The sequence below is a fragment of the Cenococcum geophilum genome, assembly GCF_001692895.1.
Source record: "Cenococcum geophilum 1.58 unplaced genomic scaffold K441scaffold_53, whole genome shotgun sequence".
NCBI classification, from domain to species: domain Eukaryota; kingdom Fungi; phylum Ascomycota; class Dothideomycetes; order Gloniales; family Gloniaceae; genus Cenococcum; species Cenococcum geophilum.
Genome location: NW_027137611.1, coordinates 551,207 through 622,385, shown reverse-complemented (window position 1 = coordinate 622,385; position 71,179 = coordinate 551,207). Strand labels below are relative to the sequence as shown.

General features: G+C 40.9%; 8 protein-coding genes across 8 annotated transcripts; 2 read left to right on the top strand and 6 right to left on the bottom strand.

The window, feature by feature from the left end:
* Positions 1-28,173: 28,173 nt before the first annotated feature.
* On the bottom strand, positions 28,174-32,114 carry lys2 (putative alpha-aminoadipate reductase; the record flags this gene model as incomplete). Its single annotated transcript, XM_067654282.1, has 3 exons — positions 31,462-32,114; positions 28,343-31,313; positions 28,174-28,289 (listed from the first exon to the last, which is right to left on the bottom strand). The coding sequence occupies exons 1-3, from the start codon at positions 32,053-32,055 to the stop codon at positions 28,174-28,176; spliced, it is 3,681 nt and encodes a 1,226-aa protein (XP_067499356.1). The 5' UTR covers positions 32,056-32,114.
* A 3,146-nt stretch (positions 32,115-35,260) lies between these two features.
* On the top strand, positions 35,261-36,431 carry K441DRAFT_269768 (uncharacterized protein). The gene has a single exon (XM_067640872.1). The coding sequence runs from the start codon at positions 35,388-35,390 to the stop codon at positions 36,246-36,248; it is 861 nt and encodes a 286-aa protein (XP_067499298.1). The 5' UTR covers positions 35,261-35,387; the 3' UTR covers positions 36,249-36,431.
* A 470-nt stretch (positions 36,432-36,901) lies between these two features.
* Positions 36,902-38,061, bottom strand: K441DRAFT_269744 (Pre protein translocase Sec Sec61-beta subunit). The gene is made up of 4 exons (XM_067640871.1): positions 37,855-38,061; positions 37,363-37,567; positions 37,096-37,191; positions 36,902-37,037 (listed from the first exon to the last, which is right to left on the bottom strand). Exons 1-4 carry the CDS (start codon positions 37,855-37,857, stop codon positions 37,003-37,005), a joined length of 339 nt encoding a protein of 112 aa, XP_067499297.1. The 5' UTR covers positions 37,858-38,061; the 3' UTR covers positions 36,902-37,002.
* A 737-nt stretch (positions 38,062-38,798) lies between these two features.
* K441DRAFT_680840 (uncharacterized protein) lies at positions 38,799-40,345 on the bottom strand (the record flags this gene model as incomplete). Its single annotated transcript, XM_067651407.1, has 5 exons — positions 38,799-39,580; positions 39,610-39,825; positions 39,883-39,996; positions 40,142-40,198; positions 40,264-40,345. The coding sequence occupies 5 exons, from the start codon at positions 40,343-40,345 to the stop codon at positions 38,799-38,801; spliced, it is 1,251 nt and encodes a 416-aa protein (XP_067499296.1).
* Positions 40,346-41,833: 1,488 nt separating this feature from the next.
* On the bottom strand, positions 41,834-42,340 carry K441DRAFT_680839 (uncharacterized protein; the record flags this gene model as incomplete). Its single annotated transcript, XM_067651406.1, has 1 exon — positions 41,834-42,340. The coding sequence occupies one exon, from the start codon at positions 42,338-42,340 to the stop codon at positions 41,834-41,836; it is 507 nt and encodes a 168-aa protein (XP_067499295.1).
* A 770-nt stretch (positions 42,341-43,110) lies between these two features.
* Positions 43,111-45,342, bottom strand: K441DRAFT_699585 (uncharacterized protein). The gene is made up of 4 exons (XM_067653170.1): positions 45,266-45,342; positions 44,875-45,040; positions 44,423-44,712; positions 43,111-44,246 (listed from the first exon to the last, which is right to left on the bottom strand). Exons 1-4 carry the CDS (start codon positions 45,304-45,306, stop codon positions 43,499-43,501), a joined length of 1,245 nt encoding a protein of 414 aa, XP_067499294.1. The 5' UTR covers positions 45,307-45,342; the 3' UTR covers positions 43,111-43,498.
* A 741-nt stretch (positions 45,343-46,083) lies between these two features.
* On the bottom strand, positions 46,084-47,697 carry K441DRAFT_644315 (putative NAD(P)H-dependent D-xylose reductase xyl1). Its single transcript, XM_067646747.1, has 3 exons — positions 47,338-47,697; positions 46,335-47,128; positions 46,084-46,208 (listed from the first exon to the last, which is right to left on the bottom strand). The coding sequence occupies exons 1-3, from the start codon at positions 47,489-47,491 to the stop codon at positions 46,179-46,181; spliced, it is 978 nt and encodes a 325-aa protein (XP_067499293.1). The 5' UTR covers positions 47,492-47,697; the 3' UTR covers positions 46,084-46,178.
* Positions 47,698-70,234: 22,537 nt separating this feature from the next.
* On the top strand, positions 70,235-70,390 carry K441DRAFT_582367 (uncharacterized protein; the record flags this gene model as incomplete). The annotated part of the gene is made up of 1 exon (XM_067644455.1): positions 70,235-70,390. A coding segment is annotated over one exon (156 nt), but the record flags the coding sequence as incomplete, so codon positions are not given.
* Positions 70,391-71,179: the final 789 nt, after the last annotated feature.

The window sequence follows — 71,179 nt, the reverse complement described above, 5'->3', positions numbered from 1 at the left end:
ATGCTACTAGGTGCCATCCATCCTAGTGCCTTTATATAAAGTATGCCCTTAGTATATAGTCTAATATATCTATTTTTATAACCGTCTCTAGTCCTAGTTAATAAATTTTAAGAACTGGCTCCTAGGTAAATAACTCTTTAACTTTCTTAAAAAGTTTTCTTTGCTCCTCTCCCTATGCCTATAGTTCTTCTTTCTTTATTAATCGCATAAATGGCTTAATATCCTTTAACCACTGCGCTATAAACCTTTTATAGTAATTATAAAACCCTAGGAATAATCTTAACTGTGTAACGTTCTCTAGTTTCTGCTAATTTACTATGGTCTTGATCTTCTTTAGATCTATGCTAAGTTGGCCTAGTTTAATAATAAATTCAACAAAATTGGTCTTTTTGGTGAAGAACTTGTATTTTTTAATTGCTACTAGCATCTGTTCTTCTTATAGTCTCTTTAAGACCTATTTAATGTGTTCCTTATGTTCTTCCTTAGTTATTAAGTAGATAATAATATTGTTAAAATACGCTATAATAAATTCATCTAAGTGTTCTCCTAATATATTGTTAATACGCTTCTAGAACGTTATTGGTGCGTTTATAAGCCCGAATTGTATAACTAATGGCTTATATAGTCCTTCCTTTAACCTAAAGGCTGCCTTCTATTTATTACCTTTCTTAATCCTAATCTAATAGTACGCCTATCTTAGATCTATCTTTGTGAAGATTTGTGTATTGCCTATCCTGTCTTAGATTTTGCTAATTAAGGGTAAAGGATACCTATCCTTCCTGGTAATGCTGTTTAACTATTTATAGTTGATATATAGCCTTAGTTTGCTATTCTTCTTTGGTATAAACAGTACTAGATAACCCGCTAATGACTGCGATAGTCTAATATATCCCTTTTATAGATTTTCCTGGATAAACTCTTTTAACGCTCTACCTTCCTTTTTGGTAAGCTTATAGATTAAAAAGAACTTTAGACTTATTCCTAGTTTTAATTCTATCTTATAGTCCTATGCTATATATTCTAACAGCTTTTTACTTTCTGGTAACTATAGTTTTTTGCCATACTTATAGTATCTCTTTAGTACGTAACTTAGTCCTTTTTCTATTTCTTTATAGGTTGCCCCTACTTAGTACTATACCAACTTGGCTTATTATCGTATTTTGTGGCGTTAAGTATCTCTAATATTGACCTAATCCGTAATCTAATTAATCCTTAGATTGTATTCCTATAACTAAAGCATGCTTAATACTGCCTCGTCCCGTTCTAATGGTAGGATATTAAAAGACGTCTTAATTTGTCTTCCTTTAATAGTTATCTAAATAGGTCCTGTTTTAAGATTGATGATCCCTCCTCTATAGGTTATTAGATCCCCTAAAATCGTAACTAATAGGTAAGGTTACTCCTTCTATCTATAAGGTAGTCCTATTCTCCTAATTACTGCTAGTGAGATATAGTTTCGCGTTACTCCACTATCTATTAGCGCTTTAAACTGCTGATCTTACTACTTAATTTGTAAATTTAGGTATCGTTTTTAAATTTCTTTAAGGGTCTAAGGCTCTACTATTAGCTCCCTTTAGTTCTATAGGCCTCTACTTTTCCTAACTATTAGCTGCTTAATCCTAGTGCACTTAGCTTACTCTTTAGCTAATGCCTAGTTTGCTTTTTGTCTTTAATATACTATAGATACGTGTTTTCTAGGCATTCCTACTACTATCGTCCATCTAAGTATTTTTCTATAAGGAATCTTTCTGGTTAAAGTACTAAACTTCCTTCCTTTTAGATCTCTGCTGGATGCTATTTATATATATATTTGGCATTCCTATACTATTATTTGTCCGTTATTTAGTATATCCTTATAGGGTATTTCTAATTCTTTTTCTTTGGATTCTTATGTATTTTATATATGTCGTTTACGTACGCAATCTATGATAACGTATAGTATACTGGGTGCTTTGGGTTAACTCTTGGCTTGTCTTCGTCCCTAAGTTTAAACCTTTGTTATGCTAATCTAAACGTTATAACTTTATTTGTAGGTACTAAGATGCGTCTCTTGCTTCTTTAGTCCTCTAAATATCCTTTTAGATCCTTTAACGTTATGATTAAGGCTCCTTTAATATATGTTATGGCGTTCTCTATAATTGGGTGGTCTTAGATAACTTTTTTATCTAACTATATATAAAAATCTTCCCATTTATTATTGTGCCTTTGCCTATACTACTTTTGGTATAGCTGCTGGAGTGTATACGGTCTGTCTGTAAGGAAGTATCTTCTTATTACTGTATTATAATAGCCCTTTATATATTGTTCTTCGAATCTAGTTAGAATCCCTAGATCCTCTTTATTTTCTAGTTTGGTAAGCTACTTAGCTCTTAGTATACCTGCTTTTAGCCTATTAGTAATTCTTTGTACTAGTGCTCTATCCTTTATACGTCCTAATGTGCTAGATCTCTTATCTAGTTTCTATTCTTGTTATGCGATAATTTTTTGTCTAAACTCCTCTATAGTTTCTTTTGGTTTGCGCCTTACGCCCTAATCCTTAAAGTTGTCTTACTTCTTGATCCTAATATCGAACTTTTGATCTTTAGGCTAAACACTGTGCTCCCCTAGTAAGTCTTCTAGGTTTATATATCTGTCTCCTAGTCTAACTGCTATTTGTATTACAGATTCTCTAATTTATAAAGAAGCCCCTTGTCTCTTACCTATGGGTGTCCTCATTCGTACTCTAAAATCTTAGTCCCTTAGATTCTTTAATCCTAAGCTTGCTTTTAACTTAAGCTTAGCTCCCGCCTTAGTCTAACTAGGCGTCTATGGTGTTCTTATCTTATTTTAAGAGTCTTAAATCTCACTTATCTTGTCTTAAGAGTCTTATGTCTGTGGGAAACTTTATCCCGAGCTTATTTGTATATTTTTAAACTGAGCTGCTGCCCTGCTCTATCGGTTTTCGTCTATTATAGGTCCTTAGGTGTGCCTTATCTCGTCTTAAGAATCTTAGTTGTCTCTTATCTTGTCCTAAGAATCTTAAGCCTTTAGCCTTTTGCCTTTATTAAGTGCCGAAGTAGTTCGCTGTCCTACTTCTCTTGTGTCTTATAAAGCGATAGACATTATATCTAGTGGGGTTTTGATCCCTACTAATGTTCCTTATTCTATAGTGGAATTATCCTCTACCTTTAGTATAACATCTCCGAGGTCTGCTCGCTCCTAGTAAGCGGCCCTTGTTGCCTTATTGTTATGGAATATTTCGCTTAGGTTAAATTTATCGTCTTTAATATCTAATCTGTGAACTGGTTCGTTGGTTCCTTTGTATTTTATAGATACTGGCTCTTATAGCTAATAGTTTGCGCTGTACTTAGCGTCCTTATGAATTTAGTATGCATTATTGTAATAAAACGCAAAACTTTTGATTGAACATTCCTTTGTTCCTTGCAGTATATTGTCGTCCCTTTATACGTGTATGTCGTCTACTGGTCTTATGCCTTTTACTATATAGTGACTCCGCCCACTTTTATAGTCTTTAACGTAATAACCCTGTTTTCCGTAATTTATATAAGCTCCTTCTTTAAACTATTTCTCTTGCTGTGGAGTCTGCCTAAATGTCTTCTGCTGTTAAGATCCTTAATTTGGCCTTTGCTCCTTAGACCTTTAATTACTTAATCCTTGTCCTTTAGGTTTCTATAGTTTGCTCCCTCTCTTATAGGCTTCTTTAGTACTACTTAGGTCTATTAGCTCTACGCTATACTATGGTTTTTAACTTGGCTTTTATTATTGCGTACTCTGCGCCTTATATAACTATAGAACTCTATCCTAGCCTCTTTTAGCCTGTTCCCTTTAGTAGATCTGATTGTTAATCTTAATTGCCTAATCTATTAGTTCCCTTAGGGTATCCGCATCTTTTATTAGAATAATTATGTCCTAGACTTTAGCCTTAAGTCCCTGTTTATACTGTGCTATAAGCGCCCTATTATTCCACTCTACTTATATTGCTAGTGTCTAGAACTGTGTTATATACTTAATTGCTGAAGTTTGTTGTACGAGGTTCTAGAGTTTTCTTTCCGCTATAGTTGTTTCTTCCGGGTCTCTAAATATCTGCGTAAGTTATTCTATAAATTCTTCCTAACTTAAGAATATAAATCGCATATCTTAGTTAGTGGTTATTATTCCATTTGCTTATATCTCTATAAGGTAAGATTTAAACTACTTAAGTGCTTTTCCTGATAAGAATAGTCCTGCGTAGGCTATCCGATCCATGGGTATAGGTAACTTTGCTCCCTCTTATAAGACTTTAAAGTATATCTGCGTAAGGAATCCTTTGAGCTTTAACCTCTTTCCTATAAATCTCTTAATTGATAGTAGCTTAATCTTTGCTGCTCCTATCCCATTGAGTTTTTCTTCTAATACTATATTATTAGCTGTTAGCTAGTTAACTATTTCCTATAGCTGTTCGACCATTATAGGTTACTATAAGTTAGTATCTACTATACTGGTATTACCTCCTGTCCCTGAAGTAGTTGCTGCCGTTAATGGTACTGTAGTGGCTGCTTTTAGTGGCATATTATTTGACTTCTTGTATTGATACCGTAACTAGGTAGTAATTGTGTAATGGAACCTTGTAGCAAGAACTATAATAGGCTCGTTCTTGGGCTAGGTGTCTAGGAAATGTAAGTATAAAAGTTAACAATGTATTAATAACTGGTGGAGTGGTTGCCTAATAGATTAACTCTAATTGTATTCTAAGAATCACTATAAGGAAGGAACTATCTAGGTAGGGACTAAGGGTCCTTAAATACACAACCGTACTCCTATAAAATCCTTCTTATATGTAATGTATGTGTGCTCTATCTGCTTTGTTATAGATCTTATAGATTATATAGATTATATAGATTATATTATGTGACCTTGGTTACTAATCCTCGTTATATAGTTCTATTGGCTCTATCCTAAACCGTGCCTGTATTAACCAACTAGCTTCTTCCGTCTCTTCTCTAAGTAGTTATAACATTATACTTAAAGCGTCCGTAACAATAGAACTACCTATTATAACTATCTTGTAGATCTACCTCCGCGTTAACGGACGAAGGTAGTATAATGTCCCCTTCCTTATTATAGACCTTAGAAGCTATAATATAATCTTAGGGAGAAAATAGCTAGCCTATTTAGGCTTATAGCTTAATATACGGAACAGGCAGCTTATCTAGCCCGAAACTATACCCCTAACGCCTTCCTTTATAAAAGAGATTAGTATTATAATAGAAAACCTTATATAGCCGTAGATAAACACCATTTACTAGGCTAATGTGACGCGTAGAGACTAGGCTTTTAAGAAGGATATATAGTTTAATCCGCAACGGATCTGTATACTACGCCGCCCCTAAACTACCTATATTACACCACCCGCACCAAAGACTTAGGAAGTTAGTAGTGGCCTAGCTAAGTCCCTAATAGAGAACTTAGGCCCTACGCAGCTATAAAGAAAGGCTAGAGATATTAGATAATATACCAAACTAATAAACTAGAAGAATAACTTATGGAAAATAAAATATAAGCTAAGGAAGACTATAAACCCTATACCGCAAAATACGGCCTAATAAATATCTATAAAGAAACCTATAGACCTTCCGCCAGTTAATATCTGCTATATTGGCGCTATAGAATTCTACTAAAACCTAGTTTAGCCTAATACCGTTACCTTTATAACTAGCTTATACAAAATTAATTAAATAATTAAAGAGAAAGAAGCCCTAGCCTAAGAGAAAGGCGAGCTTATAGATAAGGAGCTAGTAGAATAGAAACTACCCTATTAATACTAGAAATTTAAAGATACCTTCTCTAAAGTAGCGTCTAATATACTCTCGCCTTACTGACCATACAACTATAAGATTAAAATTGAGCCGGATAAGGTGGTTACCCTTAGCTATAGCCCCCTCTAACAGTAATCTACTGCCGAATTATAGGCTATAAAGTAGTATCTTATTAATAACCTAGATAAGGGCTTTATTAAGCCTAGTTAAGCCCCTTTTAACTTACCTATTCTCTTTACTAAAAAGCTAAATAGAGGACTTTGTTTCTGTATTAACTACCGCAAGCTTAATAATTTAACCCTTAAAGACCACTACCCACTACCTTTACTTAATGAGACTTTGGCCTAAATAAGTAGAGCTAAGATCTTTACGAAGCTTAATATCCGCTAGGCTTTTTACCGGATTAAAATGGACCCTAAATTAGAAGACCTTATTATGTTTTAGACCCGTTACGGAACGTATAAATATAAAGTACTACCTTTTAGACTAACTAACGGACTGGCCATATACCAACGATATATAAATGACGTACTATTTAACTACCTTAACGACTTCTGTATAGTATACCTAGATAATATTATAATCTACTCTAAAAACGAACTGGAATATAAAGAGCATGTCTATAAAGTCCTATAACGGCTTTAGGAAGCTAGCCTCTAAGCCAATATTAAGAAGTTAAAATTTAGTGTTAAGTATATAAAGTACTTAGGGTTTATTATTAGTATAAATGGGATTAAGGCAGACCTAGAAAAGATAGCTATAATTAACTAATAGGTACCCCTAAGGACCATAAAGGAGGTGTAGTTATTCTTAGGGTTCTGTAACTTCTACTAACGCTTTATTAAGAACTACAGCAGGATTACCTAGCTACTAAGCCTACTTACCTATAAGGACTAGCCCTTTTACTTTAATACCGTATATAGGCAGGCCTTTAATAAGCTTAAGAAACGACTAGTCTTTGCTCCCTTACTCGCCTACTTTAACCTAGAACGGCCCTTAATGCTAGAAACCAATGCCTTAGATAGTATTATAGCTAGCGTTTACTCCCAAAAGTAGATAAATGGAGAATAGTACCCTGTTGCTTACTATTTAAAGACTATAGTAGATACTGAGCTAAACTACCCGATTTACGATAAAGAAATGCTAGCTATTATCTCTAGCTTTTAGCACTAGCGAGCCTAACTAGAAGGCACCCCTAAGTCTATTTAGGTAGTTTCTAATTATAAGGCCTTAGAATATTTTATAATAATAAAGGCCCTTATAGCCTAATAGGCGCGCTAGGCGGATACTCTATCTTAGTTTAACTTCCTAATTATATATAGGCTAGGCGCTACCAACTGTGTAAACGCTCTTATAAGGCGTGAATAGGACATAAATAACTAGATAGCTGTTAGGCTATAGAGACGCACTAGCCGTAACCGGCTTAGCGCAGGCGAGGCGTAGGTAAAGCGCCTACAAAACGTAGTCGCCCTGTACTAGAGAACAGCAGAATTTAGTTTTATAGTTCTACTTTATCAAGAACTAGATACTCTTTGCATCCCGTTACTGTTGTTATATTACTATATACCCTAAGGACCTTAGCGTCCTAATAGTACTGAATTCTTATTCCTTTTTAGGGGTAGTGGCCCAATAACGGTCTGCGAAGGCTACGACTATATAGTAGCAACCCTCTGTTAAGAAGACGACCTATATTTATTAACTATATTATAGCCTATTAACCTAATAGCGAGACGCGGGTGTACTAGCGCAGTGCGTACTACCAAGACTAAGGATCGGCCCTAGGATGACATAGGCGAACCTATATTGTCCCAGACAGAACCGGAAGCTATAGGTAAAGGGAATATATAGGAAGAAATATAACGGCTAGAGAACGAGAAGCTATAACTCCTAGAGTAAAGAAAACTATGCTTGCTTAAAAAAGAGGTGGAAGTACTAAGACGGCGTTAACGCGGTAAGGCGACGTTAACTTCCATTCCTAACCCATCTCTGCAACCTTAAACAATCCTATTAGAGTACTTGGGGGGTAGCCCAATGCATTTAAGCCTTAAGCGGAGGGCTACTAATATATTAGGTGCTCTGTTAAAACGGGCCGTTAAGATAGAGAAGATTGCTCTATATTATAGTAAGTCTATATAAGAGTACTAAGACTTCCGCGACAGCTTAAAGCTAGCGTTCCGCCTAGAGCGTAATAGCTTTATAGATAAGGATACCAAAGTTGCGTTTACTATGCAATATATAAAGGGGACTAACCAAACCCTTTAGCTATAGTACGAAGATAACCATCTAGACACGAAGTTTACCTAAAAGGAGCTTATAGAATTCTTACTTAACTAGATTAAAAGTCCTATTAATTAAGAACTCTATATAGCCCTAACCTATATAAAGGCAATATAGCAAACTAATTAACTAGTAAATGAGTTTACTGCTTACCTGACCTCCTTAAAAGCGTAAATTAACCCTCCTTATAATATAAAGCATCTAATAATATATCTGTTTGTAAAGCTGCAGCTAAAGCTACAGGTTGCTATTACTAACTATTAAGAATTCCCTTAAACTTAAGACTAGCTAGTTTCCCTAGCTACCCTATTAGAGGAAAACTAGAAGAGCGTAAGCGCCCTATAGGGTAAAAGTAATAGGCGCGCCGCGAACTCAAATATAAAGACTACCTAGTTGGGTAACTTAAGGAAAGCGGACTCCAAAACCACCGCCGGCGACTTAATAGTGGGGCGAAGTAATACCGCTAGGGGCTTAACTTAGCCTAAAGGAAACTGCTTAAAATGTAGGTAGCTAAGACATTAGTAGTAACAATGTAAAGAGCAGCAATGGAATTAACTACTACCTAGTAGCGTAAATGCTACCTCTATACTAGGAAAAAACAAGCGCCCTTAGACCCCCTTATAGCCATAGGGTGTAAGCTCCTATTAGATTATAAGGAAGCTATTACTATCTTAGGTAAAGTCCTCCTAAAGAAGACCTGGAAGGAGACCTTAGTAATGCTTAATATTGGTGCCAAAGTAAATATAGTTAACCAGTAATTTGCTATAGAGTGTAACTTTAAGACGCTAGATATAGAGCTGCCTACCTACTCCTAGTTAAATAAGACTTAGGTATATTGCTATAAGGCCTATAAAGTACTACTAAGAATAAAGGACAGCTAGGATAAGATTAGGGAAGTAACCCTTATCTACTATAAAATGGCTAACGCATCCCCTACTATTACCCTAGGTATGCCAGGGTTAAAGAAGGCCCAACTTCTTATTAACTGTAAGGTAAAGGCGTAGCGATAGAAGCTGGACGGCTTATCCCTGTTACTATAAACCCCTAAGGGTTTTATAGAGTCTCTTTAGACAGAATCTAGGGTCTTTGCCCTATTAACTTCTAGAGTAATACCTAGTAAGTAAAACAACGGTAGCTTGCTAGTCCTCCCCCCGTAATTAAAGGAAGTTAGTAATATCTTCTCCTATAAGGAAGCAGGAAAGCTACCCTAACACCACTAGGGCGACTATACTATTGACCTAGAAGAGGGATAGGAGGCCCTATATAGGCCGCTTTATAACCTCTTAGCTAAGGAGCTAAAAGTCCTAAGAAAGTACTTAGACGACGCCTTAGCTAAAGGCTAGATTTAACTAACTACTAGTCCCGCAGGGGCACCTATCCTCTTTATATCTAAAAAGGATAGGAAGTTACGGCTCTATATAGACTATAGAGGCCTTAATAAGGTAATAATTAAGAATTGTCTCGCACTACTATTAATTAGTAAGACCTTGGACCGCTTAGTAGGTTCTAAGATCTTTACTAAGCTAGACCTAACGTATGCGTATTACCGCCTTTATATCCGTTGTAGTAACAAGTAGAAAATAGCGTTCCGCACACGCTATAGCTACTTTAAGTACTTAGTTTTACCTTTTAGGCTAACTAATAGACTAGCGACCTTTTAGGGCTATATTAATTGGGCCTTATTAGGACTAGTAGACGTCTTTTATATAGTCTACCTTAATAATATTCTAATTTTCTCTAAAAATCCAGAGGAACATTAGCGCCATATAGTAGAAGTACTGTATAGGTTGTAATAATACTAACTATATACAAACCTTAAGAAGTGTAAGTTTGGCATATAGGAGATTAAGTTCTTAGGATATATTATTAGCCCTAAGGGCGTAGCGATGGATTCTAGCCGGGTAGAAGCTATTACTAAGTAGGAGAGCCCTTAATCCTATAGGGATATCTAGGTCTTCCTAGGTTTTGCTAACTTCTCTTATTAGTTTATCTATAAATACTCTACTATTATAAAGCCTATTACTAATCTCCTAAAAGGAGTAAAGAACGGCCGTAAAGCTAGGCCTTTTAATTGGCTAGAGGAGGCGGAGTAGGCAATGCGCCGGCTCTACGACGCCTTTATAACGGCGCCGTTTCTATAATACTATACGCTGGGCTTACTAACCCAATTAGAGACTAATGCCTCTATATAAGGCCTAGTAGTAATTATATTATAGCTGTTTAAAAATAGCCTTTAGCATTTAATAGCCTTTTAGTCTAGGAAGCTTTTGCTAGTAGAGCGTAACTATAAAACCTACAATTAAGAGCTACTAGCTATTGTGGAGGCTTTTAAGCATTAGAGACACTATATTAAGGGGCTATTAAGCCACCTAGAAGTGCTCTTAGATTATAACAATCTAAAGGGTTTTATAAAAGTAAAAGCCCTTAATAGACGGTAAGCTAGATAGGCTATAACCCTAGCTGCCTATGACTTTATTATTAAGCATAGGGTAGGAAAAATAAACTCTACAGACGCGCCGTTAAGGCGACCCCTAGGCGTAGGGGGTCTGCTAGAAGAAGATACTATACTACTACTACTCTAAAGGACTTTAGAAATGTAGGGCCACTAACTTAAGGTAAAAGTCCTATTAGGTATATAGGAAAGTAAGCCTTCTACAGAGGTGTTATTTTTATGGCTATAAGCCAGCGACCTGACGGAGGTACGCCTAGGTAATATAGCATTACGGTTTAACTGGGTAACCTATATATATGCTATTAAGTAGCGTATAATAAGGACCTAAGTTAGAGTAGTAAGCGCTTAAGAGACTGCCTACAAGTCTAGTACGGAAATAGTCGTTAAGCTTATTAAAGGACTTTAAACTATAGATAACTTTATGCTATAAAAGCGCAGCGATAGCGTAGATACGGCGAGATGCTATTAACGCGCCCGCTTAAAGCCTGTATAGTAGTTTAATTTCAATAGACTACTTTATTACTACGGGAGGCTATATATACCCCTAGATCTAGTAGTTTATATAGAACTCCTATAGATCTACCACAATAATGCCCTAGCTGGGCACTTTAGTAAGAAAAAGACTCTAGATCTACTTACGTATAAGTACTACTAGCCTAGTATAAATGCGGATATTATAAGCTATATCTCTACCTATAATCTATACTAGCGTATATATACGCCTTAATATTGCCCTTATAGCGAGCTCTAAGCGCTACCTTACCCAGATTAGCTATAGTAGGAGATTATAATAGACTTTATTATAGGCCTACTACCTAGCAGACAAGGCGATAAGGTATATAACGTAATATACGTAATAGTTAACTGTTATACTAAGATAGCCTTATATCTGCCTATAGTAAAAACTATTACTATAACCAAACTTACGGATCTCTTCCTTAATAAAGTAGTATGCTGTTTTAGAGCCCTTAGAGGGATTATATTTAATTACGGCAGTATCTTTACTAGTAAGTTCTAGTTAAAGCTATGCTTTGCTATAAAGATTAAATATAAGCTAAGTATGGCCTTTTACCCACAAACAGATGGGTAAATAGAACGCCAGAACTAAACCCTAGAGTATTACCTCTGTGTGTTCTATAACAAGAAGTAGAGTAACTGGGTAGGCCTCTTATTGCTAGCCGAATTTGTCTATAATAATGCTAAATATAGTATAACGGGTATAAGCCCGTTCTATGCCTACTATAAGTTTCACCTATATCTAGAATATAAGGTTAAGGCAGATAATAGTAGTTCTATTTTAGCCGCCTCTAAGAGAATTAAAAGAATATCCCTTAAACGTAAAGCGCTGGTAAAGCGCTAGGAACACGCCGCCGAGGCATAGGCGAAATACTATAATCGTTATTACTAACTATAGGTATATAAAGTAGGGGATCTAGTTTTACTATTAACTAAGAACCTTAAACTAAAAAGGCTAAGCAAGAAACTTATAGCACGCTTTATTAGACCTTTTAGTATAGCTAAACTAGTTAGAAAGTAAGCATACCAACTATATCTACCTATGTCTTACTATATCCACCTAGTGTTCTATATTAGCTTACTAGAGCTATATAAATAACGTAAGGGCACTACTAGAGATCCTCTACTAGGGCCTATTAAGCTAGACGATTAAGAGGACTAAAAGGACCAATATAAGGTAAAAGAAGTATATAAAAGAAAGGGATATAACCAGACCCTATAGTACCTAGTTAAGTAAAAAGGCTAGCTAGAAGAATATAACAAATGGGTCCTAGTAGAGGGCATTAATAAGGACGTAAAGGAGACGTATAATAGTTACTTTACCCTAAGGGGTAAATAGAAAAGAAAGTAGGTAGGAGAATAAAAAAACTTTTAATTATAACTAAGATTATACCCTACTAGCGGGGCGACAACGGAATAATGGTGGAGTAATGGTAGTACGCCGATAGAAATATAGATACTCTACAGCTCTAGCAAATCCTCCCTCTCCTCCCCTTTTTTTTATCCTCCTCCTCCTCTCCCTTTTTATTCTCCTTTTCTCCCTCCTCCTTATCCTCCTTACCCTTATCCTCCTCCTTATCCCTTATAATAGGAGGTATATTAGCCTATAGGTACTATTAGTATACACTATAACAGCGAAATACCTGCGCTATAATATATACTAAAGCGCGCATTACGTTAAGAATTCCTTTAAGAGTATAACGGATAGCTTATAATTCCTATACTTAGAGCAGAGGAAAGTCTTCGCCCTTTAGGCGCTGGCGGAGACTATATTTAGCGCTAGTGCGTACTAAGGCCTTAATATCCTTTATAAAGGACTTCTGGGCGGTAGTGACGTAAATATTAAGGTTAGCCGTGTCTCCGCCAGTAACCCGCTAGCGCTTAGCCCTATTAATAAGGGTAAGTAGCTTATTTAGGCGGCTATAGAAGGCCTTAGGGACCTAGTCTATTAGCTATTAGAACCTAAACCAACGTACTTAAACTTACTAGTTAGCACGACTTATTTAGTTATTAGTAGTATCTGTAATTACGGTTGGCCTACTTGCTATAGGTAGCCCGCCTAGCGGTAGCTACGCGCTTAGTATAGCGGAGGTAAATTAGTTTAAGTAAGGCTAGGGGAGCACCTTACGAATAATAAGGAAGCTTAGACGGCGTCTAGTAGGGTTAGTGATAGCTATAAGCTAGTATAAAGAATACTTATAGAAGACTCGCTAATAGGCGGACCGGCGGCGCTACGCTTGCGATTTATGATTAATTAGAAGTTATAAAGAAGGTAAGTCGCAGGCTAAACAAATTAAAATGGAATTAGAAGGGAAATCTGATGTCCTACCTAGGTGGGAACTCCTACCTTTATAGATCTCTATAAGGTCCTATTATTACATTATCCTATTATTACATTATCCTATTATTATATTATCCTATTATTATATTATCTAATTTACTTAAATTTATTAAAAACTTTTTATTTAGAGAAGGACAATAATAGCACTCCTATTGTATAATAGCGTCGGCTAAGGACAGCCGCTTAAGAAGGGAGGGGTAATTATTAGGCTATAGAGACGCACTAGCCGTAACCAGCTTAGCGCAGGCGAGGCGCAGGCGAGGCGCCTATAAAACGTAGTTGCCCTATACTAGAGAATAGCAGAATTTAGTTCTATAGTTCTACTTCATTAAGAACCAGATACTCTTTATATCCCGTTACTGTTATTATGTTACTACATGCCCTAAGGACCTTAGTGTCCTAATAATAGCCGTAAAGATATTATTATAAACCTAAGCGCTACTATAACTAGAGTACCTTAACTTCTAGATACGGGTAGAACTAAATATAGACTCTTTAGATGCCGAGATATACCCTATTAACTCTATAGAACTAGACCTTATTAATAAACTACTATATGTAAACTGTACGGCCCCTTCTCTATAGGAGTACCGCGAAAAGGTAAAGAACGTTTCTAGCCTATAGTCCCTTAAAAGTGGACTACTTAAGTACTGCGAACGGCTAGTGGTAGTAGAGGAATAGAACTTACGGACTTGGCTTATTGCCGAAGTATATACCTAGGTCTCTATAGCCTACCCTAGAAAAAATAAGACCTATAGGATTATTAGCGACCGCTATTACTAGCCCGGAATAATTATAGATATTAACCGCTATATACGGAACTGCAATAACTGCTATAGGTCTATAATTCCATAAGATAAGACCTTAGGACTATTAAAACCCCTCCTAATACCTAACCGCCCCTAGTAATATATCTCTATAGACTTTTATAAGCTACCTCTAGACCGTGACGGATATAATATAGTTATAATCCTAGTTAACCGCTTTGGCAAGCGCCCGTTTTTAATTCCCTATTATAAGAATATTAATGCTAAAGAGGTAGCCTAGCTATATATCCACTACATCTACCGAATTTATAGACTACTAGATACTATTATATCCGACTATAGGCCGTAGTTTATATTAGCCTTTTAGAATAAGTTTATCTAGATCTTAGGTATTAAGCTAAAGCTTTCTACAGTATATTACCCCTAGATAGACGGTTAAACGGAGATTATAAATTAATACTTGGACCAGAGACTCCGGCCTTTTATTAACTACTTTTAGGATAACTAGGCCGAACTATTACCCTTAATAGACTACGCCCAAGCGACCCTACCCCATAACTCTACTGGATTTGCCCCTATTTAACTAGAAATAGGTTACCTACCCCGTATAAGCTTTAACTAGGAAAGACTTAAAGGGCCCCAGACTGTACGCGAAAAACTATCTTATAAGGAAGCCTAGTAGTACGCTAAGCGCTTAGAAGAAGCCTGGAAAGTAGCCTATATAAACCTAAAAAAGGCCTAGAAATTAATGAAACAGTAGGCGAATAAGCATAGGCGCGAGCCTAACTTTACTATAGGTGATATGGTCTGGGTTATAATAAAGAACTAGAAGATAGAACGGCCTAGCCGTAAGCTAGACTATAAGATAGTAGGACTATATAAGATTCTTAATAAAGTAGGCAACTTGTATAAGGTTAAGCTCCCAGACTTAATTAAAGTTTACCCTATTTTCTTACCGGATAAGCTACGAAAAGCTGTAAATAACCTACTACCTAGATAAAAGAATGAACCTCCCCTACTAATTTAAGTTAATGGCGATAATAAATGGGAAATTAAAGAATTGCTAGCCTATAAACTTATAAAGGGAACTGTTGGTACCAATTTAATGGTATAAGTAAGTCGTGTCTAGGGGCACGAAATACGTATAGTATCGTATGCTCATTTAGACGGTGGTGACTGTCGATTCTATTAAGGTGGGCTACGTGGTCTATATACTAACGCACCTCCCCCCTAAGCTAGTGTTTTAGGAGTGCACTAGACGCGTAAGCGAACCGAACGCGTAAACGCGTACTTAGTATATCGAACCGCGTAAGCACGCGGTTAGTATAGCAGGTGCTATAATTATACACTGGCGGTACTTAGAAAATGGAACCACTTGCGTATAGCCTCCGTAATTGCCTCAATAGAACCATAAAAGACGTAAGAAAATACATAGGAAATCCCTCCTGAGGTGCCTTTTGGGTTGCCTTCCGAACGGTGCTCTAAGCTAGCCGTAAGTCCTGCTTACAGTCCGTAAAATAAACTATACGCCCTTTAATAGGCCGTAAATGCACCGTACGGCCTTCCGAACGGGCCGTAACTAAACCGTAAATACTCCATTAGTCTCGCTCTACCCATTCTATAACCTTTAGGTTAAGCTTATTTGTATTAATTAAGGTTTTAAGAGCTTAACACGGCTTTGCCTTTGTTATAGCGTCTGCTAGGTTGTCTCCGCTGCTGATCCATTTGACCTTTATAATCTCGTGTTGTTCGTAGGCCTAATATAGGCACATTAGGTCGACTATAAGCCTCTTCTCTTGTGTCGTACCTAGTTTAACTAGGCAGTTATAAAGGGACTTTAAATCAGTGTATAAAACCAGGGGTAGCTGCTCCAGTTATAGGATCTTCTGGATCGTTAATTTGATTACAGCTGCTATATTAAAGCCATAGGCTAGTGCATATAGTTTAAAAGCTAGTACACTACGGGTTACTTGCTTGCATTTAATTGAAGACCAATATAGTATATTTACGTCTTAATTATGGTCTGTAAGTACAATTATAAAGCCGATTTGCGATAATAGGTCCCTATTATTGGCGAAGAAGGCGTCCGTAAATACCATTACGCTAATAGAATTTAGGTCTAGCGGTATAAAAGTAAGTTCTCTTATTACGTTGTTAATCTGCCATTAAATACGCTTATTAAGCTGCTTAACATTTTCTTCTTATAGATCTACTGCCTGGGCCGTAAAGGATAAGTTATAGGCAGATTCGGGTTGACAGACTATAGCAATATAGGCACCTCTTGCACGCTATGCAGCGTATTAGTCCTTTATATTTATGGTTTTATAGGTCTCTTTACGGGAACTAGTAAGGTCCGTAGGCTTTACCGTAACGGGCTTTAGGTTTTAAGCTTGGCGTTCCTAAGTTAGCTAAATTAAGTTACCCTTTTATGTAATTAAGCCTCCGTTAAACTTAATTGGAGTTTACTTAGTTAACTGCTCCCGTAGCTTTGCTAGGAACTTAGCCTTTTATAATTTAGTCTCTTCCGCGTCCATAAAAGTTTAGTCCGCTAAAAAGAGGGTATTATCTATTTGGAGTCCAACGATACCAAGGCCGTTTAATAGGGTATGTAGGAGGCAAGGGTTATAGGTCAACTGCTCTATCTTAAGTTTACTAACGTAGTGCTAGTAATACGTCTTAAACTAGTGGTTTCTAGCTTCTAGTACTCCATAAAGTGGTTTTATAACCCATAAAATTGTTCCTAGTTATAGATTAAGCTCGAGCGGTAGCCATATAAAGATATCCCTACTTAGGTAGATATTAGACTATATATAGGCTTATAAAATGTCCTATAAGTAGAGAGCTATAGGTTTGGTTTTCTGTAGACCCAGTATAAGCGCAAGTATGATCCGTTAACTAACCCGTTAAATTATAGGCGATTGCATAAGGACGAGGTCCTTTCCCTAGTTATTATAAGCTTATATAACAAGCCTTAACTTTTTAAAGGCTTTATTAGTACTAGGGTGCTTAATTTCGTTAATAAAGCGCAAGTTAAATATACGGACGCCTTATAGAACGTCTCTCTCTATTATAACCGTAAAGACGCCCTTCTTAAGTAGTCCGTTAATCTCTTTACGTTATAAGTCCATAAAGGGGGTTTCCTATACTAGAACTAATATATCCGTAGGCGGAGATTGTTTTGCGGATATACCTGTGGAGGTATCTACGGAGGTTAGGTAATTCTCTGTTATAGGGTTCTTAGTTACGGGGTACTTTTAGGGGCGCCCTCGGCTATGCTTTATAGTAGGTTTTACAGGCTTAGTAGGTTTCTAGGGGACTTCTTTAGTAGGTAAGGGTGCTTCCAGTTTATTTAGTTTGGTAGGTGCTTCTAGTTTATCTAATTTAGTAAGTACTTCTGGTTTATCTGGCTCAGCGGGTACTTCTGGTTCGTCTGGCTTGACGTTATAGGTGCTTTTAGGCTGAAAATAGGGTTTTACAGACGTGCTTCTAAAGCTTATCGGTCCGCTAGGGAGCTATATATAGTAGGTCTCGTCTTTTATAGCTAGTAGATAGTAAGGTCCAGTCTAATTGCCGCTTTCTCGCCATATAAGGACTTTAGAGTTAAGCGGGAGGTTGTGTATTAGGGTCGTATTAGGTCCGTTGCGGTAGTATAGGGCGTTATTAATAGCTTATTTAGCCCGTAGTTTGACTATCTCGGCCATTACCTTCTATATTATAGCTGCTCGTTCCATAATAGACGGGGTAGGGGGGTCTAGGTTACTTATCTTTGGGTAGGCTCCGTAAACCAAGAGGGTAGGTACTAGTCCGTTAGGGCTAGCGGTGTTATTAATGGCTTTTACGGCTATCTATAAAGCCAGTTCCTTTTAGATATTCTTATACTTGTCCGTAATGATCTAGTAAGCTCTCCGTAAAGCTAAGTAAGCTCGCTTAATAAGCCCAACGGACTAATACGCCTCAACTGGAACGGCTTTTGTTGATATAGCCATGGCCGTAGTATACTGCTAGAATTCCTTACTAATAAAGTTCCTACTAGTGTCGTAGGTAATATACTTAGGAGGCCTAAGGTATGTGTTAATCCAGTAGGTCCGTAAAATGTCCTAAGTATATTTTATAAATATATTTTGCAACTAACGGGCGGCTTAATAGTAGGTTACCTTATTAATTATATATAATACTGGACTGCCGTTAATATATATAATATCCACGTACACTAAGTGGTTGAAATTAAGGTCCTTATAAAGGGTGAACTTAAATCTACCTAGGAAATATCCGTATTTCTAGCAGAAAGAGTAGTATTTAGTTAGGTGGTCGATTGCCTTCCTATTAATATTGTCGTGTCCAGAACGTTTAAGGACTCTATATAGCTTTTCAGCTAATAGGTAGCCGAAGCAGCGGTGCAGGCGGTGGATTTCCGTACTAGTAAGGTAGCACGGGTTATAGTCAAAAGATTCCTAAATATAGGTCCGTAAAGTCTCTCCCTATATAAGGAACGGGTGTCCAAAACATTATATAATTGGTAGGGTAATATATTTACTTCCTAGGGCAGTTACAGGGCCAATTACGGTGTCCGTAACGTTATTGTAGTAGACCTATAACCTATCCATATCTATAAGGCAGAGTAGAAAAGGGGTGTCCGCTTTTACTACGTGAAAGTTAACTAGGCTAATTAGGGTCTTAACTGCAACTGATCTAATTAATATAGTTAAGCTAATGCCAAATTAGACGTTTACGGCCCTAGATTACATAGTATTAATATTTGTATTATTATTTACGGTGGTCTTATATATAAGGTATTGTCTATAACCTACAGTAGACTTCTTAGAGGCACCTATATTAATCATAACGCCATAAAATTTTTTAGGGGTATAGCGTTCTGTAGTAACATATGCAAATAGGTCCTATTTACGGTCTGTAACGTCCGTAATAGGTCTAACGGGTATACTTACGGGCCAGTTTTTAGGTGTAATTAAGTGTATAAAGGAACGGTCGGCTAATATGGTTATAGTATTAAAGGCTTAACTATCCGTAAAAGGTCTAAAAGTAGTTAGAAACGTCTCTAAGGTCTCCTATTCCTAAGCGTCTAAGTTAAAATTAATTATAAGGGCTTCCATTAACTTATTAAGAGACTCTTCTACTTCCTCTCCTTTATATTCTAAGATAAACTGGTTAATCCGTTTATTAAATTTCTTCTTAAACCTATTACGTTCTTCTTAGGTATACCTTATAGACCAATATCCTTCCTTACCGCATATAAAGCACTTCTAATTGGTTCGTCTATAGGGGTATACTTTTATACGGGAGTTGCTACGGAGGTTGCGGGTAGAACCTGGTTAATGCGGGTGCTGCTAGCGGTAGCGGCGATCCGTAAAGTAGGCATCTAAGTTAGTTTGCAGATCTTGTAGGTCCGTAATAAAGGCTTAAGTACTACCTAGCGGGTTTAAGGCTTTATACGTTGTAATGGAGGACTATAAATTATTAATAAGGCCAGCTACGGTATCTACGGGCTTGTAATAGGCGTATTTGCAGGGTTCCATTTCCTAGCAGGCCGTAATCAGTTTATTATACAAGAAGTCGTCCGTTTAAAGCTTAATATCAAGACCGTGCTATAGATGGCGGAGGTCTTTAATAAGGATTTATAGGCACTCTATAGTTAATTTTTTAGTATTCTTATCCATTACGGTCCATAACTTGGTCACATTCCATTAGGTAAGGATATCACGCCTATATTCTGGCCCTTCAAAGTAGTTGCGTGTAGCCTTACATAGCTTATCAAAGGGAACGCCAAGGGGGTTACTCTTAAGGTTAGTGTAGTAGTAGTCAAGTACTAGGCCGCGCAGTATAGTAGAGTAGGCTTGGCTAAACTCCTATTTAGGGATATTAGCCTTCTAACAGAGGTCCGTAAAGATAGTCAGTTTAAAGTCAAAATTGTCGTTTTCACTGCTGTACTTAGATTTGTCGGTATAGAGCTTAGCCAGATTGGCTAGCTCCTTACCGTAGGTCTTTACTTAGGTAGTTTACAGATCTATAGCTTGCGGATTTATAGCTTGCGGATATATAGCTTATAGATCTATAGCTTAAATAACAAAAGGGTTTTAGTCCGTATTTTAGTTTATAGGGGTATTGTGGTCCGTAATTTGGGTTATAGGGGTATTACGGTCCGTAACTTAAGTACTAGGTATACTTTGGCCCGTAAGATTAATTCTAAAACTGCTTAGGTTTATAGGACAAATTTAGTTAAGAGGGTTAGGTATAAGGCTAGCGATTATATTAAGTTTAGAAGAAGTAAAGAGTTCCTTAGTAGTGTTAAACTAGTCTAGGATTTCTTCCTTAGTCCATTCTATTTAGTCCTCCTTATATATTGTATTATATAGAGACTATACTACAGTAACTCGTTTATCCCTTTTAACCTATACGCCTTAGTAACATAAAAGGGTTCATAGGTTGCGGATAGTAGTAGGGTTATAGGCCTTAAAAATAGCTTCCGTAAAGTCCGCGAAGTCTTCCTAGTACTGTTCCTATAGGTCATCGTTTATAAACTTAAAGTATTTATACTTAAGGGTTTTAAATTAAATATAGTCGTTAACGTTATCCGCAGACGTAAGGTCAACTCCTTATCTCCACTTCTTTTGACCTTCGCTAACTTGCTTGCTAATATCTGCCATACTATATAATATATTCTAGTGCGTAACGGGTAGGAGAGGTCTTATAAGGGTCCGTAAAATCAGTTAACGGGCCCGTAACGGTTCGTAGGAGGGTAAGGGGTCTCTGTAAGGGGTCAGAGAGGAGGCCGGGGTATTAAGGTAGTTAGGGTAGTCGCGTTCTTAATGTGATCGCGTTCTTAACGTAGTCGCGTTAACTACTAGTACAGTAGTTAATATCTCTAATTAAGGTGGAGTGTAAACGTCTTCCAAAACTAGGGTAGATTTAAGGTAATTCTAGGTAAGGTAGAGCGTTAGACGTCTTCCAAATCTAGAGTACTTTAATTCTCTTTAACTAAAATAGGGGCTTGCAAGGTAGAGCGTTAGACGTCTTCCAAGCAAGTATATATCTCCTAATCTATGCGCGCTTACTAATCAGTGTTGGTACCAATTTAATGGTATAAGTAAGTCGTGTCTAGGGGCACGAAATACGTATAGTATCGTATACTTATTTAGACGGTGGTAACTGTCGATTCTATTGAGGTGGGCTACGTGGTCTATATACTAACGCACCTCCCCCCTAAGCTAGTGTTTCAGGAGTGTACTAGACGCGTAAGCGAACCAAACGCGTAAACGCGTACTTAGTGTATCGAACCGCGTAAGTATGCGGTTAGTATAGCAGGTGCTGTAATTATATAGGAACGTTAAAGTATTATATTAGTTGGAAAGGATATAACCTAGACCCTACTTAGTACCCTATATAGAACTTTATAGGTAGTCCCTATAAGCTTTAGAAGTTTTATAGCCGTTACCCTAATAAACCTAAACTGCTAAAGTACCTAGATAAGTGGATAGAATGCTAGTATAATAAAGATAATAAGCTACTAGAAGAATATAAGGACAAGAACGCCCTAGAAATTTCTTAGTTATGTAAGGTGTTAAGATATCTAGGAACTTTAACCGGCGGTTAAAGTTATTTAATTAGTTAGATTCTCTTGCTAAGACTTTTAGCAATAAAGCCTAAGGGCAGGCTTTTTTAGAGGGGGGGGTAATGTTATAGCACTGGTAAAACTAGCAGAACTGGTAGAACTTAGTAAAACTTAGCAGAACTTCGCACCGGCAAGTTGCTATAGATTGCCACAGATTGCTACAGATTGCTATATATTGCGATCACGTGATATAAAGATCTTATAAAACACCAAACGGCGCTACTTTTCTTCTCCTTTCCTTTCCCTAGCTCTAGATTCTCGTTTATAAACAATCTAATCGTATAGGCTTGCGCGACCCTTTTGCCGTGCTTATATCTCGATTGACTAAGTCGCTAATACGTATTAACAGACTATAAAAACCTATAGTACTTTATAACTATAAAGCAATTAATATAGCGCTAAATTTATTAGGCCGAATACCTTTTATAATTTAACTTTAAGATTATATACTAACCTAGCAAACTTAATTAAAAGCCTAACTTATTAATATAATAATTATAGGACTTACCTATAAACGCCTCTAATAAATTAATTATAAATTAATTATAAATTCTACTGCCCCCTATATACTTTAAGAAACTACACCCTATATTTCTAGACGCGGAGCTTAATAAAAATAAATTAGAAATTAATAAGTGGGATATAGAAATTAATAAATTAATAGAGTATAAATATAAGAATAACTTCTAGATAGTAGATATAATAAAAGTTATTTAAATAGGGAAACGGTAATATAAGGATATTACACTTACTAAATATAAAATTTGTAATAATTAGTTATACTATTAATAAAAGATAGTAATCCTAAATTCTAAACCCTTATAATTTAAAATACTTAAATTTATATATAATTCCCCTATAGTAGGGCATCCTAGCTATATAAAGACCTATAAGATTATCCAATAAGTATATTACTGGCCTATAATATATAACTATATATAAGCTTTGCAGTATGTAGGGATTAAACGAGCAACTTGATTGTAAATGTAGCTCTAGAGGCTCTATATATACACGAAGAAGGTAGAAGTAATGGGGTAATAGATAGCTGAAATAGGAACGGTAATCTGCTACCAATATTGATCTACAACCAATATATTGGGTGGCGTTAACGCCGTCTTAGAGCCTTCTAAGCGGTGATCTTGTGTCTCAGCGCAGTGTCGGTAGTCGGTTACACTATATATAAAAATACGTTTAAATATACAGAATATGCGTATATAGAAAGACCTCTTATATAAAGAAGTAAGGAGTACTTTAACTATTACTAATTCTAATATAAAGATAGCAAGATATCTTAATTAACTTTATAGTTAACCTATCTAATAATAATAGGTTTACGAATATTATAGTAGTTATTAACTATCTTATAAAAATATAATATTAGTAGCTAAATATTTTATTAAGTACGTCTTTAAGCTATACGGACTTTCTAATTTAATAATATCTAACTATAAAAGCTAGTTTATTTTAGACTTTTAGCAAGCCCTATATAAACAATTAAGTATATAAATATAACTCTTAACTATATTTTATCTAGAGATAGATAGTTAAACTAAAATTATAAACGCAATTATAGAACAATACCTATAAATATACTACTCCTACCTATAAAACGACTAGGAAAAGTGGCTACCGTTAGCTAAGTTTACTATAAATAATATAAGAGATAAATTAATAGGCATAACGCTGTTCTACGCAATCTATAGATAAGACCCTTAACTTAAATTTAAACTATAACCCAAAATCGATATAATAGGACCTATAATTAAAAGGATTTAACTAATTAATGTATATAACTTCGCTAATTAAATAAAGCAGTTAATGAAACTATTATAAAGTAAATTAGCGTACGCTTAAATAGTATAGAAATAGCATATAAATAAAGAACGAGCTTCCGTATAGGACTTTAAGGAAGGTAATATAGCTTACCTAAATATATAAAACCTAAAGACTTAATAACCCTTAAAGAGACTAGATTAGAAGTTTATAGGCCTATACTAAGTTAAAAAAAACTAAGCCTATACGCTTATAAACTTAAACTGCTAACTAAGATAAAAATATATTTAACATTTTACGTAAACTTGCTATAACCCTTAAAGGGTAAACCTATAACTTGTGAAGTACTACCACTACCTCCTATAATTATTAATAATGGTAATAGTTCTTACTTTATTAACTTAATTAATAATATATAATAGAAGATATAATCTAAATAATTTAAACTTCTTATTAAATAGGAAGGATATAAAATATAAACTTAGGAAACCTATAACTAGATTAAAACCAATATACCTTCCCTAGTAAAAGAATTTTATAAAGACTATCCTTCGCGGCTTACTCTAGCTAGATAGATACAATATAAAAGTAAATAATTACCATCTATCGGTATCATCTGGGGGGGTACTGTAATTGCAATATAAGGTAACTGGTTCTTAGTTTATTTATATCTTATCTCTTATCTATTAAAGGAGAAAGAAAGGGGTAATAAAGGTTAGGCTATCTATTAGGCCGTAGGCAGTTAGGTGACCTACGCTATACATACAGCCCCTACCGTATACGCTCTACGCTATTTATCTAATAACAATATTTATAACCTCTACTTATACAGACGCTAGCGATATTTATAAAAAGGAAAGAAGGTAAGAAAGTATAAAGGAGAAGTATATAGGTTAATAGGTGCTTAGGGCAGTAATTACGGATATCTTAGGTATTACGAATATTACGGATATTACAGACGTTGCGGATATTGTTACGGATATTACGGATATCGCTATAGATATTGCGGATATCGCTATAGATATTATAGATATTATAGATATTATAAACATTTAGATATTATGGTGGAGACAGGTAGGCGCGTATAAGGTATTACTAAGGTATCCTATAATAGAGCGTAGTTAAAGTTAGAACCAAAGGTATAGCGGCTTTAAAAGGTATAAAAGTTATTATAGACTATAGGGGAAAGTAGGTAGAAGGGCTAATAACTAAGCATTATATAAGGTTATCCCTCCTCCTAGGTCTAGTTACTATTGTCGGGTAAATTATAATAGGGTATACTGCTATTTGCTAGGTTGCTAAGGGTTATACTACCACTACTAGGTAGGCTGCTAAAAATTGTACTATTACTAGGGTATAAGTGTAACGGGTATTTAAGGGTAGTGCTACTATTAAGTAGCAGTTAGTGCAGCTTGCTAGGGTATAGATGTAATAGGTGGTTAAGGTATCATAGGGGTATTTATAGAGGGAGCTATAACGTTTATAGAGGGAACCGTGACGTTTATAGGTGGAGCTGTGACGTTTATAGGCGGAGCTTACGCGGACGGTGCTTACGTGGGCGGAGCTTGCGCGGACAGAGCTTGCGTAGACAGAGCTTGCGCGGGCGGAGCTTATATAGACGGAGCTTGCGTAGATAGAGCTTACATAGGCGGAGCTTACACGGACAGAGCTTACGTAGACGGAGCTTACGCGGGCGGAGCTTATGTGGACAGAGCTTGCGCGGACGGAGCTTATATAGGCGAAGCTTATGCGGATAAAGCAGCTTACTGGGGTATAGATAACATTAAGGGAATTAATAAACGTGATTTAAGGCGGTAGTTTATGGCATATAAATTAAAGGGTCCTTCGTTATTAATAAATAGTTTAATTTCTTTATCTAACTATTCCGTACGGTTGTTCTTATAAGCGACGTTATACAGTACTTATAGTACTAACTTGCTCTTTATATTAAAGACCTATACTCCATTATATTGGAGTAGTTATTTAAGTTCCTTAATTACGGACCTGTTAGCGTCTTTAAATGTCTATACCTCGAAATTATTAAAGTCCTCTTAGTATAATTCCTATAAGTTTTTATCTTTAAAGTTCTATTTAGTATACTTATTAATTTTAAAGTTAACGTAGTTAGTAATATCTTCCGTGGTAGTCTCATTAGTTAGGGTTATTCCATTAGCCTAGTTTAAACGTTAAGTTTGTATATTGGGTATAACTAGTATAGGTAGGGGTGCTACTAACGCTGCTAGGTTATAGGGTGTACTAGCGCTTAGTAAAGAGGTCGTACTAGGTATTAATTTGCGTAGTAGACGCGAACCGAACGAAGCCTTAGTAGGAGTTAGTTCTTTAAGTTCCTAGGGCCTTGGTAGGAAGGGTTCTCCTTATTAAGTGGTTAATTTGCGTAATAGACGCAAACCGAATGAAGCCTTAGTAGGAGTCGGTTCTTTGAGTTCCCAGGGCCTTGGTAAGAAGGGTTCTCTTTAGCAAACGCGATAAGATTAACGGGCCTTAGTAGGAGCGATCACATGTTGTCTCTCTTCATAATAACACCAGATTCTGATCTATAATATCACTGATTAGTGTCGGTATCACCTGGGGGGGTACTATAATTATAATATAAGGTAACTAGTTCTTGGTTTATTCGTGTCTTATCTCTCGTCTACTAAAGGAGAAAGAAAGGGGTAGTAAAGGTCGGGCTATCTATCGGGCCGTAGGCAGTTAGGTGACCTACGCTACGCATACAGCCCCTACCGTATACGCTTTACGCTATTCATCTAATAATAATATTTATAACCTCTACTTGTATAGACACCATCTAATATAAATATATAAAATATAATAGTAGGAAGCTTAAAATTAAAAAGAACTTAAAATATGTTATAATGTTTATAATACAATTATATAATATATAAGATATTAAGGAACTTTAACCGCTGGTTAAAGTTATCTAATTAGTTAGATTTACCTTACTAAGACCTACTATAAAGATATTAGTTTTACTTACCGCCTTAACTAAGCTAATAGTAATTTTTTATCCTGGGGATGGAAAATCCTAATTAGCCTATTTAACAATAGAATCGGTAAAACCCTATACCACTATTTAACGCGAAAACATAATACGCAATAAGTTATAAGTCTTAACTAAAATTAAATTATTTAGACCTTTAGCTAAAAGGGGGGGTACTATAACGGGACTAGCCTAATTATAGTAGGAATATCTTGGTAAAACACTTAATAGATAAATTCCGACGCTTTAACTAAATTCTACTAAAGTCTATTAAAGACCACGTGCGTATATACGTACGCATTAACTACTAAGCCCCTAACTATTTAATTATATAATTCTCTTATTATTCCTTTCTCTTCTTTATATAACGTCTTGTTCTTAGCGAGAGCTATATACCCTTAGATTTAGATAGAATTTATATTATTTCTTTAAATCTTCCCTAAAGTCTCTCCGCGCCCTTACATAAATATACTATATATATTAGTACGTCAGTATATTATATTTCTATATTTCTATATTCTAAAGTTATAATATAACTAGCTATATATCTTAACTACCTCTTATTCTATAGCTTAATTAGTTCTAGCGCCTTTTATATTATCTTAACTAACCTATTTACACCTCCCCCTAGTAGTTATATATAAGGGTACTTTATAGATAGGGGGCTATAAGGCATAATTATAGGAATAGATAAATTGTAAAGGAGATAAATCCTTAAGGAAGTAAGGCCTTTAGGATTGTAGAGACTATATACTACGGGCACGTACCTTTAGCACGTAACTGGCAACTATCTAAGGGGCGTTTAGGGGTTGTCCTAAGGGCAATCTAAGGTGTCCGCAATAATATCCCTTATATTGCCCCCACCCCTTTTTATAGTTAGCCCCTAATCGCTATTACCTTACGGTAAAGGGAGATTATAAGGGCTCGTCCCAGAAGGGTTCGGAGAGATATCGGTATGCCGCTGTATATTATCTATCTATCTAACCCCTACTTTAAACTTCTAAAAACCTTAACGAGGAAAAAACATAGCTGGAGAAAAGACGTGAGAATTGCTAGGAAGTGCCATAGTTATCAAAATTCGCGATATGTAGGAGCTTAAAGTAGGGCAACAGCCACGGCTGCGGGGGGCCTCTTTTGCTTTCTAAGTCAGTAGAATTGAATATTGGGTCGGTAGAACAAAATCTATATCATTAGAAGTATAATTTTTAGGCATGGCTAATCAAAATATGTAACCGACTACCGGACCTTGCATATTACCCTGTTTCACCTGCGTCAGCACTACCCTCGTATGTCTCNGATACGTTNGANATGAGTCATGGGCTNCGGAGTTNGGGGTCTACTTTCATGTATTTATACCACTTGATTTCCATAGATTTACAATCAAGTTGCTCGTTCAATACCCACACTGCAAAGCTTACAAAATATATTTATTGAATCTATAGAGTGGTGTTTTGGTGTTGCGCGCACGGGCCAATTTCCGTAGGACGCCACCGTTTTAAGGGATAGAATTTAGACTGGCTGAAATCCACTCTCCCACATGCGCTGCTTCTCCGGCGTTGGTAAAACACCAATACCAATAAGATACTTTACATTGCTCCTCACAACCTCCTTCATTCTGGCCCCATCAGTAGCCGCGGGAACTTTTTTCGACCCAATGATCGAGCTTCCTCGTTCTAGGATATACAGTACTGGAAACAGCGGATGTGATTCCAAGCCAGCCATAATGGCTGCACGCATGCGCTTCAGCCACTCCGCATATGGTAGGGGCTCCAACACGAAGCCAAAGTCCTCACGCAAAACGTTCCAGAAATCGGCGATAAATAGACCATCCAGAAACTTCACGACGGTTTGACTTGGGTCCCTTTCCATTCCGGAAATACCAGCCAAGACACCCTGCGCGACACGGGCTTTATCTGCGACAAAGATCCAATGGTGGGCCTCATCTTCGTTATACGCACCAATCTCAAGGCAACCTGCAACGAGCCGCCAAATGAAGTCGCTCCGGTTTGCCAGCCCATTATTAGCGTTACCGATAATATAGCCTGGCTTAACAATCCTAAGATGCCTTGCCCCAGAACCCAGCCAACTAGCGAAGCGCTTCACAATAAGCTCTGCCATTAGCTTTGATTGTTCGTAGCCTCCCGCGGATTCTGCATGCATGGCCATCTGCTGGTCGTCATCTTCGTCCGCAGAAACCTGCTGGCCGCCGGAGACGTAGACAAAGCTACTTACTGATCTGGATTCGGCCATTAATCTGAGCAGAGAGGATGTAGAATCAACATTAGCAGCTTGTAGTGTCTCGTAGTCGAGACTGTAGTGAACATGGGCACCGTTCTGAATAATGGCGTGAATGCAGCTGTCCGACGCTGATTCACCTCGGAGACATTCAAGTTGACCATCGCTGAGCCCAAGGTTGGCTTTAATCAAGTCGCCCTTCCAAACTTGAATTCTAGATGCATGGTCGTCCTGCCACCAACCCTCGAGACTAGCTCTTTTAATAATACGCTGCATTGCCTCACTCTCGCTCGGATCACGGACCAAGACACGAGCGCATATCCCCGGAAATTCCATGAGCTGATGCAATATCTCGATTCCCAAGTATCCGGTGCTTCCTGTCAGGAAGACATTGCGGGTAGGTGGATATATTATCGGCACAGTGTTCAGTGCTCTAAAGTTTTCGTAACATGACATAACTACTTGAATGATGCGGCTAGTCTCTTTAAGGACATCAATTTTCCGGTAACAGTCCACGGAATCTTGTTCGCGTTGATCTATGAGACTTGCAAGTGTTCGAATGGTGACCTTGGAACTTAGCAATATTGACATGGGTACTTTCACACCAAAAGCCTGCTGTAGGAAGATGGAGAGAGAGATTAATTGAATTGAATTTACACCAGCTTGTTGCAGGGCAAAGTCATGTCCTTCGAGTGCGAGCCGATATGCACAATCTTTTCCACCTAGCATGTCAGCAGCTTTGTGGCTGATTACTTTTGCCGTAGACTCTGAGTTTTTAAGAGGTTGTAATGATCCGATCTGCCCTACGGAATTGATTTGTGCCGGTCTTGTTTTCATATTAGCAAGCCAGCTGTTAACCCGACGTCTCTCCAACTTCATCGAAGCAGTAAGTGGCATACCTGCAACTACCAGGAGAGCAGATGGAAGCATGTACCGAGGTACAAGACCAGAGAGCTGCTCAATCACGACCGCTAGGGTTAGAGATTCCGTGGAGATGACGGTTATCGGTTGGTTCTCAACCTTTGTAACCCCAGTCTCTCGTAGCTGAACAATAGCGACAAGATCACCTTGGAAACAGCCTTCTTTAGGAGCAGCTACCATCGACATACCGACATTAGGGATCTTAGACAGATGATGCTCGATCTCACCCAATTCCACGCGTTGCCCATGGCGTTTAATCTGCAAATCCCGCCTTCCGACGAAGTCAAAGGAGCCGTCCATGGAATCCAGGTTGTACTTTAAGAGGTCGCCTGTTTTATAGTATCTTTGATAATCTGTTGCATCCGCCCACGACGGTTGTATTATAAAACTTGAGGAGGTTTTGGTTGGATCATTAAGATATTCGCGTGCCATGCTTGGTCCAGCAACTATCAACTCCCCTATCGCCCCAATAGGTACCAATTTATTATAATCCGCCGGGTCAACAAGCCAACAAGAGCTGTTAGGTGGTAGCCCGACCGTTTCAGCCCTACTCCAGTTTGGATCGACCTTATTGATCATGCAAAACCCAACTTCTGCAGGACCGAATGCATTAAAGAGAGTAACCTTCCCAGCCCATCGCTTCATAACGTCTTGTTTAAGAGCCTCTCCAGCTAGTATCAATGTCCGAAGGGTTGGGACCGACTCTGGATCGATGAGGCTTGCAAAGGAAGGAGTCAAGAGTGCCAGCTCAACCTTCAAACTTCTGATGACACGGGTGACGTCGAATTTCCGATCTTCTTCTGAGGGTATGCACACGCAACCCTTGAATGTTAGGGTAGTGAAGATATCAATGACAGCGACATCCCAAGTGTATGCGGAGAATTGCAACACACGCGCGTTATGATACCCTAGTTCCTCACCATGCGCCAAAGTGTGGGTACAGATTGCGCGATGTTCCTGTATAATACCTTTTGGACGACCGGTAGAGCCTGAGGTGAAAAGGACAAGAACGGGGTCGGAAGGATGCACGGAAGGAAATTGAAAACCATCAATAGATTGTTCTTGAAATGCTGCAACCGTTTCTGGGCAGACTACAACGACCTGCTCGACCAGATCACGGAATTTGGACCCGTATGAGTTGGACGTGAGTATAATTTTGGCATCCACGTCATCGCAGATTTCCTTAATCCTCGATAGTGGATGTTCGGGGTCCAGAGGGACGAATGCACCTCCAGCTTTCAAGGCTGCTAGCATTGCCACAACGGTCCAACAACTCTTCTCGAACGCGAATGGCACGAATGTGCCTCTGCAGACTCCGATGCCAATAAGATGTTGGGCCACGCTCGTAGAATATGAGTCCAATTCTTGGTACGTCAAAACGCCGTCCCACGCGCAGACTGCTTCGGCGCCCGGCACCGAGTTCACGGAATCGTTTACTAAATGATGCAAACAATCGTTCCGTAAGAACAATGCATTTGAATTCCATGATTGCAATGTTCTCTTATCGACGTCACTTATGAACTCTCTAGGGATAGAAGCGTCATTACCAGCTTTAATTAATGTCATCAAGATCTTTCTCAAAGTATGAGTTATAGCGATACCGAAATGCTGTGGAATTGCAGCAAGCCGAAAACTGATCGAGATGTCGGTAGAGATATCTAGCAAGTCGGTAACAAAAACTAAATCAAGCTATTCCGTTTGATTTATTTGTTAGTGAGACACGAACCCCAGGAACGTTGCCAAGACGTAGACTTACAGTATACACGGATCGAGCGTCGGTTTGCCTTCTAGAATTTTTCTGCCCAGAGACATCCATTGCAGTGTTCATTTGATTTTCTTCAATTACGTGCGGAGATACAGCGCGACTTGAGACATCACATACACCAGAAGATTGCTTGCCAAATCGGCATATGGTGGCCTTCGCAAATTCACCGTCTGGTGTTCGGCCATCAATCATGGCGAAGGAAGCTGCATCCTCTCGAGTGTAGCTGCGCAAAAGAAGAGCCCAGGCCACCTGTAGGAAATGAATTCGTGATTCGAAGGATGGGTTTGTCTTCATTGCAAGTCGGTGCAATTGTGCTACTGGAAGTGAAGAGAAGTCAGAAATATTCTCCCCACTCCGGATTGCCATCGTCGGAAAGCGGCAAGGTTCGAAAGTTTGTCCAGAGATTGTTGCATCTAGTTCTTGAACGGTGTGGGCTGCATCTGACGTCGCATGCTCGCATAAATCTACTGCTGAATTAACTCGAGTCACCCTCGAGACTTCGATGGAGCACGATTCTCTGCCAACATCAATAACATGCATTTCAGAGCAAGAGACTGAGGGCTTGATTTTCAAAGAGGACATCATAGCCACAGGATTCGTAATTATGACAGTCTCTATCGATCGTAAGGTCAAAAGATAGAAAGAATAATGACTCTGTCTCATTGCAAGAGGCTCTAGAGCCTCACTATATACACTAGGTAGGTGGCAAAGGCTGACGTCGATACCAACGTCGATTTGAAACTGTTACCTCATTGCTACTGGATAATCATTGCCACTTAGTTGATAATAGGTAATGGAAAGGTAATAGAAACAGTATGAAGTCATAAAGTGATAGTTAGGCAACTAGAACGGGAACAGGGTAATCGGCAAAATCCGACCTGGATCGACAGTCTCCATGGCGAGCGAGAGTACGAGACTGTAGGCTTTGAGTGTAGGGTACCAGTGTTCAAGATGCAACTGAACGGGATTGAGCTGCTCAAGTTGATTTAAGCACTGCTGAATACTTGACCAAGTTAAAAAAGTTGCAGTTCATCCATGCAAACTCCGTAACTAGACTGCGAAGTTTGCACATCTCTAGCACAATTCTGGTTACACTGAACTCGGATGGGCATCCAAAGCTGTAAGTGTTTTTTTAGTCAATATCCTATTCTATATGCTTGGATGCCTTGATATTCATTGAGTGTTGCGTCATTAATTCATGTACCGCGTAACCCAGATTCGAAGTATCGGTTTTTGGCGCAGTCACCTATGCACTACATTAGCTACACGAAGACGATTCTTGGATTCTAGAGAGCAGATATTAGAGCGGTGTGAGCAAGTAATGGCATGGTATGAAACCCTGTTTCTCATATTCTCCACGCGGTCCTCCCGTGGCTTCAGCAGTGTGACACAATTACCTCATCTCTTAATTCTGCTGCATGTGCAGTGATTTAGGATGAAAACGGAAACTTTTATATGCGGATCCTCTTTAGAACACTTGGTGAATGCGACCTAGAGGGAAACTATTACGTACGAGACAAGGAACAGATCGGAATAGGGCTTCGAAGAGCGGCGCTAAAAATACAGGAAGATCTCACAGTGGTTTATATACCATGTAAAAGTAAGAACCCGATGAATTTTGCAGGATTGTATGAACCAAAGCAACAACCCGAGAAAATTTGATAATTGTGTATTGAGGGCCATGATATAGTGTTCCGTGTTCTACCCCGGCCCTCTATAGGACGAATAGTGTGTTACGCCATTTCGAATCCTCTCAGGCCTCATGATAGAAATGAGGCAGTGGCGAGGCTATCTGAAGTTGAATCCAGGCATCGATGGCAATTGACGAGCAAAAGAAGCACCAGAACTAGGTTGTGATCATTAGGTCTAGCTCCTGCTCATCTTTAGCTCTCGGAGTTCAGTCAGCCGCCTATGATACTTTGTAGCTCCGTCGGTGTTACTAGTCAAGGAAAAATGCATAATATTAGTTTAGGAATCGTGAAGTTGCGCAGAAACCAAATGTATCCATTCCGAGGCCACAACCATGTAATAGTTCCGATGATCGAATGGCGCGATTTCATACCATTTCAAAGAAAATGACTCCGTAGTTAGAGTTTTAGAAATACTATATAGGTAATACGGCCTAAAATAGTACGTTTGCTATTAAATCTAAATACATTAATATACTAGGTAAGGGAGGTTAGGGTAAAACTATTATGTTACATAAAAATCTTATTAATAAATCCTATATTACTAGCTCCTGTATTAATTAGTACTTAAGTATTAGCCTATTAACTATTCTGCTAAAAACAGCAGTTAATGGTTATACTACAACCCTAAAAGTTAAAGTTTATAATATCTAATATATTTAGCGAGACCCTAAGGCAGAGCTGTTCTAAAGAGCAACTTAACTCTAGGACCTTCCTTTAAAGGCAATTAGGGCGGAGTTCCTATAGCATCTCAGTTATAGCTCTGTCCCTACAAGTAGTACTTACTAAATACTAGGCTAGAACCAGGTAATAATGCCCCCTCCGATATCCCTTGGACTGGTACAATTCGTCCTACCATTATCGATAAGAACTGGCCAATAGGATCAATAGGATCAAGGCTCCGTGATGAAAAATATGAGGTCGTAGAATCTGCTAATTTCCATATGCAATTGCTATATACACCCAATTTTTGGAGTTAAGTCGCTCAAGATAGGGTAACCAATATTTATCGTTTCTGTAGAACGGAATTTCGCAAACAGCGAGGTTTAGAGGAAGATTTAGGGTGCCATGGTTGTTAAAATTCGCGATATATAAAGGCTCGAAGGAGGGCAACGGCCACGGCTGCGGGGGTTCTTTGGCCTTTCAAGTCGGTGGAATTAAATATTAAGTTGGTGGAACAAAGTCTATATCATTAGAAGTACGATTGGAGGGCATATATAATATCTGAATCTATGTAGGTAATACAGTGATGTTCACGACCAGCTTCACCCCCCCCCCTTTAGCGAGCGCTGCGAGATTTCAAATTCGCTACGCGCATCCAACCTCGCTTGATTGCCACTAGCTGTACGTAGTACCTGTAGCGAACGGCTGTGGCCACACGCAAGGACCTTTTTGGTTGCCCTGGAGAAACGCCTTGGTTGGCCAGGGGAATCAAATTGAAGACGTACGCTTCCTCTTCTCCCCCTTCTCCCCCATAACTACGCCTCCCTTGTGGCCGCCAAAACGCGAATACAACGCTGTCTCTGCAGAGAGGTCGATGAAATTTGGCAATATCATACGGGTGGAAACCTCATGATATCTGATGAAGATTACGACACTGCGGGATCGCGACGTTCTTGCAGCCAAGCATACGGCTTCGCTACAATTACTATGTACAGCTGGCGGCAATCAAGCGAGGTTGGATGCGCGTGGCGAATTTGAAATCTCGCAGCGCTCGCTAAAGGGGGGGGGTGAAGCTGGTCGTGAACATCGCTGTACGCGTACTTTTGATTCTAGCGTTTTGGTGTTCTGCGCACGGTCCAATTATCGTAGGACGCTACCAGCCCAAGGGATAGGTATCAAAATGTCTAAAAGAATTCCGGAGATACCATTCCCAATAGATACCCTGAGAGTCGTGTTAATGCACGATTTCCTAACATCGCCCCTGGATCTGCCGACATCCTCTGCTATCCTGCCTTGTCCTGCATATCCCTAATAACTGAACGTAGACGGTTGGAGAGATTGGGAGGATGTCGAGGTAAGAGGTGTAACAGGTGAGGTTAACATTTTTAGTAGTGGGCCAAATTAAGCGAGCATTTGCGAGTTTTTAGCGTGGCGAGGTGAAGTGAGGCCTCCTCAATTCCTTCCTTCCTAAACGAACGCCAGATACTTCCTTCCTAAACGAACGCCAGATACTTCCTTCCTAAACGAACGCCAGATACCGCCTTCTGGAAATTCTAGCTCATCATCATGACTTCTGAACCACCAGTGTTCGAGCTCGGCACGACTCTTAAAATTCCGCCCGCAGCAGGGCTAGAGCAAAACCAAGTACTGCCATTTAGCACTGCCAATTTCAGAAAGGCCGTTACAGACCGTCTACGAGCTCTGGACGATGGTGATGACACGCAGCTGTGGATCGTTTTTTCGGGCTTCGACTGTTCAAAGCTAAAGTATATCGACCAACGCCGTTACCCAATTCGTTTGCAGCTCGATGATAGTATATTAATTGTAAAGATGGTAGGCCGAGTGCAGGAAATAATGCACATTGGCCTGATGGACCTTATACGAGAAGATATGGGGCGTATAGGCCTTCGGCCTGCTCATAATTACGTCAGCCTTGGATCAACCCGGTACCAACATCGCTCAAACAATTCATTCAAAGAAGCCGATAGCACGTTAGCACCTATCTGTCCCCAGCCATGGCCCGCCTTAGTTATCGAGGCTGGTTGGCAAGAGACTTTAGCGCGTCTGCGTATTAACGCGCAGTGGTGGCTCTCTGCCCAGGTGTCCCCAAATAATACTACTTTGGTAATTCTGGCTTCATTCATAAAATCTCAACGTACCTTTCGCCTTGAAAAATACGAGCTTGTCACCGTCACTCGTAGCGCGACAAGGTCTGCGCCACTCGGAGTCCGAAATCTCGCTGTGTGTACAGCAGTTACGACGATTGACCTTAGGTCAACACCCCCGATCATCACTGGCGCGCCATTTGTATTGCCTTTCGCCGGGATCATGCGACGCCCTCCAATAGCCCCACAGCGGAACATCTCAATTAACGCGGCCGACCTAGAAATATGGGCCATGGCCATAGCCAGAACTTGGAACCTTTGAGAGTTGGAGAATGGAGAGGGTTGGGGATCTAGGGGACAGAATAGTGAAAACTGAAAACGGGAAACAGGAAGCAGGAAACAGAATACAGAACATAGAATACAGGTTTCAAGATTCAGAAAACCGAAAACTGATCCAGGAAACTGAAAAACGAAAACTGAAAGCAGAAAACAAAATGCAGAAAACAGAAAACAGAAAGCAGAAAGCAGAAAGCAGAAAACAGAAAACAGAAAACAGGATACAGAAAACAGAATCCTAGAAACAGAACCTAGAAAACAGGAAACCAAAACCGTAACCCAGGAACTATCCCCAAACATCAGATTCTATGAACCAAGAACTCAGAACCCAATCAGCATACACCCGCACGCATCACATCACATATGAGCAGAAACCACTCACGCAAGAAGATCTCAGACACACAGCAGTCCCATTGAACCCTATAATACACCAATACGCAAACCGCCCGGCCCTCCAGCCCGCAAACCCGTCACACAAAAGGGGGCCACAGAGCCAAAAAAAAAAAAACCAGAAACGACCCGACTTTTCTACGCGCTGAAAAAACCCATTGAAATCGAGGCGCGCGCGGTCCCCGAGCGAATAAAGAAGAGATGGGGTAAGGTAAGATGGTAGGAGAGATAGTTGTGATAACGATGGAGGTGAATGGGGTGAGGGAGGGAGAAGCAAACTCGACATCGCCACCGTAGGGAGGTGCTAAGGTGCGAGACCACTGTGCTGAGAGAAAGGTTCTAGGGGGCGGTTATGAGGAGAATTTGCGCATGACTTTTGCGATGACTACGGGCGGGTGTCAGTGGGTGGGGAGGGAAGGGAGGAAAGGGGAAAGGGGACTCACCGTGCAGCGCGACGACGCTGAAGATGAAGACGACGGACAGCGTCATCACGACGACAGGGTCGACTTTCAGCCCGGGGGACTCGTCCGTGTAGAGCCCTAGAAACACGTGTACGTTAGCAAATGAACCAGTTAACCAAATAGCGGCATCTTCGCTGTTCCTGCGGATTCTGCTCGTCCTCGAAGCTCGTGCCCTTCCCGTTGCCCCTTTCATCGCCGTGACTGATTCAGCCCCGAATCTTCTGTCCACCATGACGAGGGGAGACCTACTCAGCATGGTCGAGCTGCTACCACCGGCTCCCGCGGCCCTCGTGCTGCTCGGCCGCGCACTCGCCACTTTGTCTGCCCGATCGGCCGCTGCTCTCCTCCTGATCGCTGTCGCGGGGCCCCCTGGGGGTTTAGGAGACGAAGGGCGGGCGGTCGTGGAGCCTGAGGAGGCTGGTGGATTGACGGGGGAGGTTGGACGCGGGGAAGACTAGAGAGAAGATGCGTGTTAGTACAAGCATATTGTTGGAGACTGAGTGTTGAAAGGGTGCTGGTTCTGGTTCTGGTTCTGGTGACGTGACGGGTTGAGGGTTGGAGATGCGCTGTATGTGGGAACGAGATGTTGTAATGAGAGATGGCGATGTAGAAGCATAGAATCTATGGGGTGTTTGTGCGCAATGCAGTCGTGTATATCAAAGTCTTCAGCTGCTGGAGTGCTCTTGGATCGTCCATGGAGAGAATTGTGCGTGACGGCTTGAGAAAAGGGAAATGGCTCACCATGATGGAAGATTAGTGTCGCTGGACGGATGTGGTGAAGTGGAAAAGAGAATTGAGTGGTATAGAGTGGTATAGAGTGGACTGGATGGGAATTAGTGCTGTGGAAAGATGGATGCGGATTTAAGAGGCCACGCTTCTGGAACCTGGAAAGTTGGGACTCTGCGTAGGCGAGACCAACCCTGGTTCTTTCTCAAAAGGGTCGCCAAGGGTATTATTGACTAGCACGTATGTATAACGCCATTTAAGAACCAGCTTGCTTCATTATACCCTACGAACATCGGTAGACTGCAGATTAAATAGCGGCTAGGCAGCCATCATTCTCGCACGTTTATCCATGAATCGCAAATGCGTCCGTAAAAAACGACTTTTTCCCATTAACACCCAAATCGCATCCCCACCGTCTGTAAAGACGTCCGATGAATGTACAGAGCCCCAAATAACCGAGATTATGGAACGAGCTCCCTCCTGTCTTTGACCTTCCCAAAAACCGCGAACCCCCAGGAAAGCAGCAAAGACGCGCAAAAGCACACCACACGCAAAAACACCCCCTGAACGACCGGCCGGATTTGAGAAAACAAGACAGAGCAGATCCCCAAACAACGATGGAAAAGACAGCCAAACCTACATCTCAAAGCACTCCTTGCAAAAGCCCTTTCTGAACTCGACATACAGAACCCGTTTACAAAAAAAAGCCCCCAGTGCCCGCCAGCATAAAAACACGATTCCAATCTGCAGAGAGCAGCACGCGCACACCCATTTGAACCCGGAGGAATGATGCAAAGCATGTTTGAACACGCTGGAAAAATAAGTAACCCAGCGGGATGATCACGACCCGCTTTATCCCTGCCCCACCCATTTGGAAGACCGATACAGTTATGCCCGGGACACCTGAAATGCAGAAACTCCGGATGTGCATCGAACTCCCCGAAAATCACATAAGTTTTCTATCCCCAAACAGAGGCTTGAACGCCGAGGGTATTCTTCGATGGTCCCCAAACGACGCTGTTGCTGCCCCATCCAAGACCGACACCCTTGTCCGCCACGCTCGAAGACGGATTGGAAGAAGCAGAGGTGGAGCGTTCATTGTTATTATTGCTGCCGTTGTGTTGTTCGCTAGCACTGTAGGCATAGCTGAGAGGTGAGGGAAGAGGAGTGGTGGATCGCTTGCTCAGCGTTGGGCCAGCGGGCTGGCCTTGATTCTGAGCAGGGCGAGTGCCAATGGGAGCTACGCCGGCTCCCGTGGTGGCCTTAGCACCTTGACGAGGAGGAGACCCACCAGGGGACGAGGTCGAGGTGCGGCTCGATTGCTGTGTATTCTCAAACAAGCTGAACGAGGTTGTGGGATTGGATGATGGCGAGGAGGTGCTGTTGGCACGAGATCGCTGGGTGCCCGAGGTAGTGTCCTTGCTGGGCATCTGGTCTCTGGGAGGCATCTGGACAGCACCCTCGGCGGAGGCGTTTTGCGCTTGCATGCCAAAAGGATCAAAAGCCAAAGGGGAATTGCCGCGACCAGCAGCAGTGGTGGCAACCCTGGCGTCCTGGCTCGATGTACGATTGCCGTCATTTCCATACAATGCGGAGTCATTGCCGTACAAGGCACGGTGTTGACGGGCAATGAGCTCACGGCGTTCCTCTTCACTCATCGCGTTGGGACTCATAGATCGATCGGATTTCGCACCAGAAATGTCTGCAATTACACCTAAACCGTTAACCAACAGTCCTTCCACTATTATTGCCCAGTTTCAGAGTCCTTACTCCTGTGATACTGCTGCTCCTGATGATAGTTGCGTAGCTCCCGCTCACGTTGAGCTGCCATCCGACGCTTAGCCTGAGCCATCTGATCGGCATCGTTAGGGCGAGGCGCAAAGCGCTGGCTAGCATAGTATCCTTGAAGATTTGAGGCGGACTGCGATCGCAGTCCATCGTATTCGCTCACGGAGTGGTGACGCTGAGGTCCGCCCATGCGAGGATCTAAGTTGGGTCAGAACTTGCTGGAGAATCGCTCACTCTTTTTGGAAGTAATCTTACCATACTCAGAGTACGGACGACCCGCAATGACGGGCATAGAGTCCCGACGGCCGGTTCCAGGCACCCCAAATGACTTCCCACTCTTCGCAAGGTTTTCAGCAGCACGATCGACCTCTGGAGAAGGTATGTCAGTTTATGTATGGCATGCATAGCCATGGTTTTAGCGGCTTGGAAATTCTGCCAATGCGCAGAGATGGTTGCATATAAAGCGACTTGATAATATCCGGGATCGAGAAAGTGGCAAAAATTGACGACATACCTTCAAACTGAGCGCTGAATGCAGTAATTTCGTCTCGGTTTACGGTCGAGCTTGTGCCTGCTGATTGTTACTGACAGTCCCAATTATTGTTCGGCTTCCCCGAGCTGACTGAACGCATGTACCTGATCGCGATGGAGGCGGTGGTTGTTCCCAAGATGGCTGCCGCCCGGGGGCTGGCCACGAGGCATTGTCGTAGTAGGACATTTCCGCACAAGGAGAGCTTGTTGTGAGAGAGAGGCGTTGCGGCCGTGGTGCGGAGCGGGAGGTTGGTGATTACTGCTCGCAACGAAGGTGTCGGAACGATTCGTAGGAGAAAATGAGGAATCTTCAAAGGAAGATTATTGGTCAGCAACGGTTAGGGGGGTGAGGGGGTGCGAGGCTGCAGTGGTAAGCGTTTATGTACAGGTGGAGTTGGAGGGTAAAATGAGGGTTGGACTCGGGACGACCAGAAAAGATTTTGGCGCGCCCCAGGCGGAGATTGGCATTGAGATAAGGTAACACTGCGGCTTACCGAGGAAAAGGGATTTGGATAATAATTCTGGGGAAAGAATGGCCAGTCTTCAATCTGCGTGGGCGCGCAGAAGGAGAGAGGGAGGGTAAGTCGAGTCCCGAGGGGAGAAAGAAAGAGTGATCGGGCGGAGGAGGCAGATGGATGAGATGAGGGTCGAGGAGCCTCGAAAGGAGATATATTGCGCTAAGGCCAAAGAACAGACGCACTAATTTCCGCTTCACGGGCCATCACCGTCTGCACGCAATGATTCTTTGTGCTGTGGTTCCCAACACCGTGTATATCTAGCCAAAGGCTGTCCATGGATTATTCTACTTGCAACTCTGCGCGGGGCCCCCCACCTTGACATTTATCCAGCACCGCTTCAGCATCGCCATGGTCGCGAAGTCTCTGCAGATGAAATGACGTTGCCGCCGACCAGGCTCCCATTAACTCCAGTTCTGCGGGTTGCGGTTTTAGCGAATAGACCATCTACCCGAGAAAGCCAGACTTCGGGAAGGTCGCTTTCAACGGCATTGTTGAACCACTCTCCTTTTCAACCCGACCGCAAACTCGCTTGTCCGAGCGGTCGGCATGAATAGCAGCAGCAGCAGCAGCAGCAGCAGCAGCGGGCATCACCAGTTCTCCGCTCTTTGTTACAATCTTACAGCAGAGAGCGCGTGTGCTGTGTGCTGACAGACAAAAGGCACGCTTGAGGCATGCCGCTGCACGAAAAAGTCTGCATATGCCAATCATGCATACCCCACCTCGAGCTGCCTACCTCCGACCACCACGCCTTGAGCGGTATCACCAAAACCAAGCAGGGATTGATGCTTTTGCTTCCCAGGCTGTCCGCTTTAGGCCTGAAGTGATAGTCTCGAGGAAGGGCTCCGTGATCATTTTTACCATCATCTTCCCATCTTCCTGCCTTTGCGACTTTCCTGCTTTTGTGTAAAAGAGCTGGAGCTGCCACTTCCCCACACCCGCACCCACCCATACCCACCCATACCCACCCATACCACCCTCGGCAAGCTATGGTAAGCACATGTCAGTGGAGAAAGACGATGAGCAAAGCGGGAATACATTGCGCAGTGGCTTGTTTGCCACAGGTTGGTTGGTGATGGCGCAAAGTGATGGACATGACCAGAAGACGAGCATTAACCATCTGCATGATGAGAGTTTAGTTAGAGTCGTTTGGTGGCTTATCAAGTCCCACGCTGTTTCTTGACGAGGTAGGACGAAAGCCCACCGAAAGCCCACAAAGAGCCCATGAACAGATTGGCCAGGCAGTCGGCGGCGAGAGGGTCTGGAAATGTCAGGCATGCCCTGGGGGGTTTGTGAAGCCACAATCTGACGAGGGCGGCGGGTGTAGCGCTAGAGGGGCTGGATGCGACGCACGCTGACTGGTGCGGTGGATGGGCCCCCAGGGCGACATGGTTTGCATCGCGCAGCTTGGGGTCCGATGATCCACCTGGACCTGCTGGGGGCACATCCTGCCCAAGCCTGCCCAAAGTCCGCCATCCACGCCATCGTACTCGCAAAGCGTATTTTCGTTTATTACATAACTGGTGTGAGCTTGCTCCGATGCTGGGGAAGGAGGCAGGCCCGTGGTGTTGAAAAGGGGACGATGACCACGAGCAGGAGGCCCTGCGTAGGGCGTCAACAAGGAGATGCGACCAAGCCGTTGGAACACCGTTGTACCCGCTCTGCATTGCTGGTGCTCTTTAATATCGGTAACTGTTGCGCAAAGCCTGCCTACAAGCCTGCCTACATGCCTCCCTAGCTTCCTATTTCCCTTTTGAAGCTTTCGTCCCCTGCCAACCTCCGACTTGGCTTCCACCCACCGTCGTCTTGGGACGTGTTTGGCTCAATATGTTCCTGCTCCCAAAGCCGAACGAAAAAAACAAGGTTCGGCAGTCATCGCGAGCACGAGGCCTTTCATATACCGCACATAACAGTTATCAGATCACTGACTAGGCGTGACGCGGAATATATAAGAGGCTCTGAGGAAGAATCTATTGAGCTCGATCGTGACCCATGAACTGGCCCGTGAACTGTCACGTGCACGTCGCCGAGCTCAGCCCCCTACCAACAACAGCCTATTCCATGCTCTTAATTAAATGTTGTACTCTTGTACCTGCGTCTAGTTTCATTCCCTCTGTGTGGCACAAGCAAAGTCGATGCGTATATTTTTTAGCTGGCAGTCCAAGTCAGATCAAGTCACCAGTCCTTGCCATCAATCACTTGATCCTTGTCTTAAGGAGAAAGCTCTTTCCTTCCGTCCGTACAGTAAAACGGCCGTCACGCTGCACTGGCAGAGATGGAATTTGCTAATGGTGCATGCCATTTCATACATTCCTACCCACCACTTTGGGTTGTTCACGCAAGGTTTAGGAATCTTGAAACCAACTGTAGTTAAAGCCGACGCACTGCCACAGGCCGACTATACTAACGCGAGACATGCCTCACTACTGATCACTTTCCACAAATAGCATGGTATCAAACCGCTACTTCCATTAGTATCAAACCGCTGCTTCTTTTAGTAGCAAACCGTCGCTTCTCTAATCCTACAGCATCTGGCACCACCACCAATACACTTACTGCCTTACCCTCAAGGCACTACCACCTATTACGCTCAAGGCATTTCAACTTGCCACTTCCAACACATCTCGCTCTATTACTTTAAGGCATCTCATTCTACTACCCTACGACATCTCGCCCCACCACTCCAACCACCTCATCCTCCTCACCCCAAACCACCAACCCTCCCTCCCCCCAGCGCCACAATGCCAACCCTCCTCTCCCTCCCCCCCGAACTCCTCCTCAGCATCGCCGACCACCTTGCCCCCGACGCCGTCCTCTCCCTCCACCTAACGCACCCAACCTTCAGACGCACGCTGCCCCCGCTGCCACGCCTCCGCGCCGCCGACCTCCCCCGCTGCGCGCGCCTCGCCATCCGCGCGCACCTCGCCCCGACGCCCTCCCCGCACGACCCCGACCCCGCGCCCCCCCCGCACCGCCGCTGCGCCCTGTGCAAGGCGCTGTACCCGGCGCCGCTCTTCGGCTCCGCAAGCAGCCCGGCGTGTCTGCCGCCGCGGGACGCCGGGGGCAGGGCGCGGGCGGCCGAGGTGGTGCGGCTGCCGGACGGGGTCTGCGCGTGGCATGTGGGGCGGCTGACGAGGGTCGTGCGGACGGGCGGCGGGGCGGGGGAGGAGGCGCGGAGGAACGAGTGGGTTGGTCGCGTCGGCAGGATGTGCATGCACTGCGGGGTTGTGGAGGGGTGGGCGCGCTGCGGCTGCGGCTGTCGGAGCTGTGGGTGGAGGGAGGCGAGGACGTATACGAGGTATTTGGATAATGCGAGGGAGTGCTGCACGTTTGCGTTTTGGAGGAAGGGCGGCGTTGGGGAGGGAGAAGAGGACGGGGAGCTGTTTGTGCGGGAGACGTGTCGAGGGGATGGTGAGTGCGTCCGGGGGGATGGGAGGGGAGGGGATGGGGGATCTAGAGGCCTTCCAGCGTGTTTCACCGGCGAGAGAGGGCTGATTGCAGCAGACCACACTGCGCCCACCACGATCATCAACCTGCCCGTCCGCTTCGAGGACGAGGGACCGCAGCGTAAAACTGAGTAGATTCATCGCTTCATGAGTGGAGGGATTAGCAAAGCATAATCATAATCTCATATCCACTCTCCGCTTCTCATCCCTCCCTTCTCCTTCTCCTCTCCCTCCCCCCACCCCCTCTTCTCAACATCCCCTTCCCTTTCCCTCCTATCCCTCTCCTCCAACCACCGCGCATACCCCCTAACACGCCACGCACACCACCACTGCACGGCCGTCATAGCCAGTGCCAGCAGCGCCACAACCGCCTGCGCGGCCCACAAGCCCGCGCGGCAGCGGTCGGCGGTCCAGAAGCCGAACAGGGCGCGCGCGTCGCGGGGCGAGAGCTGCGAGCGTTGGTACTCCACTTCCGCGCACAGCGTCCCTGGGATGCTGGCGATGGCCGGGATCAGCAGCACGCGTGGGATCGTGCTGAGGATTGCGTCGATGAGGAGGTGGTGCGTGAAGATTGTGACTAAGGTGGGGGAGCGCTGTAAAAGGTATGTTAGCTGGGTTAAGGTCGCGGTTTGGGATATGGGATATGGGAATGGGAATGGGCAAGTGGCGGAGCTGATGCCGTGCCGAACGAGAGTATGCGGCGATGGTGGCAAGTTATATTTGAAGTGGAGGGAAGATATGAAGCATGCGAGTACCTTCACGGCGCCAGCCAGCCCCAGCGCGCTCAGCACGGCAGCATAGACGGAATAGAGCGCGAAATTGGACGCGAGGTTCAGCGGGTCTGCGGGAAGGTGGTGCAGCAGTATGGCTGAGAGAGAATGTGCGAACAGGGCGAGGGTGCTAAGGACGAGCGTGAGGCGGCTAGTATACACGTCATATCAGTATCGAACCACTATAGCAACGGAGCCGAAATAATGTAATGGTAATGGTAATGGTAATGGTAGTAGAAGGGATAATGATAGCAGAGCAGAGCATGCTGCAGCTCAACCCCAGCAGCTCAACCCGCAGACGTTCGATCAGATAACCTTAGCTGTTTAGGTGTGGCGCGGGAAAGCACACGAGAAAATGAGAAAGAAACAAACATACCGCCCGTCCGCCTCCCCGCTCCCAGCGTCCGCAAGCTTCATTCTGTTTTCCAGCACTTCTACCCTCAAGGTATTTGCAGCGCAACAGCAAAGCACGCAGTTACAGTCCAACACCAGCAGCAACACCAGCAGCAACACCAGCAGCACCGGCGGGACTTTGTATCAGATGCCGGCGCCCAGCGGGTTTATAAATCAAACAACACGCACAAGCCTTTACCGCCGCCAGGTTTTGCAGCAGGTGCTGAGCCACGCGGCCTATCAGAAGCTCGCAGATGCGGTTAAGCTTTGCACCAAGATTTGGCGCTTCCGCTGGCTCCCGATGCGTGGGAAGGGTTGGAGAGCCGGATGAGGCGGGTCTTGGAGGGACTGTCTCGATTGGCCTGCCCGGGCGATCTGATCACTCGGTTCATGCATGAGGGAAGGGTAAGTTGGTGGTAGAGTTCCGCATGGTTGGACTAGGTTTGCATTGGGGATTGTGGAGGGGTTGATTACTGCGACGAGCATGGGGAGGGGGAGCTGGGTGGGATCGGAGAAGGGACGGAGTTTACGGATGTGGCGGCGGCCCGTGTGAGCGTCAGACCACAAAGTGAACAAAAGCAATGAGCAGCAGAGGCAGATGCCGAAAGTAGTATTCCGGGTGATGATCTCGTCCAAAGTATCACTCTCACCAATTCGCCAGATTAGAAGGCGACACAGCGTGCTGATATACTCTGGAAATCCCGTTTCGCGGTTCGAGCAATATCGGAAAGTGTGTAGCCGTATATAGTCCCCTCTATCGCGTTTGCATTGCACCGACTAAGCAGAAGCCCGACTCCCCATCTCCCAGCAAACCTTATATCATCCGCGCCCGCTGCCCCTCAAGAACACCCGCCTGCTGTGTATGCGCTCTATCCGGGAGCCAGCCAATGCGGCTTCTAAACAAAGTTGTAAACAGGGATGCCGTACTAATTACCCGTTAGCATGTACCCAAAACTTACCCGGCCACCCGGATTTCGAGAGCTCAGACGCCACACTTGCGCTGGCACCGCCCGGCCGGTTTGATGGATGCGAGGGAGAGACGCAAGACTTACGTTCAAAGGATTGTTAAACCTAAACCCGCAATCCAGCGCGCTGATATCCTTAAGCTCCTGCTCGCTGAGGTCGAAGCTGCACACGTCGAGATTCTGGCGCAGCCGCTCCAGCGAGGAGCTCTTCGGGATGACGGCAACGCCACGCTGCGTGTTCCACCTCAGCAGCACCTGCGCGGGCGTCCTGCCGTGCTTCTCGGCAACCGCGACCACGACCGGGTGGCTGAACAGCGCCTGGAAGTCCTCGGCGAACTTCATGCCCAAGTCCAGGAAGCTCTGCGGACCGAACGACGAGTACCCCGTCACCGCGATGCCCTCCCGCCGGCACAGCTCCAGCAGCGGCGCCTGCGTCAGGTACGGGTGGTGCTCGATTTGCAGCACCTGCGGCACGATCCGCGCGTACGCCAGCAGGTCCAGCACCAGCGCCCCGTTGTAGTTGCTGATGCCGATGCTCTTCGCCAGCCCGGCCCCGACCAGCGCCTCCATCGCGCCCCACGTGCCCTGCAGCGTCGCCTTGCCACGCACCACCTCCTTCCTCGCGCCGTCCATGTACCACCCGGGTGGGTACCGCACGCTGGGGTCGACGTATTGCAGCGAGACCGGGAAGTGGATGTAGTACAGGTCGAAGTAGTCGATGCCCCAGTCGCCGAGCTGCTTGCGCACGATCGGTTCGACCCGCTCCGCGTCGTGGAAGGAATTCCACAGCTTGCTGATTATAAAGAGCTCAGAGCGTGTGACAAGGCCTTCTTTGATGGCCCGCGCAACGCCTTGGCCCGCTTCGGTCTCGTTGCCATAGTCTGTGGGAGCGTGAGCGTGTGGTTAGAGGACTGGTGGATATTTAAAGCAACCATGAGAGCAAAAAGAGAAGGGTGCTGAGAAACGGACTTGCCGGGCAGGGAATGTTATGAAGAATCAAAGCAGCCGTGAGAATAGAGAGGGAGAGGAATTGGGGGTCCTGGGCAAAATGAGGCTGTCGAGCAAGGAGCTGACCGATTGAGGTACGTACCGCATGCCCCATCGAACAATCTGTACCCCTCCTTAATGGCATTGTATACAACATCAGCGCAGGTGCCCTTGTCCACCTTCCACAGTCCCAGCCCCACTTGCGGCATCCCAGCACCATTGTTGAGCTTGATCGTTGGGACCTGTATGTTCACCATGGTGGCTTTCTTGGAAGAATATAATTGTGAAGAAGCTGTTCTTGTACGCAAAGATGGAAGAGCAGTACTTGGAAAGTGAGTCTGATGTGAGTGTCAATGACCTAGTGAAATGATATGGAGGGTGACACTGATATTGCAGGTAGTGTTCTAATAATGTCGTGAAATGAAGAATAGCACATTAAGCACAAAACAAGATTGGCATCTCGTCCGACGCGATCATTCTATATAAACCGCACAGCCAAAACTCGCCATGGTGAGATCCACCCTTAGTGCTGTGCAGGAGCGTTTTCAGCCAGCCAGCGGTCCCTTTTACCACCCAATTTAGATTAGGCAGGGCAGAATGAGAGGATAGCTAGCTCGTAAACTACCGCGACGCCGTGACCAGACCTCTACGTTTGACATCTGTCGGTGAGACAACATTGAGGGTATTTGACATGACAACCTTTCTGGTCAGGACGATCAAGCTCCGCGCCACATTTGTACATACTACCGCCCGTCTGGGTGATGAGATACTCCAACGAGAAGTGGCCCAGGCAATTGTGACGCTGAACGAAGGCATCTTGCGCAGGTTTGAGGCCGGATCGATAGTTGTTGCACAGATGAATTCCCCTACCGTTCTGTGCCGGCTAAATAGCTGGATGAGGCCAGATAATCTCAATTGCGGAAACGGCCGGAGATCGCCCGTCGAATTTTCCACCTGGTAAGACTATCGGTCTGGTTTTAGCTGACGAAACAGTCCTCGTGCTTTGGGAACGTGACCACATCCAGACTCGTGGAATAGAAACTACGTCTACACTCATTTTAACTACACTTGGCAATGCATATCTAGATTGATTTCTACCAATCACCATTCTGGTGATGCTGGGATTTCTCACGTGACTTGGCGCTTACGACTTCAATGCGACGCCTCTCTCCTTCTCCAATATATCCAGGATTCGCTGGTCTGCCGCAATCTGCTCGTGTTCGCACCCACACCTACCGGTGGAGGAGCATTATATGCTGGGACCTCCCTCCATGGCTGCCCGTCGGCTACCTTGAGAACCGTGCCACCAACATCCCAGACCCCGCCAGCGCAATCATGCTCTCAGCAATATCTTTCGGGCCCAAAGCAATATGCTCTATCACCGAATAATTCTTCATCTCAGGGCAGTCTGTCCGCAGTCGGGTAAGGACTATCCTGTATCATCAATCAGCAGATGCGTCCACGACTACTCAAGTTAAATCATACGCCGGAGCACTGCAAACTACCGTGATGCCGGGGTACTCATCGAGAAACGCAAGGCTTCGCACGAATCCCGAAATTGCATGTTTGGTAGCTACACAGAGAGGCCTGGTGAAGTCAGGCGTTTGCCTGGCGATCGATCCCACGGCGAGAATAACGCCCTTCCTATTTTTCCCCAAGAGCGCTCGAATACTCGTTCGAGTAAACTTGATTGCATGAGCTACGTTGATATCAACCGACTTATAGCCATCGGTTCCAGGATCTTCCCAGAAGTTAAACCACTCCTTGGAGAAAGTTAGAGTGTTCGTGTCGAACGGAGCAGTCAAGAATGAGAACTCTATCGAATTAATGTAGGCTATTGAGCCTCAATATATATAGTCAATTGAAATAGCCGGGACACCCCTAATCTATACCCACATAGGAAACAGGACGACGATCGCAATTAGCGCGTCGTTCGACAGTTCGCTCTAATAAACTCAATCACCTAAAGGCTCGAAGACACCTGCGCCTGCGACGCATCTAGAAACAGGTTTCAGAACATTTTCAGAATGCCACAAGGCTAACAAGTCCTCCCAAGTCAGGAACATTTCCAAAACTCTTCTCTGCCGCATTTATCAAATCCTGCAATTGGTCCTATTTTGCTACGTCTGTTTGCTGATATAGGACTTTTGATGTCGACTCTTTCGTTGTTGCAATCCATTCCTCAGCTTCAGGCGTCAATCGCACATCTCCAATAATGACTTGACAATATCTTTCATGGCAAAGCTTTGCAAACTCGAGGTTGATACCTGTACCCTTAGTCATCAGTCAACCCCCCACCTTCTGTTTATCTCAGTTGACTCATCCGCTTCGCCGAGGAATTTGAGGAGGCGGCCACCCCCCTGCTCCCGCCCCACTTCAGCGCCACAGGCCATCTTATGCAAACTTATGAGCCAATCAGATGGTCGCTCCAACTCATGGGTACTTATTAGCCAATAGAACGCCGCGCCACTCCCTACCACCCCTGCCACCCCAATTCCTCTGCGAAGCGTCTGAGAGATTATAGGCGCGATTTATAAAGGCAGGCTAGCCTGCCTAGTAGATAACGGTTATATCGCCTTTAACGCGGTATATCGCCCCCTAATATACTACCGCTTAACTCGCCAATACCTCTATTTAAAAGCCCTCCTCCCACTCTATAGAATCCATCCGCAATAGAGCCCAGCCGTGCCCTAAGTGGGCGTTACTCCGACTAAGACACCCCTAGCTATCCTCCCTCTATTTCTAGCCTTTCTAGCTAGTTAGAAAACATTATTAAACTATCTAAGCCCTCCTTCTCTAATAGTGATAATAATATAGGCGATAACTAGACGGGTAGTAATAAGAATAAAGCGCCTAAGCCTTTATTAAGGCGTTGTAGGAGGTAGGAAAAGCGCGCGCGGAGGTTATAAGCCGTAGTTAACATATTAAAAGAAGAAGGTTAGAGCTTCGCTTAGTTATTATCTGCTTAGGTTAGGGCGGATGATATAGGGGAGAAGGGAATTATAATTAAGTACCGTTGGTATAGTTGCGTTAGGCAGTAGCGTTAGGTTCTATTAAATGTAGTTATAAGAAACCCGTAGCTAAGTAATATCCTATATATATAAATAGAGTTATATACTGCGGAGTTAGATCGCCTTATCTAGGAACTATATTTTACTATATTTAATAAAACGTTGAAAATTAAGGACTTAGACTTTAATATTGCCTTCCGCTCTATGTAGGATACTGCCCTAGGATGGCATGCAACCTTAATATAACTACTTAGCAATTAGCGGGCGTATAGGGCTAGTTATAGCAATTAGAAAGCAGAGGACTAGAAGGTAAATAGCCAGGATACGCTAGTGAGGTGGGCATATACTATTACTAGTATAATTTGTTTCTCTCGGGCTAAGAAGTAGTCTAATTTCTTTTCTTTAGTAGTGGATATATATCTTATAGGCTCTAGTATAAAAAGAAGGGTATTTAAGATATTAGCTGGCTTTAGATTATACTATAGTTATTATTCCGCAAATTGTACTATAGGTAGTATTGCTAAAGAGGCAAAGGTATGTTAGTTTTTATATCAGCACTATATATCTATTAGCACCGGCCTTTTAGCCGAACTTATATAAACTCTTATAAACTTATAAGCTAATTAGTATAGCCTTTATAGACTACTAGCTAGCTAGGGGCTAATATCTATAGAGGCATCTTATAACGCTAGCGCATGACCCCTAGATAGTTGTTATATATAATAATATAAACTTTAAGGATATAAAGCGCGATAAGCTACTTGGTTATACGTCTATTATACACTCCTTAATAACTACTACCATCGTCTATTATCCTAAACTGCCTCTATTAGGGCTATGTTAGTTAATATACAATTTAACTATCCCGCTAAATATTAAGGACATCTACCGCTCTCCTAGCTTTGGCGACGAGTTATTACTATAAATTAGCCGTTACCTTATTACTAACGCAATAAAGGGGATTTACCTTACTAGTATAGAGCGTATCTTTAAAGATAGTGATTTTTTTCCTTAGATGCCAAGTATACAATATATTAGCAATGGGAAGACCAAATTCTAGCAGTTTGGTGCTATTATAGAGAATAAGGGTACTATCTAGGGTACCTATAGCGTCTATAAAAGCATCTTCCTTAATTAGCTTAGTCTCTAGGCTCTAGATAACCCTTATAGCAGCACTACTTCTAACGATTTTACTAAGCGGCTCTGGCTTGCCTATAGTGACCAGCTTACTGCGTATTATATTAGGTTGGTAAAACAGGAGCAGATTTATGCTAGCCGCCCTTTTAACCGTTAGGACTAGCTGCTTGGTATACCTACGTGGTTCTACATTAAGATAAATCTATACAGTACTCTTATACGTATACACTTTACGCCCAAGAATAAGTAAGAGGAGGCTTATTATTATCTACGGTCTAATATAATACTATAGAATTGCTCTATAATTACGTAAGAGAATGCTAAATACTATAAGTTGGTACCTATTATTAAATGGGGTTTTATAGCGCGTATAACCGCCCTCTTCTATACTGCCATATAGCGTTAAGGCTTTAGAATTAGTATGCCTGATTTATCTAAACCGTCTAACCTAGATACCCTATCTAACCCGTCTTCCCCTAAGTGCATTAAAGACACTACCTAGGCCATTAGCTGTCTTACTCCCGAGCAGTTCCTAAATATTATTAATAAGATCTAGCGCGACGCCTTTTCTTAGGACGCGTGGACAGGCGTAAAGTATAATAATATTAAGTTTCGGATAATATGTTGCATGCTTTAGGAAGTTAAGCTTCTACTTACTGTTTAGCATACTATTAAGCATGCCAATATAGGTATACTACGGCGGCTTATTAACCCCCTTATTATATTCTTCTTTGGCGCGTTATAGTATAATTATGGTTAAGAGATGCTATTCTATCGGTAGAATCTTACGTCGGTTAATTCGCCCAAACTTTAGCACGTAATCCTATTCTCTAGGTTAGTAAACTAGCTTAGAGCTCTAAACAAGCATAAGGCTATTAATCTTAGGCTAGAGTACTTAAATAAAAGCTATAAGATCAAGATAAAGTACTATAAGAACTCTACTTATAATATAAATATTATATTTAATTAAGTATGCTTATTAAATACAATAGTTAGAATGTTACGTAGTAAGATAGAAAATACGTTTAGTAAGAAGATGTTAGGTACCTATATACAGGCAAAGGCGGACCTTAATATATTTATACTTGCTTAGAATCTCTATTCTAGCAACCTAGCTATATTGCGGTAACTAGCACAGCTGGTAGGCCTACGCCTATTTAATTCTTATAACATTTTTAGTACTAGAGTAGAAGTTCTAGCGAGGAAAGTTAATAAGTTTAACTAGGTCCATATACGGGGTCCGTGTTTAGTTACTACCTCCTATTCTCCTTTAGATATAGAGGACTTAACTAGCTTTATAGATATATAAGACTTTACTAACGCTATTAGAGATGGGCTAGGTAATATAGAGGAACTAGATCTTACTTCTAATGTGCCTTTTACTAGTTAGGAGGCTCTAAATAGCCTATAAACTTAGGGGTACTTATACGAACTTATCGGCCAATTAGAGCGCGGCTTTCCTCTCTAGTTCGCCCTGTAAGTCTTTATCTCCTCTATCCTGCGAGGCCCCTTTACCCCGGCCCTATATATAGCCTTAACTATATTAGACGGTCGCCCTATACTAGTCTATACTAGACAAGCTACGTCGTTCTATAGCACTTTAAATTAATAATAAAGGTATTACCACTTTTTGGAGTGTTACGGAACCCCACCGCAGGGGCCTCTATAGGAGAGCCCCGTGCTCTCGCGTACACCTTGCGTATAGCTTATGTCAGCTACGCGTAGGTATATCACCTCCTTACGCCCTTGACCCTTACGATTGATCGCGCAACGTCTTGTAGACTCCTTGAATACATACGTCTTGTAGCCACTGCCTCGTCCTATGACATTACGTTGCGCCTTTTTACTACTAATACCCAGCCTATGACCAATTCTACGTCTCCGCAATACTACAGGCGCTGCTAGAAGTAGTGTGCCTATAAGTTACCTTACTTTATACTTCTAAGGAACCCATAATAGTAAGACAATATTCCTTACTAGCCACTATATTAAACCTAAAGAACAATCTAATACCTATACTTAACCTACGATGCTAATTAATCCTAGGAGAATTTGATTTATTAGCCCTAGCCTTAACCCCTAAGGAGATGGACACTGATAATGTTTTATCTTTTATTAACTATATAACTACGGATAAGTAAGCGGAAGGGCTACTACCTATCAAAATCGAAATACGAGACGCTAAGATGTTTATAAAAATGGTAGCACGAGAATCTAATAAATACTACCGCCTTCTATAGAACTACTACCTAAAGCTTATATAAGCCGAGATGCGTACTGCCTAAGATCGCGATATTATCTAAGACTTATAAGCTCGCGAGGCGCTCGCCAATAACACACGTTAAGAAACCGAAGATAACCTCCGCGTGTCTGAACGCGACGTCTAACAGTTAAAGAAGGCTAAGATTGTACTTATTGCTACGGTTACTAAAAGAGAAGGCACAATTAAATACCTATAATCTTAGCTTAATAAGCATATTCGTAATAATGCTAGACACCTTTCTACTATATATAACGCTACTTAAGTCTCTACGCCCCTGGCAACTTTACCTACTTAATGCTTAACGAAGGGTTAGCGCCGAGCAGCCTTATCTAATGGGAACCCCTACTAAAGTAATAACAAAAGCTATAATAACCGAACCTAAGCTGCTACTATAGGGTCTAATATACGTTACCCTAATCCCTTAGTTTTCTAGGGAGACCGCAAAGAATATAGCTACTAGAAGATGTAAATCCGCGAGAAACTAACTTAGAGCGCCTGCCTTTTTCCTATGGAAGATACTAAGATTGGCTATATTATTGGGCGAATAAAGGGTATACCGTTTAACAGACTCTTCGCCTAATGGGAGACTAATGGCCCCTAGAAGTAGTAGTCCTACTAAGAAGTCCTTAATGATCTTAACCTAATGTACCGTAATTACAACCTACTGGCTATCAACCGAGCTAAACTACGTGCCCTAAAGATAAGCCCCACCGAATTATTTAACAAGTTCTATGTTAAATTCTAGGAATATACCAGAGCCCTTGCCCGAGACGATACTAAAGACTAGAAAGATCTCCTTAAAAAAGTTACTTATTGCCTTAGTTACGCAGCCGCCAGCTATAACTATAATAATATTTATAATATGGTAGCAGCTATATAGAAGATTAAACGACGACTAAATTAGATTGCTACTATAAACCTCTACCTAAAGACCTCCCTATAGAAGCCCTCCGGACCTACCAAACTACCGACGCCTACTACCCTAAGTAATACTACTGGTTCTAATATCAACCTTTCTATAGAAGCTACTAGATGGAGAATGTGAGCTACTCTGGAAGCTAAAGCGTTGCTATAGATGTTGTTAAGAAGGCTGTTATAGCTATAGCCTAAACTGCCTAATGGCTAGGTTTAGCAGCCGCCGCCTAATACCTAACCTAGTACCTTAAATACTAAATATGTTGCTATGTGCCACTACTATATAAGACAAAGATGTAGTAATAGTGGTAGAGTTAGATACGGAAACGGAAAACGCCAAGTTTTAGCCCTAAGTCGTAGGTTGGGACGCCCTAATAATAAGGGGATCTATATATTAGCCTACTTAATAGATAACTTAGTAAAAATAAATGGACGGAAATAGATAGTTTTACCCGTAATAGGAACTACTGCCAAAAAATAATATAAAAGCTATTCTATAATTAATTGCGGAGCTACTAATAAATTTATAAATACCTAATTCGTGTGTATTTATAACCTACCTACCTTACCCCTTACTAAAGCCCGCGCCCTATAACTTGCTAATGGTAGTTATACCGTATAGAAGATTACCTATATAGTATAACTCTACCTAGACATAAATAGGCACCAGGAAGAACTCTGGGCCTATATTACACTACTTACTAACTACCCTATTATCCTTAGAATAAACTAGCTTAAATAATATAACCCCGCTATTAACTGGAAAAAGAGAGAAGTAACCTTTAACTCTAAATACTGTAGAGAGACCTGCCTAGGATATAGCCTAGCCGCCTCTATCTACTCCCTAAAATACTAACCTAAGGAACCCCTTATTACCTTATCTACGACTAACTACTACTATATAAGTGTCGCGGCCTTCTACCGTATAGTACGTAGGAAAGGCTAGACTGTTACCGTAGCCTCCTAATTATAACTATATAAGCTTAATAAAGAATAGAACTACGTCCTCTATAGTAATAGGATAGATATAATTAACCTCCTAGAAAACAATGCCCCCATAGAACTCTATGGACTTTTACCTTTAGACTTTAAGAAGTTTATAAAGCTTAAAAAAGGACTTACTAATAAGGAACTCCATAAGCTCCTTTTTAAGAGGTACCATAACTTTATTAACATGTGCTTATAAAAGAGCGTAGATATACTCCCCCTATATCGACCTAATAACTATGCTATTAATATTAAATAAGGAAAAACGCTACTCTATAAAAGACTCTACCTAATATTAAAAGACGAACTTCTAGTTATTAAAAAGTATATTAACGAACACCTTAATAAAGGGTTTATTCGCCCCAGTATGTCCCTAGCAGCCGCCCCTATCCTCCTTACTAAAAAGCTAGGAGGAGGTATTTAATTCTGCGTTGACTATAGAGGACTTAACGCTATTACGATTAAGAACCGATACCCCGTACTGCTTATACATAAGACTCTTAAGCAGCTTAGCTAAGCTAAAATCTATACCAAGCTCGATATTATTGCCGCCTTTAACCGCCTCCGAATATAAGAAGGTAACGAATGGAAAACCGCATTCGTATCGCGCTTTGGCCAATTCGAATATACTATTATGCCCTTTAGCGTATATAACGGCCCAGGCAGCTTCTAAAGCTATATTAATAACGCCTTATAGGATTACCTTGACGACTTCTGCTCTGCGTACTTGGACGATATACTTATTTATAGTAATAACCCTTTTAAGTATACCGAGCACGTTTAAAAGGTCCTATAGCGCCTTAGGGACGTAGGATTTTATATTAATTTAAAGAAGTGCGAATTCTTAGTTATAGAAGTAAAATACCTTAGACTAATCGTTACTACTAAGGGTGTCCGTATAGACCCCAAGAAGGTATACACAATTACTAAATAGTAAACCCCTAATTGCATTAAAGACGTATAAGCTTTCCTCGGTTTTGCTAACTTCTATTAAAAATTTATATATAACTTCTTAGGTGTTATAGCACCACTTATAGCAATAATGCGAATAAAGGGCCTTTCCGCGAAAGGAAGAAAAATATATCTACGTTTTATCTAGACGCCTAAATGCAAAAAGGCGTTCTAAGACCTTAAAGATGCTTTTACTAAAGCACCTATTCTAGCTTACTTTATACTAGGATAACAACTCTATTTTAAGACTAACTCCTTAGACTATGTTAACGCAGGCGTCCTCTTCTAGATAGGCGATAACGGTCTCCTCCACCTAGTCGTATTCTATTCGTCTAAGCTTATACTATAAGAATATAACTACGAGATCTATAATAAGGAACTTCTTATAATTATATAAGCGTTTAAGGAATTTTAACTAGAACTCTCCTTAGCAGAACCTAACTAGCCAACTAAAGTCCTTACGGATTATTGTAACCTTAAGTACTTTATAACTACGAAATAGCTAAACTAACGCTAAGTACGCTGGAACGAGTTCCTCTCTGGTTTTAACTTTAAAATTGCATATAGGCTAGGAGTATAAGGTACTAAGCCTAATAGCCTAACACGCCGCTTATAAGACCTTCCTTAGTCTAAAGATAACCCCCGTAACTAGTTCCAATAATAGACGATCCTAAAAGTATGGAATTTAGCCCTAGGTATGCTACCTACAATAGAGCTAACTGTACCTTAGCTCCACACTATAGAACTAGAATTACCTTCTAAAATTAATAAGCTTATTACCACGGCATATAACACCTCTATTAACCCATTACTATATTAACTTATTGCCGTAAAGACCGCCGGCGCCTATACGCTGCCGACTAAACTCTAAAGCTTAGGTTAGATTAATATAGCAGCCTTAGAAGTAAAAGAGAATAGGCTTTATTATAGAGGCCGTTTATTTATCCCTAACTTAGAAAATCTATAACGGCAACTAATCTAAATGGCCTACGACCTCTGATTAAGCGGCCACCTAGGCAGAGGAGGAACCTATAAGCTTCTTAGCCAATACTACTTCTGGCCTAAAATAATAGACTTAGTTAAACGCTTTATAGGCGCCTGCTACAGTTGTAAGCGCGCTAAGGCCTTTAATATAAAGTACTAAGGACTACTATACCCTCTACTAGTACCTATACAACGATAGGTAGATATTGCTATAGATTTTGTTGTTAACCTACCACCTTATAAGCGATATGGCCGTACCTATAAGAACATCCTTATGATAATATACCGACTTATAAAAGAGCGCCACTACGTCCTAACTGAAGGCGTAGCCGTTAGTAACGTCACTAACGCCTTCCTTCGCGAAATTTACTGATTATATAGGTTACCTAACTCGATTATATCTGACCGAGGTATATAGTTTGGCTCTAATATATAGAGACGAATCTGCTAACGCCTTGGCATCTTTATTAAGATGTCTACATCCTTTTACTATAAAACTACTGGGTAACTGGAAAATACTAATACTAGCATAAAAGCGTACCTACGATAGGTAGTCGCCTATAGTTAAGATAACTAGGTGGATTACCTCCTACTAGGTAAATTCGCAGCAAATAACTACGTCTTAACTACTATAGGACTTACCCCGTTCTTCGCAAATAAGGGATATTACCCCTAATCTGGCATAGAACTACTAGAACCTATTAATAAGAAACTGCCATATAGAAAACGCCTTAAGATGCTACTTGCCGACTAGTATGCAGACTATATAAAAAATCTACTTAACTACTGTAAGGGAGAAATGGCCTAGGCTTAAGTAAAGTAGGCCTACTTCGCTAACCGTTATAGAACGCCACTACCGGAGATGCGTGTTGGCGACTGGGTATAGCTAGATATACGCAATATCTCTATATAGAGGCCTATAAAGTCACTTAATTATAAGAACCTTGGCCCCTACTTAATTAAACGAGTTATTAATAGGGGAGCCGTATATAAGCTAGAGCTCCTACCTGCCCTAGCCACCCGCGGGATATAGCCTATATTTTACCTATAGCTACTATACCTTCACTAGCCTAACCCTTTACCGGGGCAGATATAGCCTAAACCCCTACTAGTATTAATCTAAGATAAGAACGAAGACAAGAACCACGAGGAGTGGACCGTTAAATAAATTATTAACTCTAAATACTTTAGCAAAGGTAGAGGATGATGGCTCTACTATAGAGCTATATATATAGGATTTAATATAGATTAGCCAGAATAGCAACTATAGGAAGACTTTAAAAATGCAAAGGATCTAATTAGCGACTTTTACTACGCGAACCTATAGAAACCGGGCCTAAGCAGAGATTTTATACCTAATCCTCTATGGGAGCCCTTATAGAGTTAAACCGTTGTACATTACCACGTAGGGGCAAATTGCTATTAGATTGCCGTTAGATTGCGGTAAAGTGCAATTATATAACCGGAATATTGTTAAGATGTCCAGGAACTTTAACTAGCGGTTAAAGTTATTTAATTAGTTAGATTCTTAAATGCCAAGCCTTATTACATAACGTTGTTTTAAGCCTTTAGCGATACCCCCCTTTCTTCTTTTCTATACCCTAAGTGTCCCTTTTATATATATATAGTAACCATAGCGTCGCCGGAGCTCCGCCTCTATAGGAGGGGGGGTAGTGTCACGGAACCCCACCGCAGGGGCCTCCATAGGAGAGCCCTGTGCTCTCGCGTACACCTCGCGTACAGCTTATGTTAGCTACGCGTAGGTATATCACCTCCTTACGCCCTTGACCCTTACGATCGATCGCGCAACGTCTTGTAGACTCCTCGAATATATATGTCTTGTAGCCACTGCCTCGTCCCGTGACATGGAGCTTGGAACGTATAGGTTTAGCTTTAGGATTTAAACCTAAGGGTAGATAATTTAAAGTATAAGCTAGGCCGATAAACTTAATCCGGATATCTCCTAAACTTATATAAACTTATTAGCTAATTAGGATAAGGCTAAACCCCTTAGGTTACTAACCCTATTCCTAATAGCTCCTAAATTTTTTTTCTTCCCGGCCTGCCCCTAGACCTAGATATCTCCCGAACTCTTACGAACTTATTAGCCAATTAAAGCCCACTACTTAGGGGTTCGCTATACCCCTTAACTACCTACTATAGGCCCTAGACCCTAGGACGATAATAACTTAAAAGGAGGATATTTAGGAAATACCATAAGGAGGAGAAGCCGCCCGGCACTAGGTACTGCTATACGCCCGTATACTAGCTACCCAGGACCTAAAATATTAACTCCCCTTAAACCATTACTAGGAAACAACAACTATAACGGCAACGCCGGCATTACTACTTTATTTTATTCCTTAGCTAGGGCAGCACAAACCACTATAAAGTGTAGGACGCTTTAGTCCATTATTAAAATTATATAAGGCTACTACCTGTATAAAACGTCTTAACTAAAGGCCCTAGCCTTATTCTAATTGGCTAATAAGTTTATATAAGTTGGTATAAGTTTAGGAGATCTCTAGATTGGGGGCCGAAGCCTACGTTAATAGGCCCTAAGAAGCTATTAGCTAGATAATATATCTTAACCTAACCCTCCGCCTTATCCTAATTGGCTAATAAGTTTATATAAGTTTATATAAGTTTAGGAGATATTTGGAGGCCTATATTAGCGGAACTTAATAAGGAGTGGCAGCTAGCACCTATAAAAGACATCTTAACATAGGGCCTCCGCTTAAGCTATAATAATATCCTTAAGCCCTTAGCCTTATCCTAATTAGCTAATAAGTTTATATAAATTTATAAGAGTTTAGGAGATATCCGGAGTAGTAGCAGCTTATATTAATAGACCCCTACTAAGAGTAGAGGCTATTACCCGCGTGTAGCAACTATATACTAGCCTTTATTTATACGTTAGTAATAGACGCAATTATATTATATTATTAGAGCAGTAGGTTAACGGCAGAATAAGAGAGTAAATTTATTCTACCTAGAGTAGAGGCCTACTATGCTTACTCTACTTCTACTATAAGTAGAGGCCTATTATACTTACTTATATATTTATTATCTATCTAAAGCAGAGGCCCGCCGTGCTTATTTACCTAATCTCCTACCCAGCAGAGGCCTACTATGCTTACTTATTATTTTCCTCTTACTCCGCCAGAGTAAAGGCCCGCTAAGCCTACTCTCTCTCTAGGGATAGAGGCTAAGTCCGCGTATCCTAATCTATAGGGCTTATAACGCCTATAGTTAGGCCTGCCTAAGATATAAGCTTCTTCACCTATACGGGATTTAAACTAATTAGGCGAGGTTAAAGCTTACCCGCGAGAAGCCTTATAGTTAGACCCTTCTAAGATACTAGCTTTCACTAAAACAAGGTTAAAGCCTTCCCTATAAAGAAAGTCTAAAGATACGCTATACTATACTAAGTCCTACCCCCTTATCCCCTATGCCATTAATCCTATACCCCTAGCTCTAGGTAGAGGTAGTTACGGTCCCTTTAGTAATAGGGGCCGTAGGGGCAGAGCTAGTGACACCCACTAGGGCTTAGGCTTAGCCCGCTTTAAGATAAAGCATTTACTAGGGCGGGCCCTTATATAGCAGCGGGTATAAGCGTCCTTAAGCTTATATACCTACTAGGCGCCTACCCTAGAGTAGACCTAGTACTCCTAACTACCCTCCTAGTAAGCTAGGCACCGATCCTCACTATAGAGCTACTTACCTAGCTCCGTTTCTATAATCCTCCTAATATAGAAGAGGTTCCTCTCGCTGTTAGCCGTTTAGAAAGACGACTACCACTTACCCTGGCAGACGGCGGTATAGCCGTCTGTAATCTTGCCCTAAAGTTGCCAATTTTAAGGCAGACGCGGCTAGTTGGCAAGTTAGGTGGTATAAAAGCCTACCTAGGTAAGAGGAAGGGAAGGACCTAAAGCAGCGCTAGCGGCGGGGGTAGGCGGCTAAGTTATAGGTCTACGCATATATAAGCTAATAATTAATATAATAGGCATTATAGTATATATACCTAGCGAGGCTAACTATACTATTATTATTATTATTATTGCCGCTAAGGGGGAAGGTGGGCGTAACGGGGCTAGCGGGCGCAAAGAAAGGGGCGGGAGGTGGGAGAGGAGGAGGAGAAGGAGAAGGGAGGGCGCGTAGGTAAGGGCGGCGCGGGTAAGGACAGCATGGGCAAGGAGGAGGACTAAGAAGAATGTTAGTATATAGGTCTACTAAATAGAAGGAAGGTATAGCTGCTTATCTCCTAGCTCCTTAGGATAGTTACTAACTCCTTAAGACGCTTAAATAGTTAAGAACTAGATAGGCTAATATTTATAAAGGACGCCGGATAGTCCCTAACCTTAGTTAGCTATATAAGAGGGTGGCGGTAAAGAGGAGGATTTACTCCTTTTAGAGTGGGAAGTTTAGTAAATACGCAAGCACCTAGGCAGTAGGAGGAGACATTAAAGGCTTTTAAAAAAAATTATAGTGTTATAAATATCTAAAGAGGAAGAGAAAGAGAAGTAAAGGTCTATTATAGGATTTACTTTACTATTAATAAGCTAAGGCGCTAGACCTAACCTAATATATACAATCTTATAGACTAATTACGCCACGCTAGGATAGACCTTTACCTCCTTATATAGGCCTTATGATATCCTTAGCACTCTCTCTAGCAACTTATATAAACTTATTAGCCAATTAGAATGCGCTATAGGTTAATTAATACCCGCTATAATAGGAACTAATAGCTTATTTACTTAATAGGGCCTTATAATATCCCTAAACCCCCCTTTAGTAACTTATGCGAACTTATTAGCTAATTAGGTTACGCTAAGTAGCCTATCTATCTATAGCTCTATTAAGAAGTTTTTTTTATCCCTTCGGCGTTGCCTTTCTAATATATTCTGCCCTTATTCTTAAGGTAAATATAAGCACTATATCTATAGTTATATCTCTCTCCTACGGTACTATATCTATATTTCTATCCCGTTCTTGTAAGGCTGTCCGACGTTTAGCAGGTAAATCCCCTTAGGTATTACCTCGTCTTTTCCAAAATAGCGTAGAGACAGCCCCTACTACTAAGGCTATATACGGCTAGGTGGTAGCTATATCTATAGGTTAGGAATTAAGGATAATATCTACCTATAAATTTAGGACGATAGCTAGCTATAAATTAAGAACGACCGTACCTTAGGAGTTAGGAATTGTAGTGTTATATAAATTGGAAGTAGTGGCCTCCTAGGAGTTTAGAATTGCGGGATCTTAGGAGCCAGGCGTATTAATATTATGGCTCCCCTCTATAGACGTAACATGCGGTGTTATCGGCGTTATTAGCCTTAAAATTAGCCTTTGGACCTCTTTAAGTACCTAGGCCGCGCGCTTAATACTATACGGGATACCTAGTAACGCGGATAATGGGCTAGATCTGTTAATTCTACTAGTAACCCAGGTCCTAAGCGGTGAAGACGGCCCGTCTACTACGCTCTGTTTTACTATACCCTATATAGCCTTTTGTCTAGCAACCTGCATAGCAAGGCTATTATCCCACCTTTAGACGTATGCTGCGTACTCCTTTGGCGTGGACGATCTAAGTAACTAGCGTATTAATAAAACCTTACCCTTAGAGTCCCTAGTTTACTAAGCAGCCTTTACCTATTACTTCTTTACTAGAGCCTCTTTATTAGTTAATCTAACTAGCTTAACTATACCCTTTAGCTACTTAACTAATTAACTGCTATAGGCCTCGCGATGCTACTATAAGACGAGTAAGGGCGCCGCACTTTCTAGAGATTTGGCTGTAAGTTTATCCTAGAAGGCGTTGGTTGTGCCCCTATAGAATAAGTATAAAAGCTACTAGTAGTACTCCTTGCCTAGAAACGCCGCTAACGGTATAGGGAATTGTCGGTATAGGCTGGCGTATATTAATTCAGCCTACTTGGCTACCTATATATTAAGAAGCTCTAACGTAATAGTAGACTGTATACCGGCCTATAGTTAATAAAGCGGCGCTAGAGCTGTAGGGGGTAATGTAAGCTTAGGTACAATTAAGGGGTTATAATAACTATAGCATTAATCTACCGGGGCATGAATAATATGCTATAGTATAGCTAGCGGCAACCTGTCCTCTCCTAAGAAGGAAAAAAAGGCCTTTTAATAATATACTCTATTTACCATCTCTTTCTACTTAACTAGTAACTTCTTACGGCTTGCTATTTTAGCCTTTATCTAGAATAGACGGCTATCCTCTCTAGTAGCTATAACTGCAGAATTATAGCTTATAGTTAATTTCTTAGAGGCGATACTCTTAGCAATACTCTTAGCGACGCTCTTAGTATCGCTAATATTACTAGGCGTAAAGCTCTATATAAGTTGGCTGCGGGTATACTTAGCCGGTAAGCTATTATAATTCCTCTAAGGCGCCTAAGTAAGTGCCTTTACCTTAGGTAGTAGTGGTTTCCTCCCTAGTATATCTCCCCCCTCTGTGTTAAAGACCTAGTATAGAAGGAAAATATATCCTATACTAGTGCAACCCTTTTATTATCTACCTTAACCGATTTACTGCTATATATTAGCTAGGCTTTTAGTAATAAAAATCTTTTAGATAATTACGCGCTTAATATCTGGGACGTTTACACCTATGCTAAGTAAGGTTATAGCTATTATAATTCTAATGCTAGACATAGCAGTTTTAAACTCAGTATACCGCTAAGTGCGGTTATACTCCTATATAGTAGCAGTAAACTTTTAGACTATGGTACTAATATAGATAGCCTCGTCTACTGTATCTATTAAATACCCCTTTTGTAGTAACGCAGTCTAAAGGTATACAGCTATAGCCTAGATAGATAATCGCCTATTAATAAAAACTATTATCTTTGGTATTCTTTCCGGAGTAGGCTTCCTATTATTATTAACGCAATTATTTAATAAGAAATATAGGTGCTCTTATAAATTAACCTTTTTCCTAGGTAGGGGGTAGACAGATATTAATACATCTGGACGATTAATAGAAGTCCTAATAATCTTAGTTTAGTAAGAATAACGGCCGACTGCTTGGAATCCGGCCTCTAATAGGATTAGCCTCTCTACCTTTTTATTAAGAGTCGCAGAGCAGGTAAACCAGACTATATTTAGGCGGAGGATTATTTATAATTCGCCTAATATTATATAAGCCGGTTAAAAGCTCTCCCAGTCTTTAATAAGATAGCACTTATTAATCGCAACTAGCCTAATTCGTGACTATAACTCTGGTTCTTTTAGAGTATCCTAAAAAGCCTTAGTTAATGCCTGTTTAGGACTAAGCAGAATATAAGTATATACTCCCTCCCAAATTTAAGTAATTAGTCCCTTCTCCTAACTCTAGGTTTTAGTATTAATAAGAACCGGGTTACATCCTTCTATCTTCCTAATATTATCCAATTACTTATTACCCAGCTTATTAAGCGGAATAATCTAGATAGTAATCTTACCCGTTAAAACCGTATACGTATAGAAGATTAGGCTTTTACTAAAGCCTGTACGAGTAATTAGAAGGGTATCGCCTTTCCTAAATATTAACCAACGCAAGGTACGCACTTACTTATAGCGCGGCTTAAAATCCTTAACTAATGGACTAGTTTGGAGAATAATTCGCTAAAGATAAAGGTCTATAACTTTATATTAGAATGCTATATTCTCTAACCGCGCTGCCTACTATATAACCAATGGTAACTCCTTTACGTATAGCCTCTTAATAGACTAAAGTATCTCCGGGATAGAACTATAGTTAGCTAACATGTGTGTAGCTAGTGGAGGTAATAGAGGTGGCGGCGCGATATAAGCTTTATACCAGCGACTCCAAGTATCTAACTTCTTTAACTTCTTCTTTAATTTTAACCCGTACCTTGCTATTTCCTACCCTCTAATTAGCTAATAAGTTCGTATAAGTTCGCATAAGTTCGCATAAGTTCCTATAAGTTATTAAAATATTATAGGGCATTACTAGAGTACTCTAACGTAGGCTAAGTACCCTAAAGGTGCCACAGCAACCGCGTCGCCTGCTAGAACACAACACGATAGTAGTATAGGTATACTTTAATTAGGTAAGCTAGTTATTATAGGATAAAAGAGGTACCTTTGTAAATTTAGAAGGAAACAGAGTATTAGTAGTGGAGTACTACCGTTGTTTTAATACGGCTAGTAGAGAGGGACCAGTTTTAAAAACGCGTCTTTAAACTTTAAGGCTGTATCTTGCCCCCTAATACAGTGGTTAGCTAGTTATAATTATTATAATTAAATAGAAGAAGAGATTACAATTTAAATATATCGCGTACTAAAACTGTAGCTAGTATATTCACGCTGCTAGAGTTATTAAAAATTAACACGCGTTAGAAAAAGGACCTAGTTTATACTAAACGTGCGCCCATAATCTCTTAGACACTACGCTAAGGAATTTTTAGGGTAGTAGGGGTGGTAGAGGGTAGCGTGGCATTCTATTAGCTAATAAGTACCCATAAGTTAGAGCGACTATCTAATTGGCTTATAAGTTTGCATAAGATGGCCTATGGCGCTAAAGTAGGGCGGGAGTAGGGGGGTAGCCGCCTCCTCAAATTCCTCGGCGAAGCGGATGAGTTAACTAAGATAACCTTCTGTAGCTGTCGGGAATAAGGCAAGCGGTCGTTACGTGTCGTCACATGTCGCCGCGGCACTAGCGTGGTGAGGAACCTTAGGTTCCTCACCTACCCCCTAATTCTTAACAACAAGCTTTATAACTAACATTCACTATGTCTACTTAAGTAGCATTGGTGAGTTACCCTATAACACTAACACTAATCAGTGGTTAAATATACAGTCAACTATAGAATAGCAAGGTTTTTAATAGAAGAGATAGTCTCGTGTAGGGGTGCTATATGCGCTTATATAGAATAGATCCCGGCGATACTATACTACCTTAGACTTACGGAAAACTAGTAATAGAAGTGTTACTAAGTACTAAGAGATACTAAGTTGCGTCTATTACGTAGAACAACCACGTTTACGAAGATTTGGTTAAGTACTTTAGGTCAGAAGTATTACTAAACCTAAGGTCTTAAGTTAACGTCTAAAACGCGTTAAAAATAATACTCTTAACACTCTGCCACGTTCCTAGCGGCCCTACCACGTTAAAATTACGTTAATAACGCGCTCTCTGGCCCTTATACTCCTCTATTAGCATCTAAGGCAGTACTAGCGCGCCCTTACCTTATAACAATTTTAGCTCTACTAGACTATTAAAGTTCTACTAGTACGCTATCCCTACATTCTTAACACTCTCTACACATTAAATAACTATTATTATAGCGTTAACCTATTTAAAGAAGTATAAAAAAGATATTAACCTAGAGATATAGGACAGACCTATAACTAACTTTATAACCGCTAAGCAAAAGGAGTTAAATGGATTCTTATTATACCGTATGGTATACTATAAAGATAGCGAATACGATAATACTATACTATAGTATTATATAAAGGAGGACTTTATTAAATAGATAAAGAAAATATAGGTTCCTATATATAAGGATCTCGTACGGGACTTCTATAACTTCCTTTAGGAGTATAAAGTATTTATCCCTATAGATAGGGAAAGTATTAAAGATAATATTTAGGAGCATATTATTAAAGTAAAAAAAGAATATAAATAGACTCTATAAGAGATTAAGCACTAACTACGCACTATAAAGAAGCTTAACTTACGATGGAATCTAAGTAATATGCCACTAGAGATATGCTCTAGTTCTATTACTCTAAAACCCCCTACTTCGCGACTTAATAACCTTTAAACTCTCCTATAGCAAGATTAAGTACTATACTCTATTTTATTAAGCTCTATATCCCCACTATAGCCTATAATATAATCCCCACCTCCTTAATCTCTAATGTAATCTTAACTTAACCTAGCGCCACTTAGAGGCATCTTAAAGTTACTTATAGATCTTACGAAGCTCTATTTAGACTAGGAAAAGAAGTTTAGCGGGGAGCTATATAATATCCTTAATTTAAAGCTACGCATCTTCTATAACTATTATTAGAAGGTAGGACTAGAACCTAACTAATATTATAATACCTATTCCGTTATGCTTAAAGGCCGCGCCAGCACCTTCTACTATAATTGTTTAGTAGGAAAAGGGTATAATTTTAACCGTATAATATATAAGTTAAGATACTATTTTAAAATAGAAGAGAATAAGTAACAGTATATATTGGAATAGAGAGAGACTACCTTCCTAAGAATCATTGCTATAAACCTAGGTATTTCTCGGCTTAATTGTCTTTAAAAGCTCTTTAATTAACTTTAGATAATTTAGTATAGTTTATCTAAATTATATTAAGAGGACTTTAGCCTACGCGATTAAGTTATTAGTATATACTAAGGTATTAAAGAATACAACCTTACTCTCTTTAATTTTGTAAATACTTATAAAGGAGTATATACTTAATTAAGATCCTCTATTAGCACCGCTCTATATTCTTAAGAAGTATAGTAATTTAACGCCTAACCCTAACCTACTTTAATTAACCTAGATAATTAATATGACTATAACTGGACTAATTAAACATATTATAGTAGGGGATACGGTAAAGGGTACAATTAACGCCAACTATAAGGTAATTATAGAGGTCCTTATAGAGGTTCATTTTAAAGTAATTGCTAGAAGAAGTGTTATATTTATAAGAAGCCAAATTACTAGTTAACTAGGCACCCTCTTAATAGACGAAAAGAGGCATATAATAAGTTTTACTAGAGTATAAGAAATGTTAGAAACTATAAGGTTACTACGGCCTACTTTTAAAGCTTCCTAGTTTAATATAAAGGTATAAAAGATCTTAAGGGTAAGGTTAATAAGGCTAAATAACTCCTTATAGATATGGAAATTAAGGACTACCCTTCTAACCAATACTTCACCGAGTTTAGTAAGGTAGATGGTATATAAACTATTACTATTTTTAACAACTAATCTACGCTTTATTCTGTTATGAAGTTAGATATCTTTAATAAGCTAAAGGAGAGTTCTGCGTTTTTATTTAATAATAAATACTTGGTAAATATCTTCTATAGTATTATACTAGATACTAGAGCCGCAGGAGTATCTATAGTAGGAGAACCTTAAGTATAAGCTCTTTAGTAGCTTAATAGCTCTATTTAGATTAACTAATTAACGGTAGGCTAATATATAATTTGCTTTAGCAAGGGTACTATAATCTCTCTTAATATAATTAAGGTCTAAACCCCATAAGGATATATTATTTTCCATATTATTCCCGTAAATACCCCGTTTCTATTCTATATCCAAGATATAAATAAATTAGGTATTAAGCTTAATAACCTTAAGAATATACTTATTTAGGGAGATAATCGGGTGCCCGTTATACGTAAGTAGGGTTACCCTTAGTTACTCCTTTAATAGCTAGAAAGGAGTATTACTTAAAGCCACTTAACTAAGTTAGAGCTACGTTAACTATACCGTCGTTTTGGCTACCTATCTGTTTACTAACTACTTAGGGTTCTTTAGCGAGTAGGTTATAAAGTTAAGGTTAAGATAATTAAGTATCTTATAAAGTACTACTATTACTACTAAATAAACTAGAAGTCCCCTAGCCGATTTAAGTTTACCCTTAAAGATAACTATAACTTTAACTTTTATATTATTATTAATATTATATATTTTAGCGGTAAGCCAGTACTCTAAGTTATTAACTTCTTAATATCCTTTTAAGCCGCACGCTTCCTAAAGAATATATTAGCTAAGAACGCATAGAATACTCTTTAATTATACTAGATTAATATCTACCTAGGACCCCCTAATTAAATCATTTATAACGCGGGAAGGAACTTCTTATTTATAGAGTTTTAATAATAGGCAAAGGTAATAAAAATTAAGGTTAAGGAAGTCCCTATTAAGGCATATAATAACGTTAGAAAAGTAGAATAATACTATACGCCATTACGCTAAGTATATAAGATTATTTCTTTAGAACTAGAGGACACTAGCGAAGAGCTTATCTTATAGATGGCTGTTAAGGCTATTAATAATTCCACTGGTCTAGATAGGCTCGTACCTATATTGCTAGTCTTTAGCGCCTACCTTTAAATAACTAATAATTCTCCACTATCTCCCTCTATTATATAATAAGCTAAGGCTATCTATAAAGTAATAAAGGAGGTGCAACGTCTCTACGCTACGTATTAGGTTAATAACGTACTAGGAATAAAAAATAGCCTAAATACCTTAACTACGCTTAATCTACCGCTCTAATCTAAGGTACGCGTATAGCGTAAAAAGGGAGAATAGTTAGGCCTATATAAACTTATTATAATTAATAGTTAAACTTATACTCTCTAGATGCCCTATAGACCCACTTAATTCCACTTAACTATTATTAAGCCCTATTATAAGAATAATAGCTCTAAGCCTTTATAGGATGCCCTAGAGAATACCCTAGAGAAGAACTATAATTAATGTGCTTTAGAAGGCGATAACAATTCTAATATAATTGTAGTAGATGTGCTACAACTATAATATAATAGAGGTCGCCTAAAGGGATTACGGAATTGCTAATATCTTATAGATTTTAAAGAGCAATTTATTACCGCTATTAAGAGTAGAGATAAGTTATTAATAGCTTTTATAATAGCTAAAGAGAAGGATAACTTTAAGCTTGCAAAACAGCTCTAAAAAGAAGGCTGTATTATAACTCTAGGAGCTCCTTTCTAAGCATCTAATAAATAGGAGATTAACGGTTTTATTGTAAGAGGAGTCTTTAAATTTAAGAAATATAACCCTATTAAGTTTAATGGAGTTCGTATCTTTAAATTAAGAATGGTTAATAAAATTAAGGGTAAAGCTACTAACGCCCTATTTAAGAAATTAAGGCTTGTTATCTAAGGTTATAATAATAATAGTAAGGAGGTAATTCTTACGTAATCTCCTATAATTTAACGAGCTAGTTAGCAAGTTATTATTACACTAGCTCCCTCCTTAATAAAGAGTGGAATAGTAGTTTATTTATAAGATATTACTTAAGCCTACACCTAATTAGAGACGCACCTTTAGCGCTTAATATTAGTATATCTTCTAGAGTAAATTCGCCACTAATATCCTAAAGATATAATTATAGTTGTTTTTAAGCCATTATACGGAATTATAGAGGCAGGAACCTATTAGTGGGCTACTTATAGTAAGCACTATAAAGAGAAGCTTTTAATAACCACTTTTATGTTTAATCCCTACTTCCTTATTATAACTATAGGAACTCTATTTAGAATTATTGGCATATAAACTAATAATATAATTATCTTAGGAGACGACTAATTCTTAGCCCTTAAAGAGGATAAGCTAATAAAGGTAAACCTTATAGCAAAGCTAAAGGAAAGACTTAATTTAATAACACTATTGCTCTTTAATAGATGCATCCTCTCCCTAAATAAGAATTCTATTACTTTACGCCAGAAGGGTTAAGGTAAGAAGATTAACGTTATTAATATTAATTTTTTAAAGTAAGGATATGTGGAGTAACGCGCTTGCGGAGCTTATATTACTTCTATCTATTAACCTAAAGCTTCCTTTAATCTCTTTATTACCGCCTAACACTAGGAACTAACTAAGGATAATATTCTTAACCTAAATAAGCGTCTTTTCTGGTAAATAAACTATCTTAATTAAGGACTACTCTAC

Excerpts from the sequence above, each read along its gene's own strand:
- K441DRAFT_269768 (XM_067640872.1), top strand. The coding sequence starts at position 35,388 with ATGACTTCTGAACCACCAGTGTTCGAGCTCGGCACGACTCTTAAAATT.
- K441DRAFT_644315 (XM_067646747.1), bottom strand. The coding sequence starts at position 47,491 with ATGGTGAACATACAGGTCCCAACGATCAAGCTCAACAATGGTGCTGGG. Across the intron at positions 47,129-47,337 it reads ATTGTTCGATGGGGCATGCG|ACTATGGCAACGAGACCGAA; the intron begins GTACGTACCTCA and ends ACGCTCCCACAG. Across the intron at positions 46,209-46,334 it reads GGTTTAACAATCCTTTGAAC|TACGGCATCCCTGTTTACAA; the intron begins GTAAGTCTTGCG and ends ACGGGTAATTAG.
- K441DRAFT_699585 (XM_067653170.1), bottom strand. The coding sequence starts at position 45,306 with ATGAAGCTTGCGGACGCTGGGAGCGGGGAGGCGGACGGGCG. Across the intron at positions 44,713-44,874 it reads GGCTGGCTGGCGCCGTGAAG|CGCTCCCCCACCTTAGTCAC; the intron begins GTACTCGCATGC and ends TACCTTTTACAG. Across the intron at positions 44,247-44,422 it reads TGTGCGTGGCGTGTTAGGGG|TTTTACGCTGCGGTCCCTCG; the intron begins GTATGCGCGGTG and ends GAATCTACTCAG.
- K441DRAFT_269744 (XM_067640871.1), bottom strand. Across the intron at positions 37,192-37,362 it reads TAGCAGCTCGACCATGCTGA|GGCTCTACACGGACGAGTCC; the intron begins GTAGGTCTCCCC and ends ACGTGTTTCTAG. Across the intron at positions 37,038-37,095 it reads CAGCGTCGTCGCGCTGCACG|TCATCGCAAAAGTCATGCGC; the intron begins GTGAGTCCCCTT and ends ACCCGCCCGTAG.